The 72089-nt window shown below is 39.8% G+C and overlaps 1 protein-coding gene across 1 annotated transcript; it reads right to left on the bottom strand.

Moving 5' to 3' along the window:
• Positions 1–42957: 42957 nt before the first annotated feature.
• LOC141607884 (uncharacterized) lies at positions 42958–44200 on the bottom strand. The gene is made up of 2 exons (XM_074427232.1): positions 43291–44200; positions 42958–43189 (listed from the first exon to the last, which is right to left on the bottom strand). The coding sequence occupies exons 1-2, from the start codon at positions 44198–44200 to the stop codon at positions 43155–43157; spliced, it is 945 nt and encodes a 314-aa protein (XP_074283333.1). The 3' UTR covers positions 42958–43154.
• Between the last annotated feature and the right edge of the window lie 27889 nt (positions 44201–72089).

Consider the following 72089-nt stretch of genomic DNA (forward strand, 5'->3'; position numbering starts at 1 on the left):
TTTCAGATTGTCATAGGAAGCAATCAGGTCGTTTAACAAAATTTCTAGAATGATAGATTTGATATGGAATTCATTTGCATTCTCGAGAGTAATTAGCACTAAACAAAATTAAGTCACTCGGATTGATTATAAAGACTTGAGACTACTATTAAGTTATTAGATATAATATTTAAAGTATGGTGTTTAGCTAATTGCAGTATTAAACTCTATTCTATATTATTCTTATGTTAATTTTTATTAAACTCTTCTATATTATTTTTTTGTTAATTTTTTTTAAACACTATTTCTATATTATTCTCTGTGTTAGTTTTTAATTTTATTTTAAGTGTTTTAAAAAGGTTCGAGCTGACAGACATATTATGTTGTGAATTATCATATTGGATAATCCGTATAAAACTGGTGATTATGAATATATCTAAGTTTTTTTTTGTAGTATATCGAAGTTTTTATATATATGTATAAATAAATACGAATATTAAGAAATAATCTTCTTATTCCAATAGAAAAGTTGGAAAAAATAATTTTAAAATAATAAGTGTACTAATACTAAAAAACAATTTTCTAATTCTGATAGGAAAATTGTAAATGATTAATGATTTCCTAATTCTAATATAAAAATTGTAAGTAATTAATTTTAAATTTGAATTTTCAAATTCTAAAAGGAAAATATTAAATGATTAATTATTTCCTAATTCTAATAGAAAAATTTTATGTAATTAATTTTAAAATTTATTTAAGTGTTTTTAAAAAGTTGGAGACTACCACGTCGCTCGAAAAAAGCCTCAAATATATATTTATACTGATTATTAGGTTAATATAATTTCGGTTTTGCTCGGCATTAGTTTTTGCTTCTATCATATATGTATAGAGAATTAGAGACTTCGTATGCTCCAACATTGTCACTTATGGGTCATACACCATGAGAAACTTTTGCTACTGTTGCTTTTATAAATAAGGATTGAACATAAAAATGAGATCGACTCAAACAACCGATAGAAAATCAAGTCAAAACTCCACCATTACTGCCAGTCTGCGACACCCTTCGATTTTACAGCAAAGATAAAAATAACATTGCACTGGAAAATGCGAGGTTTTAAGAACTTTTAAATAAATAATCGCGAGAGTCACTAAACAAGTTTATAAATACCCAGGGGATCTTGATCCCTCAACAAGAACAAATACGATACAAGACACGAGATAAAACTATAACGTGAAGGGTCAATCGTTGTATGTATAGAGCTCACTAGCTCATTTACTAGAACCCTAATTAAGCACTAACCTGTAACTTGTTATTCATGAAACATGAATTTTACAGTACAGTTACTGGGCGTAACTCAATGTTCTCAAGCCATATTACAACATAATTAGACAATATAATAAGAAACAAGTAGACACAACTTAGCATATATATGAATATCATGTAAAAACAAAAAGTAGAAAGAATGTGACAACCCCGCAATTATACATACATAAATATAAACACAATGGATGAAAAAGAATTATAGAGTAATTCTTTTTCATCCATAATATTTTTCATGTCTCACAGTTAAGGAGGTATATGTGAGTGATCCTTTCTCACAGTTAAGGAGGTATATGTGAGTGATCCTTCACATGTGCTAGGAGCTGAGATAGTTGAGGTTGATCAACAGTTGTCTTATGTTGAAGAGCCTAAAGAAATATTAGATAGAAAGGTGAAGAAGACAAGAAATGGTGAGACTACTTTGGTTAAAGTGTTGTGGACTAATCATAATGTTGAAGAAGTTATCTAGGAAGTTGAAACTGCAATGAAAGAGAAGTATCCCCATCTTTTTTACTAAGGTATGGTTGGTTATGGAGACGTAACCTTTTCTTTTAGGGCGGTAGAATATAATACCAGAACACTTTTGAGACATTTTGAGACTTAAAGACTATTTACATGGGTTAATTGTTGACCTTAGTGAGGCTTTGTGTTGCTAGTGTGGTGAACTTCGGGACGAAGTTCTCTTTAAAGAGGAAAGACTAAAATACTCCGTATTTTAATACGCTTTATAATATAATTAATTTATAATAATGGGTTGACCACTTGACCTTGAGTCGGGATTTAAAAAAAATCGAAACACACGAGTGGTGTGTGTGTGTGTGTGTGTGTCGTTGGTAGCAAAACCGGATATCCGATCTGGATTTCAAAACCGGATCGGATATCCAAATTTAAAATTATCATTTTTCTTGATCCACATCCGGTCCGAATAATTCAGATATCCGAAAATCCGTAATCCGAAAATTCGGAGATCTAGATTTCGGAAACCGGATTCTATCCGGATTTAAATGTATAGTAAAAATTCCACCGAGGCTGGTGGTATTGTGCTATTGGCAGACTAAAACTAAAGGCAATTTCGGTCCATTTCACATTTTGCAACCCACTAAAAAAGGTAACGTTTTTTATCGCATAAATTACAAGTCTTGATCGTATAAATTATAAGTTCGATTGCATAAATTACAAGTCTTAATTGCATAAATTACAAGTCTTTATTACAAATTTCAAAACTAGTCTAAAAACCGCAAAAAATAAACATATTGTTTTACTTTTTTTTCTTATATGAATTTTTAAAATATGGATCGGATTCGGATATCCGGTTTTAAGAAAATCACAATCAACATCCTGTAATAACACGTTTTTCTAAGTCCTGTTACTCGGCCGAATAGGGCTTACTCGGCCGAGTAATGCGTCGTGTGTTTCTGATCAGGCTACTGTCCAGGAATACTCGGCCGAGTATGATAATACTAGACCTAGTAAGGGACACTCGGCCGAGTATTCTCAATACTAGATCGAGTATCCGGTCTGACGGGAATTATTTCCGCGGTTTGACTAAAGATGATTAGAGTTATAAATTACGATTAACAGTTTCACTTTTCACTTTTACCAAAACCTAAAACATTTCTACGTAACTCTAATCATCTCTAATCTCTCCCAAGATCGTCGATTGTTCGTGAGTCCTTGTTCTTTTATCTCTTGCGTCGGTAAGTCACTAGTCTTATAGCTTTGTCAGTTTTGCCTTTTAAGGTTTTAACCCAGTGATTGGAAATTGGGAAAAGGGGTGTTTTGCATGTTGTGATTGGATTATTGTGATTGTTGTTAGGTAGAGAATTCGTAGAACAGCAGTTCTAGCTTCCTTGTTGACTCATAATCAGATTTGTGCTAAGGTAGGGATTCCCTACTCAGTTGATTGCGTAATTGATTTAAGATTGATGTTGTGATTTAATTGATATGATAATATGGTTGTTGATTGTATTCTGGAGTATTGAAGTTGTGATGGATTGACTATGATTATGAGGTGCGTCCTAGGCTGAGTGGAGTCACTTGCGGGACTGGCTTCACGCCCTTGATTCGCCCCTTGTGGAACCCGCCACAAGAGGGGATGTGCACATTAAGGAACATGGGTTATTGCTCGTTGTGACGAGCGGGGTTTAGGTGAGCAAGGTTGCGGTCCCCCACTGACGGTGTGGATTATCTGTTGCGGCAGTGATCTGGCAGGACTACACATTTAATTGTGTAGTCAGTTATGTGACATGATTGGGAAGGGAGAATGGTTGTGGAATAGTTGTTATCGATATTGTTGTATTTTGCTTATCTTAATTATGCATAGAACTAACCTCGTTGTTGTTTTGTAAAACTGTGGTCATCCATTCAGGGATGGTGAGCAGATTGTGACAGGTGATGGTTGTCTTTAGCTACGGGGACGAGATGGGATGTCATCACTTCGAATCTATCTTCCGCTATTACGAGTTTAGTTTTTTTGGTTTCAGTTGTATTGAGATTCTTATACATTTTCTTTTGGGTTTTGTTTTGAGATAATGTAATCGTTTAACTTGATACTTTAATAAATATTTCTGAATGGTTACTTTTGATATACTAACCTCGGGCAACCGAGATGGTAACAGCTTCTCATGCTGGGTGGTCCTTGGTAAGGCACCTTGGTATGTGGGGGTGTTACAAAGTGGTATCAGAGCGACGATTCTGGAACCTAAAACCAATGAACCTAATGAACATAGGGAGTCTAAATAAAATGAACCCGGGTAGGAGTTTTTTGGAGCTACCGCAAAGGCTTGGGAGACGTCCTATGGCCGCAACTTTGTCCTTACAACTTTGAGCCGGTCACGACGGGGTGTCAAGGGATCGTTACCTGTTGTATGCCTTTAAGTATATGTTGGATGAAGTATATTTTTGGGTTGAATGGAAGTGATTGAAGTATATGTAATGTGATGTGAGATATGTCTATATGATCATGATGATAATGTTTGGTTTGTTGGTAGCAGCATGTGATTAAGGTTATGCGTATGTATATATATATATATATATATATATATATATATATATATATATATATATATATATATATATATATATATATATATATATATATATATATATATATATATATATATATATATATATGAATTACTACTACAGAAATAGGCTTAGAGAACTGTTGGAATTAACATTAGAGAACGCTTTAGAGGCGTTCTCCAACTCAGTGTTCTCTAAAGCTTAGAGAACTGTTAGAAGAGGCGTTTTGTATTCATAATCATAAAGAACGGCTGAAATGAGCTTTAGAGAACACATGATAAGCATTCTCTTTTCGTAGTAAAAGAGAACGGTTGGGTAAGCTAATAATTCTCTATCCCTCCTGGCTTTTTAAAAAAAAAATAATATTGATGATATTTGGATGAAATTAATATATTTATTCTCATTAAAATCAAATGCCAATAACAATACACTTGTTTCATAGCCAGAGCCAAAATAGCGAGCAAACTAAGTCCGATTTCTGCGGTCATCAAGAGATCATCTCCAACAATTTGTACTTTGTCTCCGATTTCTGCGGCCATCTTAGCATAGTGCTCCCAGTCATCTTCGGTCAAAATGATCTTCAATTGACACAATGGGGTACTCAGCCACAAATGACTTGTAGAGATCCTTGAGGGGCTCACCAGAAATCCTTTGTGACCCATCGTTGTTCTACAAACATCGCAGTCGGTGAAGTCCAATCAGTAAACATTCTGTCGCGATCAAACAAAATCGATCTTAACCAATTTGAAAGGCAACTGAAGCATACCTCTTCCTTGAAGTTTAAGTCATATGACTTGTCCTCCTTGTAGAACTCAGATGCAGTAACATCCATCCCAATAACCACCTGCGATAAAGAACATGTAAAAAAAAAGCTCACTGAATAAATTTTCTATGATCAGATTTGACAAACTACCATTGACGAGGTTATTTTCCTCGCCGGTGCATCTAGCCTTCTCAATGGCCGTCTTGAGCAACTCAAGACCTTCTTTTTTCTCCTGAAGGGTCGAAAGCAGAATATGAATACAATGTTCAAAACTCATATCACAAATAAAGACATTAATGAACAAGCAGCTAGTGGTAATGGCAAAACCTGGATATTAGGAGCGAAGCCACCCTCATCACCAACATTGGTTGCATCTTGGCCATACTTCTTCTTGATCACACTATCCAATTCGCACCACAATTCAAAGAACCCATAAGTACACCGAGCAAAGACAAATATAGTAATCAAATGAAGTTCATGCGCAATCAATACTGGTTGATCAAAACACTTACATTAGGCATCAATAAACCGAAAAACAATGTCAGTGAGCCCATAACTCACCTTCTGCTTACACCAACCCCGCTGATTCACAGTTCCATCGAGTTGTTGAACCATGAAGTTGTCAATTTTCGTTTGCTGAGTTGGATCCTACAGAAAGTAACAAAAGGGATATATCATTAATTGCAAAAGACCAACATTAGGATTAAGTGATTAACCAAGTATGAAAGACAGTACACATAAATTACAAACTAATCACAAAAGAAAGAAGGAAACTACTGAGAGCACTTAAATCTGTTGATCTCAAAATAGAGCATATAATCTCGCTGAAATTAAATATAATTAAATATAAAATGCTATTCCTGAAATATTTGGCCGTTTTGCTACTTGTGGCAAAATCAATAGAGCCTAGAATGGGCGAATTCAGGTCATCCCTAAATCAAAAAAAGCTATTTAAAATACATCAATACACAACCCAGATCAACAATGAAGCTCATTCACCATGTTTCAACACTATTCTTCTTTAGATTATCACAATAATCAAACCATAAAGTAATCATAATTCGGATTCTACCCAAAATTACTAAATTAACATAAACCCCAAGACCAAAACTGATGTCGAAGAGAAGAATAAACTAGAAGCAAGAGCTCAATCTATTCAAACATTTTTCAAACCCTAACATTAGTGTTGTCTATAATTAGAATACTCTCTCAATGTGTAAAAGCGTAGTCCTCAATTACCTCAATCAATCAAAAAATAAAAGATCCACATGACAGTGTCATAATCAATTAGAATACTTTCTATTTGAATGATTACCAATAAATTAATTTTCCATCAAACACAATATAGAAAACAATAGCATCAAAATAAACAAACAAAGATCCAAACATTCAATCAAAAATATCCAGTCCAGAATCAAATTACCTAAAAGCGCACAACGCAATGACTCTTCATTTGAACAGGAAGTGCTCTTAGACACTTTGATCTGGTATGGGGTTGATTCCTGTGCTGGCACCTTCTTTCCGTTAGTGTTTTTGTCAGACTACATTGAAATTAGGGTTAGGTGTACACAAACGAACTAAGAGGTGTCACTGAATGTTGGTTGATCCAACCAACTGAAGTCATATAAACAGCCTATAAAATATGGGAGTGAGGAATCTGTTGACAGATGAAAAAGCACCACATATGCAAGTTGTGACCTTTTGAGCAGACAGAATACAAACTTGATGCAGGAAAGCTCTTACAAAATTTACAAAAACTATCAAAATTGGACCCAAGTCACCAAACTATCTCACAAAATGTTGAGACAGTTCAAGACAAAGGTAAAGTGTAACTGCCACCACATTATAATGGCCAAACACTTACAAGGAAAGGGAAACAAGATACTCATAATACTCATAATACTCATTCCTCTCCCCTGTTTCATAAGGATTCAAAGTTAGAATCATTGCTCATTTAAAAAATGTACAACCTAAATGAAAATTAAAGAAAAGTTTGAATTGTAACATCAGACATAATCATTAACATACTGATATTCTCAGTACAATGCAAATGAGCAATTGCTTTAAATTTAATTTGTCTTGGGTGAATCAGATGTGACAAAGTGTGAAACGATGTATCACAGATTATGCTTTCTCAACATTTATTAACAATGCAAATGAGCAATTACTGATATTCTCAAGATTTATTCTCACTACAATGCAAATGAGCAATTAGTGATATTCTGATATTCTCAACATTTATTAACAATTGCTTTCGATCTAATAAATCTCGAGCAAGTTATAACCATAGACTATGCTATCTCTAGCGGATGCAACATAGTCTAAAGCAATATATACCTAATTTAAATTGATTAAAAGCCGCCAATTTCAATAACCCTAAAAATCAAGTAATATCAATTTAATCCTAGTAATTCAATTACAAAAACAATTGATTATCAAACCAGAATAGTAACATTGGACAACAAACTAATGCAGTCGATTAAGCATAAAATCAGATGCAAAATCCATAAACCTAACTAAAACTAAATTATTGAAATGGTAGATTATACATACCGTGTTCAGAAATTACTCAAATGCGAGAACGGGAAAAGACAGAATGAAGGATGAGCCGCCAATGAGAGATCGAATGGGTCTAACGGTGGCAGATTGATTGGTTTTTCGTTGGATTATAATGGTGTTAATCAGTCGATTATTTTTTTGGGAAATTTTGTTTTCCTTTTGGCAGTGAAAATTGGAAATAAGCATGGTAGGTTTAATTTTAGGATTTTTTGGCGGTGGAAGTGAGCCCCTTCTAAGATAATTCACAAATAATGTTTTGCGCTTTTTTTTTTAAAAAAGAAAAGTTTAGATAACTGTTAATATGAAAAGTGTTTTCTATTGTTTTTTAACACAACGCTTATTTAGGAGAGGCGTTCTGTTTATTGCTAGAAGGCGGTTAATTAACTTAACTGTTCTCTATTTGGCGTTACTTATTCATGTTTTTGTAGTAGTATAATTGTGTTTAATTTACATGTGGGTATGATAAAAGTTCACATATGTACTTGTTTTTAGAAGTATTGAATTGTTATTGTTTGCCTTATTCATGTTCAAGTTGTTTTGTTAAGAAAAATTGATTTGTATAAAGACCGATTATGGAAGGGCTGTCTTAAAACTGTCATAAGTCGAGTTCTAGAAGTGATATTGTTGTGATTCTAATTTGAGGTGATAGCTTGTCTTATTACGATTCTAACGATAGGTCGCACGCCCAAAATGACCAATAACGAGTGAGATATGACTATTTTACGAAAACTGGACGTTGCTGAGAATTGTGCTGGAACTCGGCCGAGGAACATTCATATTCGGCCGAGTAACCCGTATTCGGTCGAGTAATCTTTATATGACAATTTGGGCCAGCTTCTGGAGTCGGGAACTCGGCCGAGTAGTATAGTTACTTGACTGAGTGCCCTGTACTCGACAAAGCACGTCGTGTACTCGACCGAGTACCTCTCTGGGCGGCCGTTTTGAGTCGGTGGCTACGTTCTTACATATGTTTTGAGTCGTAGGTTAAGTGAATACGTATGTTTTGGGTCTTAAAGCATTATTTTACATATGTGATGGTATTGATACGTAAGTTACCAGATACTATGATGTGGAGAATGCCGGCTTATGAAGGATATTTGTTGGGTAGGGAGGATATGAGTATACGAGATTGTGATGGATAGTGGAAAGAATAAGCGAAGTTGACGAGTTATTGAGATAAGGAGCACATTCTGTGAGCTATGGTGAGTGAATTAGTCATTGGCTTAAGTGGTGTAGTGATGACCGTATATGGTCGAGTGATGGTGAGAGCGGTAATGTAAATTCGAGGAATGTTAGAAACCAAAAAATTGAAATGAGGGATGTGAAAATTATGGTAATTTGGGATGTATAATGATTTCTGGAGAGAGATGATTATGACGATGTTGGGTGAGGAGATGCGTAATGGAAGGTTGTGAAAAAAAAGGGAAAAGATGGTGTCTAGTGAGCTTAGATCGAGGGATGCCGCAATGAGAATTTGTATGTAGTAGTCGTTATGGAGATATGTATTACTAGAAGGTGAGCCTAGTGTATAGTCATTTGGGAGGTCACGGGATGAAGTGAATCTTGGTTCTCTAGAATTATCAAAAGAAGATGTGATCAATTAAGGAGAAATCATTGAGTAGGTGGATCTATCGGTGGAGAGTATGAGTGAGAAGCATGATGAGAGGATTTGTTGATCAGAAATGAAAAAAAAATGATGTAGGCTAATGGAATTCGATTTTTGGAAGTAACGGAAAGAGAAGGATGACGGTAAGTTGAGTGAATGTTCACAAAAATTAGGGGACACGAAAGTAAGGAATCATGGAATGGTGTGGTATTATCATGACAGTGGTTAAGGGATATTTTTTGGGCTAAAAATAGTACAATAAGGAAGGCCCACTTAATAAAATAAAAGGCTATGGGAGGAGTGATAAGGAGGGAGGAAGCCCGTAATTAGAAAAAGGGAGAGCGGGCTGAAAGAAGACCACGGGCCCATCATAGGAGACGTCCGGATTAAGGAAAGATAAGTTAGGGAGAAGTTAGGGAGATCAGGGAGAATTGGGAAAGGCGGCCGAATTTGGAAAGAGTTCTTATGGAAATTATATTCCCTTTCCATAATCAAAGTAGGACATATCTAGGGTTCTCACCCTATAAATAGCCAAGGAAGCAAATCAAGAAGGACATTCAACAACACACCCGCACACCTATTTACACCAAGGCATTAGCATATTCTTATACCCAAATATACATCCGTCCAAGATCTTGCAGGCCTGACGCCTCACGCCAGCAGGATTAGCTTCACGTTTCAGTTGTAATCATCCTCCTATTCAAGCATAGTGCGATATTTGGCAGGGTACCGTCCCTCCCGCGGTTGTTCCCACATCGGGTTTTCCGCGTCACCAAATCTCACGTGTTAATTTACATTCCGTACTTTATTTCTTTATTCACACATCAACACACGAACAATCATACGACCAACCAACGAGTAAGACCACATTGACCCTAATCAATCAACTTGGTAAAAAAATACCTAAATAGTTTGGCGCCCACCGTGGGGCATTGTGGTCGTCAATCGTTGATACTCTAGATACACAATGGATAAGCAAGCATTGGACGCCGTGTCAGGGAGCAGACAACCATCGCCACCACCACCCTCTACTCAAAATCCGGCATCAACAGTGGCTACACAGGCTCCCGGACACACCTCAAGAATCATACCTACAGCAAAAACCTCTCTACCTCCTAGGACTTCTGCTGTCGCAACCCAGGCTAGATCAGATAAAGGAACGTCGAGCTCAGGCATCACTCCACCACCTAGTCCCACACAAATCTTGCTCACTGGCGTATAGAATCTCCAGAAAGCCATGGAAAACATGAGAGAAGACCAGAAGAAAGCTGAAGCCGAAGCAAGAAAGAGGGACATAGAGCTCTGGGCGCAGATAGACATCCTGAAACAGCAGTCTGCCACCCCAGCAAGCAGGGCAGACGTGGGAAGGTCTCCACTGGTAGATCTGACGCAGGGGGCATCAGGCAGCAGAAATCCACTTTGACAGATACCTACGAATCGATAACCGATTGGATCTCCCACAATACCATCAGATGGAAGGATAATCCCACAAGGGCTGGGATACCTCACGTCGGGTAATTGGCCTGCGGCCAGCTGTGTGGAAGTACGAGCAGGTGGCATCCCCGTCAGCATACCCGTCACGATCGATCAGACACCTGGAGCAGGATCCGAGTCAAACCAACAAATGGATCGCAAAGGGGGACAATCGTTACAACAACTCCTCTAGCAAATGAACACATCGTAACCTTCAAGAGCTCGGATCGAGGCGTATATATGAACCAAAGAAAAGCGGCGACAAAGGACCCAGTATTCAGAAAAAACATAACAAATCAAAGCGATTTGAGTTAAAAGAAATACGAGCAGGTCCCGTGGTTGCCACCCCCACTCGAGAAAGCAAAGACTAGACAACTATGCCGACTCACCATTCGTGGACACCATATCCATCACAGCCATGCCAAAGGGATTCACAAATCCAAATATGCCCCTCTTCGACGGCACAGCAGATCCCTTTGATCATATAAGCCAGTACAAGCAGAAGATTATGACAGTAATAACGGTAGGGCAAGTCAAGGAGGCTTGTATGTGCAAAGGATTTGGGTCCACCTTAGCAGGGCCGGCACTTCGATGGTTTGTGAGCCTGCCCAACAGGTCAATATCTACATTTGCTGAATTAGTGAACGCATTTACTCAACAGTTTGCAAGCAGCATAAAACCACAGAAGCACGCAGAAGATTTGTACAGAATCGTCCAGGGGCAGAAGAGACCATCGAAGAATACAATACTAGGTTCAACAATGAGAAGGTAGCAGTATGAGAGTGCGATGTTTCAACAGCAGTAGAAGCCTTCAGAAGAGGCCTCCACCACGACTCCGACCTATACAAGCATCTGACTATGCATCCCTGCCATAGTTTTGAGGCAGTGCAAGAGAAGGCAGCTGCCACAATCAGATTGGAGGAAGATATTCTAGCCAGAGCCAGCTTACTTAGCACGCCAAGTATTTCTAGTACCTCAGCCGTGGAGAAATCGGGAAGAAAGCAAACCACCAACAAGAAGAACGAGAGGTACAAGCCATATGGAAGGGGAGTCAACAGAATCGAGGAAAATCGCGCTCCCTACTCCGCGCAGTATGGGTTCACTACGGTATCGGAGGAATCTTGAAGGCCCTCGGGAAATGGGAGATGGAGTCGGTGGCCCAACCCACCTAGGGAGAGCAAGCATGGAGAAAGGATAGCAAGAAGAAGTGTGAGTTCCACCGTGATATTGGGCACAACACCGAGGATTGCTACACATTACGAAGAGAGATCAAGCGCTGTATGAGCAAGGAAAGTGAGCCACCTATTACCACGTGGGGACAAGCGGCGGAGATAAGGCGGGCTCCGCCAAGCCCGCAAACCCACCCACATGCACCAAAATCATAAACGTGATAACAGGCGGCTCGGACTTAAGCGGGCCGACATACTCAGCGAAGAGACGTGTCACCGAGACCAAAGGGGACAGCCGGCCAATTCTTGCAGAATTTCTCACGGCGACCTACCGGGTCGGCTTTGAAAGGAGATACATACGATGAAGGAGAACATCATGACGCACTTATTATCACCTTATCAATGGCCAATTTCACGCTTAAGAAGGTCTTGGTAGATACAGAAGCTCGGTCAACCTAATCATGCTTTGAAAACCATAGAAAACATGGGATTCAAATGAAAGGATTTGCAGAAGAAGACTATTCCGCTAGTAGGCTTCAGAGGGGAAACATCCAACTCATTGGGCGAGATAGTCATCCCAACCTATGTGGGAGGAGTCAACAACCAAGTCAGGTACATGGTTATAGACGGACCCTCCACCTACAATGTCATCTTGGGAAGACCATGGCTGCACCAGATGAAGGCGGTCCCCTCAACATATCACCAGTGCATAAAGTTCCCCACACCATGGGGAGTAGAAACAATAAGAGGAGATCAGGAGGAAGCTAGAAGCTGCTATAAAAAGGCACTTAAGTGCACTGCCAGCCCTTCCGCATAGCAATTACAGAAGCATCCTATCCAGGACGAATACATCGAACCCCCAGCAGAAGAGCTGGATCAAATCAACCTGGACAAGCTGCACCCAGAAAGAACCGTGCTCATTGGAGCAGGATGCACAGGAAGCTTGAGACAGCAACTAATCAAGTTCCTACAAGATAACATGGATTGTTTTTCATGGTCACACGATGACATGATAGGAATATATCCGTCCATCATAACGCATAAGCTTAGTGTGGACCCAAAGTGTAAACCCATCCAGCAGAGAAGAAGAAAGTTTGCAGCGGAAAGAAACAAAGTGATCAACCAAGAAGTAGATAGCCTGCTGGCAACAAAGAAAATAAGAGAAGTAAAATATCCAGAATGGCTGTCTAACGTAGTGGTGGTGCCAAAGAAGAATGGAAAGTGGAGAGTATGTGTGGACTTCACCCACCTCAACAAAGCATGCCCTAAAGATCTATTCCCGCTGCCTCATATTGATGCAATGGTGGACGCAACAGCTGGACATGAGATGTTGACATTCCTGGACGCATGGAGTGGATACAATCAGATTAAGATGGATCCTGCAGATCAAGAGAAGACGACATTCATGTCCGAAAGAAGAATATATTGCTACAACGTCATGCCCTTCGGTCTAAAGAACGCAGGCTCCACGTACCAGAGGCTGGTTAACCGCATGTTCAAAGAGCAGATAGGAAGAACTATGGAGGTGTATATTGACGACATGGTGGTGAAATCAGAAAAAGCCAAAGATCACATGCGGCACTGGCGAAACATTCAAAGACCCTCGGGGAATACAAAATGAAGCTAAACCCATCTAAATGCACCTTTGGGGTATCTTCTGGCAAATTCTTAGGCTATATTGTAACTCAAAGAGGGATAGAGGCCAGCATCGAGCAGATCAAAGCTATCCTACAACTAGAGTCACCTGAGAAGCCCAAAGATGTTCAAAGACTAGCTGGAAAGGTAGCAGCCCTGAACAGGTTCATTTCAAGATCTTCAGATAAGTGCAGACTGTTTTACGACGTACTAAGGAAAAGCCAGAAGTTTGAATGGACCTCGGATCACGAGGAAGCCTTCAGAGAGCTGAAACACTACCTCGGCAGCCCGTCGCTGCTGTCGAAGCCGCAGCCAGGAGAACCACTATTCCTATACCTGGCCGTCACAGAAGTGGCGATGAGTCTTTGTTACAGTCGAGAGCAGAAAAAGAGCGAAGCCGATACTACGAAGCAAGTCTCTCTGCGCCGCAGAGACCAGTACATGATCTCTTGAAAAGTTAGTACTAGCATTGGTAGTAGCATCTCGCAAACCGCGCCCCTATTTTGAGTCCCACATCATACATGTCGTGACCAACTACCCGCTAAAATCTATCATGAGGAAGCCCGAACTATCGGCGAGAATGTCAAAATGGTCTCAGTACACCTCGGTGGGTACGATATCCATATGACCCCGAAACAAAGAATCAAATCGCAAGCACCGCCGACTTCGTGTCGACTTCAGCCCAACCATCCGAGAATCTAGCGGATACGGAGATCCTCACCTTAGAGGGAAGCGGGGAGACAGAGGTCCGCGGATACATATTGACGGAGCCTCCAACCAAAGGGGGGCAGGTGTGGGATTAATCCTGCGATCACCACAGGGAGACCTGATAGCGCAAGCAGTAAGATGCGAATTCAAGGCAACCAACAATGAAACAGAATACGAGGCCTTGATATTGGGAATGAAGCTAGCTCTGGAGTTAGGGGTCAGGCACCTGCGCATATCCAGTGACTCTTTGCTAATAGTCAACCACGTAAATGATAAGTTTATAGCCAGAGATTCGAAGATGATTGCATACTTAAAAGCAGCAAAGGAGTAAAACGGAAATTCGAAACTTTCAAGGTCAAACAGATCCCCAGGGATCAGAACGTGGAAGCAGATGCCTTAGAAACTATGGGGGCAACATTCAAACCAACAGAACTATCCAACATTCCAATAGCACATATGCTAGAGCCTTCTGTCCAGAAGGCAGATGAAATAGACAAAGGAGAACTGGAGGATCCACAGAACGGAGAAGGAGCCCAGGCAGTTACAGAGGAAGGTTAGAACTCACAGTCACCTGATCAAACATCTGAGCAAGTAGATGACTGGGATTGGCGCACACCTTACCTAGACTGGTTGCGTTATAACAAGCTGCCAGACGACAAGAAAGAAGTGAGAGCTTTCAGAGTGAAGGCCTCCAGGTTCATACTCATTGATGATATATTATTCAGAAAATCACTAGCAGGCCCCTACTTACGGTGCCTAGACAAGGAAGAAGCACAGACTGTGTTACATGCTCTCCACAGTGGCGAATGTGGAAACCATGCAGGGGGCAGGAGTCTGGCAAATAAAGCCCTCAGGCAAGGATACTACTGGCCTACAATGAAGGCAGATGCAATAGAGTACGCACGCAAATGTGACGCCTGCCAGCGCTTAGCGCCAATGATTCATCAGCCGGCAGAACCCTTGCACCCTATCATTTCTCCCTGGCCATTCATGGCATGGGGCATGGACATAGTAGGACCTCTGCCACGAGCCACAGGAAACAGAACCTGGATGCTGGCAATGACAGATTACTTCTCCAAGTGGATAGAGGCAGAAGCATTCACAGAAGTAAAAGATAAATAGGTCATTTCGTTTATAAAACGAAACATCATTTGCAGGTTTGGTATCCCATCAGAAATCATATATGACAATGGCTCACAATTCATCTCCAACAATACCGAGGGATACTGCGCCAGGTGGAACATCACCCTAAAAAAGTCAGCACCCAGGACTCCAAAGTCCAACGGTCAAGCTGAATCCAGTAACAAAATCATCATGGACAATCTGAGAAGGAGGTTATAGGAGTTAGGAGGAAAGTGGGCAGATGAATTGCCACTAGTGTTATGGTCGGACAGAACGACACTAAAGATAGCAACAGGTCAAACACCCTTCAGCCTGGTGTTTGGCGCGGAAGCACTCATTCCGTCAGAAGTTCTAGTTCCCACTCACAGGTATGAAAATATGACAGGGGAACCGAACAATGCGAGAGATGATCGAAGCCTGGACACAATTGACGAGCTGCGAGCAAGCGCAAAAATCCGTCTGGCCGCCTACAAACAAGCGATCGGTGGCCGGGAGTTATAACAAGAATGTGAAAGTCAGGCTCCTGGAGGTAGGAGACCTGGTTCTCCGAGAGGTGTTTCAAAACACCAAGAATCGAAAAGCAGGCAAATTCACCTACAAATGGGAGGGACCATACCAGGTAGAAGGAGTTGTTGGCCATGATGCATACAGACTGATGACTATGGACGGTCAAATCATACAACGCCCATGGAACATACTTCTCCTGAAGAGATATTACTTTTAATAACAAGTAGACTTTAGCTTTCAGAATGATGTACTATGAAAAGCCAAATCATTTTTAAAGTTAAAATAAAAATCCGGTAGTAGGCATACTGCCAATTTCACTTTTATTTCTGGTGTCTCTAGCTCTTTTTAAAACTTTAAACTACTATTAGATAGTGTGGTCTGGCAGCATCCTGGGACCACAATTGCTCTGGTACCCCATGAGATGGCGACAGGTATTTCACATCATTTTAATAGATTTTCCTATTTTCAGGCTTCTCTAGGTACATCACTCTGAATTCTGGTGTCTATGGTACTTTGAAAGGATATCTAGCAGATCACAACCGCCAACGCGGGGTGACAAGGCACATGACACTCCAACATGCCTAACCTATTTTCTCCACAAGGAGCACCCTCACCAAAGTGACCGTGGAACATACGAAATGGAGCCTGGTTGACAGCTAAACACGCTTACCCAGCTACCCCTGATACCACCCCCTGGACGTAGCTCGCACTAATCGCAATTAATCAGGGCCCCAGCATGCATGCACACGAACATAGAACGTAAGGATATCTGCGCTACCAGAATCCTGCAGCGTCCCATTGGTCCTAGAATGACGATAAACTTGCCTAAATTACGCCCCTGTTGGCTTTAAACGTGATGAACACACCTTGCGTCATGAACAAGGTTAAGTAGTCCAAAACTGCGGCATACGCCTAAATCAGCCATCAGGCTGACACGACAGCTAGCTTAGTCTGGATCAGCCTCTTAGGTTGACACGGCCACTCCTCCATACATTGCGGCATATGCCTAAATCAACCATCAGGCTGAAACGACAGCTAGCTGAGTCAGAACGTCAGCCTTTTCAGGATGACAGGACTCGCCTAAATCAGCCAAGCAGGTTGACACGGCAACTTCCTAAACTAAGGGAATCTAAGAAACAAGCACAAGATATAAATCAAACCTTTCCAAAACCGCGGCAAGGATATTCCAAAACATGGCCAAAATACGGCCCCAAGTTTAACCGCCACCTTGGCGGAGCAACCACAAAAAAGAGAGTTTTAAAACTTACAAGTCTGCCACCTTTGGGCCAGACTGCCAAAACGTTCATTGATAAAAAAAAAAACAACAACAACTTAATTATCGGTCACATTAATGACCTCCACGTCTGGCACCTCTTCACTGCGACACCTGTTTCGTGTACCGCACCGACTTGACGCCGCCACCGCCATAGCATCCAAAGCTCACAAGAAAGATCCTGGCCACTCCAGCGTCACCCCCAGCAACTTGCTCAGCCAATGCAGGAGAATTCACCTCCCCAACTTCAGGCATCAGCGCACTCAGATCAGGTTGGGTGGGGTAGAGCATCTCCAACTACTTCTCCTCCTCCTCTATAGCTTGTTGGGTGGGAGCCTCCTCAAGAGCAGCACGCATTCCGCTGATTTTTCCCTGCCAGGTAGCATAAGCAACAACATTGGTGGCCAGGGAGATCAGCTCGCTGATCTTCTCATCAGAGCGCTTGAGGGAGTCAGAGAAAGTGCTTCACACCTCTTGAGTGCGAGCCAGCTGATCAGTCCCTTCCTTCAGCTTCTTCTTGGTGACAGCAAGCTCAGTCTTCAACTCCACCACGCGCTCCTTCAGATCAGACCGCTGCTGCGCCAAGTCGGCAATAGTCCCCTTCAGCTCCTGGTTCTTGACGTTGGTAGCACGGCTGGTGGTCTGCACTAAGTTGATCATCTTCCTATTATAGAGTGTAGACTGGAGGGTCTGGGCCAAGAAAGTCAGAAGTCAGCAAGAGAAATCTGAACAAAAGCAAATAAACAGGTAGAAGATGAAGAGCATTTACCATGAAGGCGTTGTGCACGTCGTTCTCAGCCATCTCCTCTAGGGAGAACTCTGAGAATGTCTCCTTCAGAGGAGGGAAGAGCAACTGGTCGATCTCCGGCCAGTATGGCACCTTGTTCACATTCTCAAAACCTTATGGGAAATGAGCAGTAATGCCCCGCTAGATGAAGCACGAGGACTGACAGGAGGAGTAGGCGGATGACGAGACAACGGGTCGACCTCCAAGGGCTCGGGTGCAGCAGAACTGGAAAACGTAGGAGGAGTCTGGAAGGAAGCAGCAGGAGCACTCCTCTTAGAGGCAGAGGCCACGTCAGGGCTGGCAGAAGGTCTTTTCCTTTTGGCGCTTTGGAGGATAATTTCTAAAGGATCAACTTTTGAACCTGCAAGCAGACATCATCTCAGACGTTAGGATACTTAAAACATCAGGAGAAACAACATGAAAATTAAAACGGTTGTGGAAGTCTTACCAGAAGACATACTGTGAGCCGACTGAGGAGGGTTGGAGGAGAAAGCAGGTGAAAACCAGGGAGCAGGTCTGGGAACTTTTTCTCAGATTCAGAGATACTGAACAATTTACTGCAGGCAGGGATCTTGGCACCAATGCGGGTCAGGTCACAGGGCCTGCACGAAGACGATAAAGTAAGCTAGTAAGCAGCGAGATAAAATAAATCAGGTGACAGGAAGGCTACTTACTCGAAGTTATAACCCATTTCTCGAAGATGTAATCAGCAGGAGGCTGGATGGAGTCCTTCCTCACAAAGAAGAAGTCCTCAAACCATTTCTCATCACGGGATTTGGACACGTGTCTGAAGGGAGCCTCTCCACGGCCCCGGAATGAGAATTGACCCCTACCCAGGGATATGATGTTGTACATATGGGCTAGATCGCCCAGAGTGATAGGTTTACCAGTGTTCTGACCGGCGGCTAGGGAGTAAAGAAGAACCCTCCAGATGGCAGCAGAAATTTGTGCCATGGCGAAGTTATTGGTAAAGATGAAGTCTTGGATGAGTTTGGGAAAAGGAAAACGAAGGCCATATTTAAACGGATACAAATAAAAGAAGACCCATCCGGGACGAAGGGCGTCGGCTTTCTGACCCGGTTCAGGGATGGCAATATCCACCCAGTCACCAAGACCAAGCAAACCCTTGATCGTGGGAATGTCAGCAGCAGTCAAAGCAGAGTCGCAGTCGTGGGGATACTTAAAGAGTCCCCGAGAAGGAAAGGTTGGGTCAAGGTTGCGGTCAGTGGGTGCGGAGGTTGATCGAGTTTTACCCATGGTGGAAAAGAGAAAATGGAAATTAAAGGAGAAAAGGGGAAGAATACCTGGTGAAAGAGACGGAGGGGAGTGGAACAGTGAAGCCGGCAAGATGAAATAGGAGGGAAGTCGAGGGTTTAGAGAGAAGGAGATTTTTTGAAATGATTTGGAGTTAATGAAAGTGAAAGGTGGAGGTTGGGGTTTTAAAGAAGAGAGAGGGAAAAGGGTGCGAGAAAAGAAGAATAGGGCGGCTGACGTGATGGATTGCATGAAAATGAGTGTAAAAGACGGCTTAGGGTTTTAGCATTCGATTACGTAAATTCCTTGCTCGACACCTTAAAGCGTACTTCACAAGAAATTTGGGGCAAACTGTTTGGGCAAAAAATAACACAATAAGGAAGGCCCACTTAATAAAATAAAAGGCTATGGGAGGAGTGATAAAGAGGGAGGAAGCCCGTAATTAGGAAAATGGAGAGCGGGCTGAAAGAAGACCACGGGCCCATCAGAGGAGACGTCCGGATTAAGGAAAGATAAGTTAGGGAGAAGTTAGGGAGATCAGGGAGAATTGGGAAAGGCGGCCTAATTTGGAAAGAGTTCTTATGGAAATTATATTCCCTTTCCATAATCAAAGTAGGACATATCTAGGGTTCTCACCCTAGAAATAGCCAAGGAAGCAAATCAAGAAGGAAATTCAACAACACATCCGCACACCTATTTACACCAAGGCATTAGCATATTCTTATACCCAAATATACATCCGTCCAAGATCTTGCAGGCCTGACGCCTCATGCCAGCAGGATTAGCTTCACGTTTCAGTTGTAATCATCCTCCTATTCAAGTTAGTGCGATATTTGGCAGGGTACCGTCCCTCCCGCGGTTGTTCCCACATCGGGTTTTCCGCGTCACCAAATCTCACGTGTTAATTTACATTCCGTACTTTATTTCTTTATTCACGCATCAACACACGAACAATCATACGACCAACCAACAAGTAAGACCGCATTGACCCTAATCAATCAACTTGGTAAAAAATACCTAAACAGATATATATAAATTGCAGGACGAATTGTTAGTCATGAGTTTTGAGGAATTAAAGGAGTAGCAAGTTGGTAGAGTATTTGCATGGTATGAGACTATGGTGGTGAGCTAGGTGACGAAATAATCAAGGATAAAATTCGATTAGTTGTTGAGGTAATTTTTGTTGGATTTAATGTTCCTTATTTGGGACGATAACCAAAGAGAGGAAAATAATTGTTATATTTAGAGGTGATGGTAAGAGAGTAATTACATGAAAGATGGTGATGTCGTAGTGTTGTCACTAGTGGTTAAGGATAATGTTAAATAGGGAAGTTAGTCGTTCTAAAGGGGTTGATTTTGTGGAGGCCTGACTGGTATGTATGGTTGTGAGGGATTATAAGATGGGGATATAGGAGGTGTTTGCTAGTAGTTGGGTACTTATGACGATATGATTACGTTCGCCGGGTGGTGATAATTGTGCGGATGGGAGGATATGTTATGAAGGGCATCTGAGTAAGCTCGGGTGAGAGATATCCATTATCAAGTGGTAACTTACGTGATCAGGATTAGCTAGTTAGATTCGATTATGGGTCTATGATGTGTGTAAATGTTTGTGTGAGGTTCTGACCTCACGAATAGTGGTATGGTGTGATAATTATAAGTCGTTATCTGAGTGTTCCGCGTCATATGTATAACCTAATAGGATGATATTCAAAAGTGGTAATTAGGGTGATCTGGAATGGCTAGTTGTACTTGTATGTGTATGTATGATATATGTAAGTGATAGTGTGAGGTTCCGGCCTCATGAGTAATAGTATGGATGATATCATACAGTTATTATCTGTTTATTCTGTGTAATATGTTGCGTTGTGATCTAGTAAAGCGGTTTTAAGGAAGTTTTCTGGTCAAAGAAGTTATACTGAGTCAGTGTTCATGGGATTGTATAAGTTGCGATGACTACCGATGTAGTTGTTGTGCCTCGGGTGGCGATCTGAGCACGGTACTTCGTGTTGTGATAAGAGTATTTTTGCGCTGCGGTGCGGCTGTTGGTGGCAGTGTTGCGATGTCATCATCGGTTGTGGTGGAGTAGGCAGGATACTGATGAGACAAACTTTTTAAAGTATATATCATTTATATAGATTGTTGTTTTGTTTACTGTTGTTTCCTGTCAGTATGGGATTAGAGAGAGAAAGAGAGAGAGAGAGAGAGAGAGAGAGAGAGAGAGAGAGCCTTGGTACTGGGAATGGTTACTGACACGGCTGTCGAAACCCTATCAAAAATAAACCTAACCGTTTCTAACTAATGTAGCAGAGGTAAGTCTGGTATCGTACTCCACAGGGAGGCAGTCACTATCTACTTGTTATTTAGTCTGTCTACGGTCACAAATTCGGGGGTTGTTTTGATTTGTTTTCTAAACTAATGAACTAAATTAAAAGCAGTAAAAGAAATAACAAACAAAAATAGCAAGGATGAAATAGAATAAGATCAAATAGAGAGAAAGATGCTAGGATGTCGGTAGGTAAGGTCAGTCGGTCTGATGTGAGAAGGGTAGTGGAAAGGTTCTTCCGGTGCGCTATCCGCCCTAGATTCTTCCTAAATAGCTTCCGCTCTAATTAGGGTAGTCTATTGTTCATAATAGGTCTATTCATTCCAATCTTCCGATCTTGATCTGAATTTAACCAAGTTAATTAATAAAGTCGCATGCACTCAACCAATTAATAACTGTTATATTCTTACAAAACAATTCTCACAACAAAAACCTCCTAAACTAATTAAAACATCATTATTTTACTATCATGGCTCTCCTAATCCTAGCAATAGAGAATTTAGATACTCATAACGATAAATAAAACAATAGCAAACATGGTATTAAGATGAATAAAGAGAAATAGCATTGACTAAACAATAAATCTAATAATTAACAGCAATAAAAGACAATAAAAATAAGTGTTGCAAAAGAGAAATAATACTTTGAATAAAAGAGAGTAAAGAATTACACAAGTTGGGATCCGGAAATTGAAAAGCAACGTCGAACCGAATGATTCAAGAGTTCAGAAATAAATGACAGAATAAAGGCGATGAAAAGATGATTAAACCTAATTAACTCTCTCCTATTTATAGGAAATATATTTTATTAACCTAATACGTAACTTAAGATATTAAATAAATAAGTTCACGCAAGAAAAATCCCGTGTCAGATAACAAACTGGTCGATCGAACACTTTGAAACTCCTCGATCGACCATCTTCCAGCCAAAACCTCTCGATCGAGTACAAAGACTACTCGATCGAGGAACACCAAATAGGCACCTCTCGATCGAACACATCGAGGGTTCGATCGAGGACTTCTCACCCTCACAAAGGTCTCGATCGAGGAACATTGTCCAGCAAAACCTCTCGATCGAGTCAACTGTCACTGAATCAGCCATAAGACGTATGATTTAGCTTCCAAGGCGACTTCACGCATCCCAAGACAGTAGCATTCTCGCTACAATTCTTCCATCTCCTAAGTGCGAGCTAACGGAACAGTAAAAGGCTCAATTCTGCTTCTTTCAGGTCTATTCCTGCAATTAAAGCCAAACGAACCAAAGTAGAATATTCGGGGCCTTTCGTAGCCTAAAACTATGGGAATTGCATAGAAATGCGTACAAATAAGGCTCAAAAAGACTATATAAAATGCACGCATCAAATTTCCCCAAACCAAACCTTTGCTTGTCCCCAAGGAAATGATATGCAACTAACTAATGGAACGGAATAAAAACTCAGAGCTAGCTACAACGCGTCCACTTAAACCAATTTAATGCAAGCAGACTGACACTTATAGCAAAACTGTCAAATGCAAACGAGTTATATGATGTTTATAATAAAGTTGAACCGTCGACCTTGCAAGACCTTTGATAATGGACTCTCACGGGTCACTCTTCTCTCATGAAGTAAAGGGTAAGCAAGTGTATGTAAGAGAGAAAGAATAAGAAATCGCTCACCTAACTACGACCCACATAAATATGCATGCAATATAGTTGATAGACAATTCTAGCTACCGTACACATACATTCCAACCAACACGGTCCCGTCACAGCCGAGGGCTTACAAAAATATGGAAAGTGAGGTAATGGGTAAGAAAAGGCAAAACATTTTTGGGAATGAGAGGGTATAAGCAAAGCTAGTTACCTAAACAAAGCCACACGATAACATCCACTTCTAATCCATCTCCAACAATAAGCACAAATGCCTTTGATTGGCATAAAAACTCACTAAACCGAATAAAAACTCCTATAAAATAGAATGATGCATAAGAGCAAAACCGATAACAATTGAATTGTTTTTTCAATTTTTTCTTTTTCTTTCTTTTTCTCGGTTTTTTTTATGTTTTCTTTTCTTTTTTTTCTTTTCTTTTTTTTGATCATTCTCCTTCTCCATACTACCAACTCCCAAGCTTCAGTACAAACCAAATTTGGCACAATAAATGATATACCCGCAAGAACAATCACTAAACTAGCTCGGTGTAAGGAGTCGCACATTTAGCCGCATAATCCCTGAGAATTGCGCGCGCTGTCCTTTCACTTCGAGCCCTTAGATTTTATATTTCTGCTTATGTATTTTCATTTCTGTTTTTAGTTTCATTTAGTACTCCAAGACTACTTCCCGCGTACTAAATCTTGGAGTCTCGTTTTTAGTTAAAGATATGTTTTTAGGCGTTTAGAAAATATATCGCTATTCTGCACAATTAATGTATCCTGATACCAGGACCAAACTATTAAATTTGCCTCTATAAGAGATGTTAGTCTATCAAAAACCGCTTCTCATCCAAAAGCTTATTATTGCTTGTTGGTTGCTTTCAATAATCGTATTGCTTAATTTTATTGCTTTCGTGTGCCGGACTTGAGAATCGTGACTAGGATTCCCGACACACAGCCGAGTCCCGAGAAACGTGCTAGTGGGCGATCCCTCACTAGTATGAGACCCTTGTTGCTTGCATATTGCCCTAGATTTAGGCAAGGGTGCACACCACGATCCGGCAAAAGTACCGGACCGTGACATTTGGTATCAGAGCCAGGTTTTCGGACGGGTTTCTGCAAGCCGCATTTGTTCATCGGAATCCAGAAAATGGGCAAAAGTATGGAGGAACGAGTGGGATACTTAGAGGACGCGTTCGACAATAAGCTTCCAAAACTCGAGGGCATCGTGATCCAAATGGGGGCGAGCCTCGAGGAGTTGGAAAAGACGGTTAGTGGCTTCCAGTCGACAATGATCGGGATGGAGACCCGGATCCAAGAGATCAGTGAGGCAATCCACGATGATCAGTCGGGAGAAACCATTCATCTCCATCAAAAGATCGGGGAGCTAGAGAACACTTGCGCTACGCTCTTGAAAGCGGTGGCCAATGATGGGAAATCATTAGGGGGCCGTAAGGTGAAGGCGCCCAACCTCGCACCTACGATGGGGCGAGAGATTCGAAAGCGGTCGATAATTTCGTCTTCGATATGGAGCAATACCTCCGAGTAAGTGGGCTCGACGAAGAAGGGAAAGTCGACACAACAAGTATGTACTTGGTGGATGATGCCAAGATATGGTGGCGGGCTAGGTACAAGGAGATCGAAGCGGGCACGATCACGCTAACATCGTGGTCCGACTTCAAGAGGATTTTGAAGGATCGCTTCTACCCCAAGAACACCGAGTTTGTCTCTCGGAGGAAGCTGAAGGAAGTAAAGCAGACCAAATCAATCCGAGATTATGTGAGGGAATTCTCAGCGTGCATGCTCGATGATACCGTCATTTAGTACTAAAAATAATACCTAAGTACTACTAACAGAAGTCAGCGGTAAGTAGGGTTGGTCTCCACAGGGAGGCGGTTAATATCTACTTGTCAATTCAGTCTGCCTAAGGTCACAAGATGGGGGTTTAAGTTGTTTAAACTAAACTAAATGAGACTAAAGCAAGAGAAAAGAATAAGAGGGATTTAACAAAAGAGAGAGAGAGAGAACTAGGATTATCGGGTCATCAATGAATGTCAGATAATTGCAGCTAAGGTCACAGATCGGTCGCTTGTATCGGTCTAAGGGGCAACGAATATCTCCTTCCGGTCTCAATTCGCCCTAAAACACTATTAGCTTAGCTTCCGCCCTCACTAAAACATCCTAATGTTCACTACAAGTCTCACCCCTACCAACCTTCCGGTCTAGGTCAAGGCATACCAAATCAATTAGCTAAATGCATCGATTCAAGCAGCTAACTACAGTTAATTGCAGTGATTAAAAACAAAGACATGATAGCAACGAAAGATCTGTAAACCTAATAGCAACTAACAATAATTCATTGAATCCCCTAAATCCTAGCAGGAGAATTAGCTAGACATAAGAGTAAATAAGGTAAGAGCGAAGGATAATGGAATAATAAGCATCGCAAATTAAGGAGAGAGTAAAGAAAGAGAGAGAGTAAGGGAGAATTACTGATTAGGATCCGGAAAGTAGAGTCATAGTAACGTCGAACAATAAGAAAAGGAAAAGTGATGTGTGTGTGTTACTAAAACCTAATTACCTCTCTCCTATTTATAGGAGAAGGATTCTTATTTGACCTAAGACACGATACTAAAGAAAAAGCCTGCGTCCAATAGCTAATCACTCGATCGAGCCATTTCGAAATGCTCGATCGAACATAATCCAGCAAAAACCACTCGATCGAGTAACAAAAAGGCTCGATCGAGGAGCCCCTAAATAACACATTTCGATCGAACACTGAAAGCATTCGATCGAAGTCTTCTCCTCTTCAAGCTACTCGATCGAGCATTAAAAGCCTTCGATCGAGGGACTTTAACTTGGCCAACTCATTAGGTCATCAGTTTCAGCTATGACTTGTTTTAGCTTCCGAAATGACTTCACGCGTCCCAAGACAGTAGCATCTCCGCTCTAAAACCACTCATCTTCTAAATGCAAGAAAAATGGACAATAAAAGGCTCGATTCCACTACTTTCGGGTCCATTCCTGCAAATAAAGTAAAACAAACCAAAGTAGACTATTCGGGGCATTTCGTAGCATAGAACTACGAGAATTGTTGGGAAATGTGTCCTCAACAACAGTGCGATCACATGATTTAAATATCATTATTAAATCTCATATAAAGAATACGTAAGGGATGATTCAATTATATAGTCAACTGATCAACATTAATCGGTAACGATTGGCTTGCTAGAGTTTGACGTTACTGTCGTGGGACGGTGGTGGTCAGTTGATCCCTTAAGGTCACACCTAAAGGATGATGCCCTTATCTATAAAGTTGATTAATTGTATGACGATGCAAGTTGATCAATTCCTTAAAATTGAACAATTCGATTTGTGAGAGAGAATAAATATCTTATTGTAATGGGATTAAATAAGATTTATTTTAGTAATAAAATGCTTTGTTACTAAAATTATTTATTGTTTGAGAAACAATAGAGATAGGAATGAATGGTTAATTATAATTACAAGATATTGTGAATTATAATTACATGACCCATTTTATTTATGTGATCAAGTATCACTAGTCAAATCATTGGATGTAATTTAATTAATTCATAAAATGATATTTATGTGATAAATATGCATTAAAATTAATTAATAACATGTAGCATACTACATGTGACATATTGTGTGACAATTGACAAATTGACAAAAATAAAATGGTAGTCCATTTTATAGAAGTGGACCTAAATATTGTGGGTGGTAGGCTTTAGTGGGTGATTATTTTATGTGATAAGAATAAATTAATAAAACCTACTCTACCTATTCTTACACACCTATAATATTGAGAAGAGCAAAAGGAAAAGAAATGATGCCATTTTGGACTACCCAAAACCGTGACACTCCCCTTCATGATGGGGTTGTTGGTTATTATTTTCCTCTCTTACACATTCATACGATGATAATTCATTCATATGCTTTTTCTCTCTTCTCCTTCATTTTCTCTAAAAACTTGAGAAACTTTGATCCAAATTGTTCAAAGAAATTACTAAAATTATTAATGTAATATATGAGTGTTAGTAATCAATTTTAAGGTAAACTACTAAACTAATATCTAGCTAATATTATTTAGTGGGGATAAGGGATAGTCTTGAGTGCAATCAAGAGGAGAATCTCTACTTTGGGATTTTGAATGTTCATTCAATATTGGAAAGCTCAAGAACTAACAAGAAGGAGATCTTGTTGGTGTCCATTTGACCGAAATTTAATTGGTGAGAAATTGTTTTTCTCATCTTATCTATTTTAGTTTGCATGCATAAGATTTGCAATTAATTTTATGACTAAATTAATTAGAACATATTTGAATATGTTGAGTAATGAGATATAGATTACTAACAAGCGGTATCAGAGCCTTGGTTGTTTGCATGCAAATCGGTTATAGTTTTTCCGAGTTATACGATTAACATATAAAACTTGTAAATTTGTGTTATTATGATATATCACGAAATTAATTATGCATGTTAAAGTTTCTGATCCTAAAATGTATTTAGGATATTTTGGTTAATTTATGGATTTTTATTGTTCATTTTATATAATATTGGCATTAAAATGTGATTTTTATGATAAAAATGTCATTTTTGGACGAAAATTAGCTAAACTTCGAATTTTCCACTGGTTTTTGGATATGTTTTCACATATATTATTTTTAGATGATTGGTAATTTTCAAAAATTTTGGAGTTCTTATGCTCGAAATATGGATTTTTCATGATAAAAATCGGATTTAAATGAAAAATAGGTTAATATAAGAAATATTTCGGATCTGGTCATAGAAATTTAGTATGTTGTCACATACAATTTTACAAGATGTGTGTAAAATAATAGGCTATAATGAAGTCTTCATGCATGATTTATGAATTTTTGATGAAAAATAGCATAAATAGTGACTTAATTAGTGAATAATTGCTAAAACATACTTCATGACTAAGGAAAAACGTCACATGTTGCATTTTATTATCTTTTTCAGATCTAAAATTGAAAAGTTGATGAATATAATTTTTCTCATGTTTTTATGATTATAATTGTTAAATCCGATAAACCGCAACATTGTTTTTCCCGATAATTTTCAAAAATTTTAACCTAAGTTTTGAACATTATGAGTGTCATGGTATTTTTCCAGAATATTCATGAGTTTAAATTTCAAATTTTGAATTTATTTGAAATTTTTGTGATTTATTTGAAGTTTATGGCTTTTTATTGTAATTTTGAGTCCATTAATGAACAATTTTAAGAAATATAAGTTAATTATGGTCAAATGGTTAGTGGAAACTAATTTTGAGTTCTAAGTTGGTTAGGGTAATTAACTTGTGCATAAATATGATTTTATGTAATTTATTGTGATTTTAAAAGGTTGAATCACGCAAATCCGTAAAAACCGATTAATATACGATATTGGCTCCTTAAAGGCGATTTACCATAAAATTGGGCATGTTCATACATATTATAATGCTGCATTTTATTTATGATTGTCATAATTTTATTTTATGTAATTTTGAATTATGTAATTTTACTTAGTATGGCCTTAGTTTTTTAATTGGTATTACCCGAAATGTATGGGAATATCAATTCGGTTGTAATTTATTGTGATCTCGTATCACTGTTTTGTAATTTAATAGATTTATTTTATTTTAATTACAAATGTATAATAGGAAATTATGTAATTTGTTATGTAATTTAATTATTTCGGAGTTCCTTGAAGACGGTGTCACTCAAGAAGGCGATACATAAAGACGGTGTTACCTCGAGATGCGTGCCAAAAACCGAAGTTCAAGGGACCAATGGAGTTGGTTTCCGAATATTTAATAGTTAATTAGATTTTCTATTTTAGGAAGGCCATACTAGGATTTAATTTATGCTTTGCATTTTATTTATATGTCGCATGCATCGCTAAATCGCCATAACTAAAACATGCATTATCTTTTAATCGAGTATATCGACCGTGTCAATTATAATTATCGTAGTTCACCGCTTTAGTTCACTTAAAACGTGATAGATAATAAATTGACATGACCTCTCGCTAAAATAAACAATTGAGACTTAGCCTTACCAAATAGTAGAAACCATGAAAACCTATTTCGTGAGGGAGTGCACTCGGCCACACCGGGGTACAAACCTTGTTACGTAGGGGAAGTGGGTGATAAATGTCTATCCACCGAATTCATGTTGATGAGGGTTTCATCGGCCACACCGTGCCCAAGTTAATGTGGGTTTGGATCATGGACACATTTATTCGAAATTTGGATTGAACTCAACAAAAAATTTTCGATAAGGGTTTCATCGGCCACACCGTGCCCTTGTCGGATGTGTTTTGGGCTAAAGATAAATGTTAATGTAATTTTATCGACCAAGAGTTCTAAAAGTAGAATCGATTAAAGAGTTAATCCACCGAGTTATATTGATAAGGGTTTCATCGGCCACACCGTGCCCAAGTTAATATGAATTTGGATCTTGGAATCATTTATCATAGTTGGGTAGAGGTCACTATGTAAATGCTTTACTTGTTATTTACAAGTATTATTATAACGATGAATGTTTTGTTTTTCATTATTCCGTTATCATATTGTTCTATTTCCTTACCACAATTCATATACGATTTCATTTCGATTTTTGATTCAAATCTCCATTTAAACATCGTAACTAAAGACAAATATGAATTTGCTTCTAAAACCTCAAATGAACCATTGCTAAGGATCTCTTGTAAAGAGTATAGATAAAATTTATTCATTATCAAACAGGTTTTTGATTCTTGACTAACACATCTACTTACAATGAATTGTTTCTAATTTTGGTAACTAGATTTGTTGGAAATCAAAATTGACCAAAATAGCGCAACCACTTCAATGAAAGTTTTAAGACTAAAACAAACGAATGAAGAGTAGTCTTCATGAAATCCAATTTTGCTTCTCTAAGCAAAGACTCATTGAAATGAGTGGGAGCATTCTCTTAAACCGTTAAGATGGGATGAGGTTCAAAGAAGTAAAAATAGAATGGAATTGATACAAGGTTTTGTTAAAAGTAACGTTATTGAGAATGACAATACTAAACCTATCAATCCCGACCGATAAAGTTTCCATTGTCTTAAATGTTGGACACTAGAAAGGAAACTACCCCAAGTTGTTAAAGAATAAGCAAGTTAGTTGTGGGACATCTAATAGGACTTAGTTCTTTATTTATTTAATTGACATACATTTTGCTAGCACTACTTCGTCAATATTAGAAACCGGTGGTGGTTTTCATTATTATGTTTGATACATAGGATGATTAGAATATGACGACTAGCAACAATGAAGTCGAGAGATAGAGTCATTGTGTACTAAATCTAGTTTTCGGGTTTGGAGTTGTACTTAATTGTGACTATTAAGTACATAAACTCTAAATAAGAATACAACTTGTTAAGATACAAAAGAGGTTTCACTTTTGTGACTCTATACACCACGATTTGATGTATGGCTAGCCCATTATCAAGGTGAGCATATTCTAAACCAAACTAGAATGATATATCATGTAGATGATGCAAGACTCAAATTGGTAACCTATGATTAAACCTTAGATTCTGGAATGATGAAAGCAAAGAGTTATCGAGTACTCTTGAAACCATTAGATCTTATGGTTTATGCGTATCTTGTATTCAAAGCAAGATGTCTCGTGATTTTTGGTTAAAAAGGAGATCGAGGTTGTAAATCATTGATCCAAAAGAGGTTGATCATTTTCTTTTACCAAAGATTTAGGTTGACACTAATGTGTTCACTTAATAAGGTAAATAGAGAAATCTTTGAAGAAGTTCAAAAAGTTCAAAGAAGCACGATTTAGTCGTGATGGGATAATCAAAGTGAAGACTTTGATATAAGCCAAAGGAAATGTGATATAGTATCACAAGTTAATCTCTCTTAGCACGCATTATGGAATAATGTGTGTGATTGGATAAAAATTCAAACGCTATTCGATATGGTTTGGACTTCAATCAAGTTACTTTGAGTTACTTGATCCTTTTGGGGATTTTATCATTTTGTCTAGATTATTTTTCCACTAAATTTAAAACGATTCATATGAGATATGGAATGGTAGGGTACCATGTTTGTAAGTTCTCACAAGAAACAAATGCTCATTTTTCCTTATTATAATCACGAGTACAACGGGTTTATGGCTCGTGAAGCTGTCTTTCTAAAATACAAGTATATTTCTAGAAGACAGAGTGGGAGAAATTATCAAGAGCCACAAAGAATGTTATGTCGCAAGAAACTGGTCTTTCTTGGCTACATGAGACGTTTTGTGTAAGAAGTTGTTTCTTCCAAACCTAGGAGGTTAAAGCTATCACTTGTTGAAGATGATGAATTAGTGTTACTTTTAAGTAAAGGAGCTTGCAACTTACAAAGAAATCGGTTGATTCAAGTTGATTACTTCTAGAAAGTAATGAACGTATAACTTACATGAGAATGTTTAAGTCACAACTCAATACAAGGCTTAGAGCCATAAAAATCCGAAATAAAAGGCTTGATTAGTGACAAAGGGTTTTGCACTAATAAGGAGAGATTTCAAAGTAAGATTGGTGGCAAAGAGTTTTGCACTAATTGAAATGCTTAAGTCTATTTGGATCTTCTTAGGGATTGTGTTTCATTATTATGAAATACATAGCGAGTGAATCTAAAACCCACTTCTTCAATTAGAAGGAATGTATTCAATACATGTCTTGAGTTTTATAGATTCTTGCAACCCTAAGATAATGTGAAACTTAAGAGAGAATCTTAAGTAGGACATCAATGAGTTGGAATCAACATTTTGATCATGTGATAAAACTTTTCTCAATAAGTCGAGAAGTTGTGTTTATACATGGAGTTTAGTGGGAGTTACGGAAATTTTAATTAGTCTTATATGTGGATGACATATTGATCATTGCGAATGATCTAAGACTTATGGAGTATTATAATACATCTTTAATATCCGGATTTATAAAGATTAATCTACATGATATTAGCGTCAAATAAGAAGTCTTATGTTGATAAGATTCATGACTAGTTCAATCAAATTGAACATATTTGATTGATTCCATTTGCTTCCGCTGCCGGATCAATTAAATGAGTAATGATATATAACACTTCATATACTTTGAGTATGATGAATTGTTTTCAAAATCGAATTTAAGTAATCTTTACCAAGTAAGCCATAAAGATTACCCTCTAGTACTTGCAGAAGCGTTAAGGAAGTAAAGCAAAATGTTTTTGATGCAATTTTGTGTAAGGGTGTTACACAAGTGACAATTGACAATTGAGATTGCGCATGGTTTCCGACAAAACCATAATCAAAACACATTAGGATGGTTAAGATACCATTGTGGCTATGTTATTTAAGAAATAGATTTTCTAGAATCGTTCTAGGGAATAAAGAACAATGAAAAATATTTATAACGGAAATTGAGTACACTTGCAATCATGAGATGTGCAAGAGGATGAGTCCCGCACACTGTGAAAACAGTGGGAGCTATTCTTAGGCTAGAGGGCCTATGTCTTGATTGGATCTCGACACGTACTCAGAAAGTTTTGTAATGCAAATGTATACATTACAAAGGAAAACGAGTATGTAGTAAGGTTGAGTAAGGTACAAGAAGTTGATAAAACCTACTAACCAAAGCCTTCTCATAGGCTAAACATGATGAGTCATGTCATTTCAATTGAATTGAGATGAACAACTACATTCAAGATCAAACTGGATTATAGAATATGAAGTAGTAATCAGGCATTGACTATTCATATGTGATAATCGCATTTGTCGTTCGAGTTTTACTTTAAAACTCTTTTATTATACTTTGTTACATCCAAACGGGTTGTAGAGACAACATTGAACCCCGTTAAAGTGAACCCGGATTAACATGGTATTCGCCCATAGTCACTTGTATGAGGTGACGTCTCGAAGTGACTAGAGTGTGATGCGATTGATGGCAAGTTCAAGTGCCATAGAGTCATGTGAGATGACTAGTCGATCACATAGGCAGACTGTTAGGAACACTTTGTCGGGCAGTGACCGCTTATAGAGTTCTGGCAAATTTATATAGCCTGGTCGTGGCGAGAGCTACTATAGTATTCTAATGAGTCGATTCTTTTGACTAAAGACTGTTCGCCTAAGATGGCACAGTTTCGGATTAACTTTGATTTGTGTTACTACGACCTTCGTAAATGGGGTCAAATGGGCATATTTTGGGTTATGATGGCTGTGGCTAGTCGAAGGGAATAAGTGCGATAGGAATTGTCCACCCCCTTGTCAGGGTTAAAACAATATCTCAGGGCCACTCGAGGAGTAATGAACTGGAAATGCGTGGCCACGCTCGGAAGGTATCTATGATAGATAAATCCGGTCAATCAGTTATTCTCCAGATCGAGGAAACCACTCTCGATATGAACACTTGCAAGTACGACCCGAAAGACACCTTGCATTGAGTGGGAGATAGTAATAGGACAAGAGAATTGGTGACGCACACTTGTCGAGGACAAGTGGGAGATTGTTGGGAAATGTGTCCTCAACAATAGTGCGATCACATGATTTAAATATCATTATTAAATCTCATATAAAGAATACGTAAGGGATGATTCAATTATATAGTCAACTAATCAACATTAATCGGTAACGATTGGCTTGCTAGAGTTTGACGTTACTGTCGTGGGACGGTGGTGGTCAGTTGATCCCTTAAGGTCACACCTAAAGGATGATGCCCTTATCTATAAAGTTGATTAATTGTATGACGATGCAAGTTGATCAATTCCTTAAAATTGAACAATTCGATTTGTGAGAGAGAATAAATATCTTATTGTAATGGGATTAAATAAGATTTATTTTAGTAATAAAATGCTTTGTTACTAAAATTATTTATTGTTTGAGAAACAATAGAGATAGGAATGAATGGTTAATTATAATTACAAGATATTGTGAATTATAATTACATGACCCATTTTATTTATGTGATCAAGTATCACTAGTCAAATTATTGGATGTAATTTAATTAATTCATAAAATGATATTTATGTGATAAATATGCATTAAAATTAATTAATAACATGTAGCATACTACATGTGACATATTGTGTGACAATTGACAAAAATAAAATGGTAGTCCATTTTATAGAAGTGGACCTAAATATTGTGGGTGGTAGGCTTTAGTGGGTGATTATTTTATGTGATAAGAATAAATTAATAAAACCTACTCTACCTATTCTTACACACCTATAATATTGAGAAGAGCAAAAGGAAAAGAGATGATGCCATTTTGGACTACCCAAAACCGTGACACTCCCCTTCATGATGGGGTTGTTGGTTATTATTTTCCTCTCTTACACATTCATATGATGATAATTCATTCATATGCTTTTTCTCTCTTCTCCTTCATTTTCTCTAAAAACTTGAGAAACTTTGATCCAAATTGTTCAAAGAAATTACTAAAATTATTAATGTAATATATGAGTGTTAGTAATCAATTTTAAGGTAAACTACTAAACTAATATCTAGCTAATATTATTTAGTGGGGATAAGGGATAGTCTTGAGTGCAATCAAGAGGAGAATCTCTACTTTGGGATTTTGAATGTTCATCCAATATTGGAAAGCTCAAGAACTAACAAGAAGGAGATCTTGTTGGTGCCCATTTGACCGAAATTTAATTGGTGAGAAATTGTTTTTCTCATCTTATCTATTTTAGTTTGCATGCATAAGATTTGCAATTAATTTTATGACTAAATTAATTAGAACATATTTGAATATGCTGAGTAATGAGATATAGATTACTAACAAGAATAACATAGAAATACATGCATAAGAGACTTAAAAAGGCTATATAAAATGCACGTATCAAATCTCCCCAAACCGAACCTTTACTCGTCCTCGAGTAAACTAAATGCAAACTAATGGAACGGAAAAGATAGCTCAGAGATAGCTACAAATGCTCACTCAAACTAATTTAATGCAGCAAACTAACACTTATAGCGAAATAGTCTAATGCAAACGAGTTGTAGGATGTTTATAATAAAGCTGAACCATCGACCTTGCAAGACCTTTAATGATGGACTCTCACGGGTCACTCTTCTCTCATGAAGCAAAGGGTAAGCATATGAGTGTAAGAGAAAAAGAATAAGAAGTCGCTCACCTAGACTACAACCCACATAAACATGCATGCAACTAATATGATAGAGAATTCTAGCTACCGTACACATACATTCCAACCAAACAAGGTCCGTCACAGCCGAGGGCTTACAAAAGTATGGTAATGTGAGGTAATGGATAAGAAAAGGGAAAATATTTTTGGAAATGTGAGGGTATAGGCGGCCAAGCTAGTACCTTATTAGAACCAAATGGAACATATCCATTTCTAATCCATCAAAATTAAGCACAATGCCCTTAATCGGCACACAAACTCACCAAACCGAACCAAACATACTCCTCAATAGATACTGATAAAGTATAAGAGTGAAACCGTCAACAATCAAACATTTTTTTCTTTTTTCCTTTTTCTTCTCGGTTTCTTTTTTTTTTCTCGTTCTTTTTTTTTCTTTTTCACGTTTCTTTTATTTTTCATCTTTCTTTTTTCTTCAATTCTTTTTTTTCTCATCCTCCTTCTTCTTCTTCATAAATTACCAACTCCAAATCATCTCAATACAAACCAAACTCGGATCAATAGACAAAATACCGCAAAAACATACACTAACTAGCTTGACAAGACATGCTAAATTTGGAATGTAGTTAAGGGTCAACAGGAAAATTTGGCTAATGTGGAGTTTAATGGGTAAAAATGAAAGAAAAGGGGAATGTAAGCACCTCCCTGCATGTGACACCAACCACTAACCCGAATGTGTGCAGGCAAAAAGCAATTGAATTTCATATACGTGCAAATTAGTGAACATGTTATGCAAGGAGTAACTACTCACAATCCTACATGAAACCGGTCACAAATTACACCAGTTTATAAGGCTCTAAAACTTAGAAATTATAAGTAGCTTGACAAAATTATCAGGTCAAGTCTATTTGTTCAGCTAAATTTTAACATAAACTCGTAGATATGCAGAAGACAAAGCTAAAGATATTAATTTATGCAAGCCTTAAGTAAAATGACTAAATGTAGTGCAATTTCATCATTGAAATCCACCGTTCCGACTCAACCTATATGCAAAAGTAAACGTGAAATTTTTGATTAAATTTTTAATTTTTTGATATTTTTTTTTGAATTATTATAGAAATAAACAACAATGCATACATAAATTAAACGTGATAACAGAAATGCATTAAAAACATAAATGCAGACACAGATATGGATGCATAACCTCCCCAAACCAAACCGTACAATGCCCTCATTGTACTCAAAAATAGGGAAAGGAAATGCAAACTAAAAAGGAGAGAGTGGAGATGCGGAAAACTCACAAGAATACGCGAAGTAGGGACCTCCCCAAACCAGCCAGCAAAAAGGGAGGTCGCAAACAGCTGTATAACAGCATCACAAGAAGCGAATCAAAACGGAAGTACTCGATCGAAAGGACCCAATGATCGATCGAGTGACCTTGGCACCTAAGCAGTTCGATCGAGAAAGTAGGGCTCTCGATCGAAAGATCGTCTTTTTTAGGCACTCGATCGAAAGGAGCGGATGTTCGATCGAGTGAAATCAGCAGCAAAAGGGTTCGATCGAGTATAAAAAGTACTCGATCGAGCCATCCACGTTAGATTCCTGCAAAGATACAATAAACAACTTGTGGAGCCAACAAAACAAGCTATCTGTTCTAGTCTATGGTTTAAAAACCAATTATTACATACGCAACAGAAACGTAAAATTAAATCAACTAAAAATTTAAACTCGAGGTTGCCTCCCGGAAAGCGCTAGTTTAAGACAGGTCCCAGCTCGACCATCTTTTCTTCCTCCAGCCATTCTAATTTAGCCCGGTCAAAACAGCTCAAAGCACGAAGCAACCGATCAAACAACTGCGCATGCGCTACACAAAACTATAAGTAGCACCACAAAATAATAATAACATAGGAAATTGATATGTACAACCATTTAAGCCTAACGAATTTTCTATGACAGCTCCCAAAATTATCCACAAAATAATTCTGCCCTCCAGCTACGGGCGGAATATAAAAGCTCAAATCAACCGTAGGTGGAAAATAAGAAAGCTCAATAGCATTTAAAAGCAATCTAAGGTACCGTTTTAGCTTAACGAATTTCTGATGACAAATATGGTGAAAAATTATTAACTTATTCGTCCAACCGGGAGGGAGTCGAGCATCAAAATAAAAAGCAGGAGTCATATGAGATAGTGTACTATCAATACCAATACTAATGAAATTATCAATAACTACCTCAGGTCGGCCGCTCTTAACGTCGGAATCATTGACAAAAGAATACAGTACCTCTTCCGTGCTAGTAACGTTCACTGACTCAGCTGTCTTCTCATTCCCCTCCTTGGTGGATTGTGTCCCATATATGGCAGCCTCTAATGCATCCAGCTCGCCTTTCCAAATGGGGGATTCACCATAACCATTGTCTTCTTCAAAATCGTCATCCAAAACGGACCAAAGTGGCATATCATTACTCTCTGTGGCCATTATGGTCGATCAAGAAAAGATGGAACTCGATCGAAAGTTGTCCTCTTGAATATCACTCGATCAAACATAGAGATCTGCTCGATCGAGGTCTTCCTCATAATAGCTGTTCGATCGAGATGTAGTTTCTGTTTGATCAAACACTTCCTCAGATAATTCACTTGATCGAACACTGTGACTAATTCGATCGAGTATTTGTTGGTGTGCAGCGCAGAAATCATTGTAGCTTGCTTCATTTTCAGATAGACCTTCGTACTCCGAGTCATGCAAACCATCAGTATCGATAGGTAACTCGGGTCCTTCATGGGAAATACCATTATCTGCGTGCCTAAAGTTCGTCCCAGCGGCTAACTGAGCTATTTGAGACTCAAGCTCATTGATTTGAGCTTCATTAAATCTATTATGTTCTTGCAATTGAAGTACAAGTGCCTTCACCAAAGATTTTAGTTCAGCAATCTCTTCTTTCTATTTATCAAGAGGAGGGGCTTGTTGTTGCGGTGGCTATTCAAATGGAGGCTTTTGATAGCCTCGTTGTTGAAATAAGATGTGTTGGCACATATGCAAAGGGATGACTAGCTTGTCTACGTTGCCTAAACGCATAAACTTCATCGCGCCAAATTTTGATACGGTCATTTCCCGCTAGACAGATAACGGTATTGTGCCCCGCAGCACCACATCTCTCACAGTAAACCACCTGCTCTACCTTAGGATGGAACATAGGTGGAAGATCAAAGGTACTCAAGCCTTCTCTTTGATGATCTTTTACCTAGAACTGTCTAGGTAGGACCTGTAGGGCCTATCAAAACAACACTAGAGAAAAAGATGAGAACTACCTCAAGGGATAAATCCCTTGAGGCTAAAGACAGACAAAAAGCAACAAGTAAATAAAATAGTTGCCTCCCCGGTAACGGCGCCAAAATTTGATACCGTCCTTTAGTACCAAAATTAATACCTAAGTACTACTAACAGAAGTCAGCGGTAAGTAGGGTCGATCTCCACAGGGAGGCGGTCACTATCTACTTGTCAATTCAGTCTGCCTAAGGTCACAAGATGGGGGTTTGAGTTGTTTAAACTAAACTAAATGAGATTAAAGCAAGAGAAAAGAATAAGAGGGATTTAACAAAAGAGAGAGAGAGAGAGAGAACTAGGATTGTCGGGTCATCAATGAATGTCAGATAATTGCACCTAAGGTCACAGATCGGTCGCTTGTATCGGTCGAAGGGGCAACGAATATCTCCTTCTGGTCTCAATTCGCCCTAAAACACTATTAGCTTAGCTTCCGCCCTCACTAAAGCATCCTAATGTTCACTGCAGGTCTCACCCCTTCCAACCTTCCGGTCTAGGTTAAGGCTTACCAAATCAATTAGCTAAATGCATCGATTCAAGCAGCTAACTACAGTTAATTGCAGTGATTAACAACAAAGACATGATAGCAACGAAAGATCTGTAAACCTAATTAGCAACTAACAATAATTCATTGAATCCCTTAAATCCTAGCAGGAGAATTAGCTAGACATAAGAGTAAATAAGGTAAGAGCGAAGGATAAAGGAAAAATAAACATCGCAAATTAAGGAGAGAGTAAAGAAATAGAGAGAGTAAGGGAGAATTACTGATTAGGATCCGGAAAGTAGAGTCATAGTAACGTCGAACAATAAGAAAAGGAAAAGTGATGTGTGTGTGTGTTACTAAAACCTAATTACCTCTCTCCTATTTATAGGAGAAGGATTTTTATGAAAGATCATAGATCCATATTAGACTCTCTAATAAAATTAATTTATCTCATAAATTATCATTTAGGTGATCTATGTAACATGCATGCTAATACGAAAGCATAAAAGGAAAGAACAATTTCCTTACATTGAATTTGTGGTAAAAAGAGCACAAACTAGTTCACCTAACTAGCTTGTTCTTGAGCTTATACCAATGGAAGATCCTCCTTGCAAATCTTCAAAATAGAAGATCTCCTTCTTGTTGCACCCAAGAACTAACCCAAAAATTAATAACAAGTATGAACTAGAACTTGTTAATATTGATCCCTTGATTATTAATAATAATACTAACTAATCTTAGTAATATTATTTGTGTATACTAACAACTCAGTAGTGATGAATTATTATTATAGAGAGATGGAGGAAAAATGTTCACATGCAAGTTAGTAGAGTGTTGAAGTAAAGTAGTGTAAAAATGTGAACAATAGATGGAGTATTATAGGGGGAAAGTGGCGGGTGGGTGGAGTGTGGTAGTGGAGAATTTTGTCTTATATTTTTATCTTACATCACATGCAAAATGTTGTATAAGATTAATTATGGTAGTATACAAAATAAGGTAAAATGATTATTTGAGTAATCATCCACTACACTTATTTTACACGGTCCACTTGACCATTTACGGGTCCATGTTGGTTCTTATATTTGTCGCACAAATCCATGTAATTATTATTTTAAACATCGTATCATGTTTAAATACTTCCATAATTAATTCGTCCAATTCACTCCGTAAATATACGTGTACCACTACACATATTATTTACGTACTAATATTAATCACATTAATCAATTAGTACAATTTTGGTAAATTAATAGTTAATTAACTAAAACCCGTCTCCCAAAACGTATTATTCAATTATCGCATAATTAAATAATAACTGCCGCTCCTCGAGTTCGCAACTCGAAATCTCTCTAAAAATAATCGACTAACCTCTTAGTCTATAAATCAAGGAACTAAACAAATTGTATCTCATACAATTAATTAGTAATCAATTGGGGTTCATTCCTTTAGGTGTGACCGAAAGGGGTCAGTTGATCACCGCCGTCTCACGACAATAACGTCAAACTCTAGTCAGCCAACCGTTATTGATTTACGTTAATCAACTGACGAGGATAAAATAATTAAATATCTGATGATATTCCATTAATGAGATTTATTATGTTAACGCACTATTGTGGAGGACACTAACTCCAACAATCTCCCACTTGTCCGACACAAGGTGTGCGCTACCAATTCTCTTGTCCGTTTTAATCTCCCACTCAATGCAAGGTGTCTTTCAGGTCGCACTTGCACATGAACACATACCGAATGGTTTTCTCGATCAGGAGTGTGACTATCTGACCGGAAAAATCTCTCACAGATTACTTCCGAGCGTGGCCACGCATTTGTAGTCATTAACTCCTCGAGTGGCCTTGAGATATAGTTACCCAACGTGGGTGGACAATTCCTGTATGCCCTATCTATCCTATTGCACAATACAACTCACCATGACCTAGTAAATGCCCTTTTGGCCTCCTTTCACGGCACGACCTAGGACAAAAACCAAAGTCACTCGGAATCGCACCGCTCGGATAATAGTCTCCAATCAAAAGAATCGACTCATTAGAACATCTTAGAGATCCCCGCCACGACCAGGCGTCTATAATAGAACTTAGGGACTCTCTAAATGGTCACCGTCCCGTAAAAGTGTCACACACTCTGCCTATGTAATTGACCAGTCATCACATATGACCTTATGGTGTTGAACAACCATCAATCGACTTACAATCTAGTCACTCCGAGACGTCACCTCATTAAGTGACTAGGGACAAAATACAATGTTCATCTTATTCACTTGAATAGTGTTCAACATTGTCTCCACAACTTATTCAGATAAACAAGGTATTAAAATTTAGTCACACTAAATAAAAGATTCATAAAAGAATGAATACGAAAACAATGAATGTGATTATCATATATATAATAAAAGATACACTATCCAATTATTACATATCCATAATCTAAAGAAAATATGGTACTCGTCTCAATCCCATAGCGACGACATGACCATCATGCTTAGCCTTTGAGAAAGGCTTGGTTAAAGGATCAGCAATATTATCATCCGTCCCAAGCTTACAAATGTCAATTTCCTTCCTTTCCACATAATCTCTAATTACATGGTATTTCCTTTCAATGTGTCTAGATTTTTTACTAGACTTAGGCTTGAAAAATAGCTCCACTGTTATCACAATATAGAGTGATAGGATCTTTGGCGGAATGGACTACTCCTAGCCCCTCCATGAATTGCCTAATCCAAACAGCTTCCTTCGCAGCCTCAAACGCTGCAAGGTACTCAGCCTCAGTTGTAGAATCCGCAGTAACGCTTTGCTTGAAGCTCTTCCAGCAAACAGCTCCTCTATTTAGCATAAACACATAGCCGGATTGGGATTTCATGTCATCCCGATCGGTTTGGAAACTTGCGTCCGTGTAACCTCTTACACGCAACTCAGTTTCTCCTCCAAACACTAAGAACGAATCCTTAGTCCTTCTCAAGTACTTAAGGATGTTCTTTACGGATATCCAGTGACTCTCACCAGGCTTGGCTTGATACCGACTTGTCATGCTCAAGGCATACGCAACGTCGGGACGAGTGCAAATCATAGCATACATGATAGACCCAACAGCGGAAGCATAAGGGACGGTCTTCATGTGTTCAATTTCCTTAGGGGTGGAGGGAGACTGTGACTTGCTCAAAGTAATCCCTTGGCCTATAGGTAGGAATCCCCAAAATGAACTAGGAAGCTCAGTTAGACTCATCATTGACCGAACCATATCAAGTAAAGTTCGGTTTCTCCTTTCGGCCACACCATTTAATTGCGGTGTGCCAGGAGGTGTCCATTGTGATACTATACCACAATCTTTTAGGTGCGAATCAAATTCAATATTTAGATACTCACCACCACGGTCGGACCGTAGGGTCTTTATCTTTTTATCCAATTGGTTCTCTACTTCTTTTTGAAACTCTTTGAACTTGTCAAAGGCTTCACTCTTGTTCTTCATTAAGTAGACATACCCATATCTACTTAAGTCATCAGTAAAAGTAATGAAGTAGTGAAAACCTCCTCTAGCGGTGATGGTTAATAGTCCACACACATCCGTGTGTATGAGAGCCAAAACCTCACTAGCTCGTGTCCCTTTTCCCGCAAAAGGTGCACGAGTCATCTTGCCTAAAAGGCAAGACTCGCCTGTACCATAAGATTCGAAACCAAATGGTTTGAGCACTTTTGATGAAGCAAGTCTCTTAATGCGTCTTTCGTTTATGTGGCCTAAACGACACTGCCAAAGGTAGGATTCATTTGGATCACCCTTTTTGAGCTTTTTTGTTTCCATATGATAAACGTTATTAACATCATTTAAAACATAAATGCCTCAATTGAAATGGCCTTGCCATAAACCACATCATTAAAAGAAAAAGTACAACACTTGTCCTTAATCATAAAACAAAAGCCTTTCGCGTCTAACGCGGAAATGGAGATGATGTTCTTAGTTAAAGTTGGTACAAAATAACACTTATTTAAATACAACTCTAAACCACTAGCTAAAGTGAGCACATAGGTCCCTACGGCAACGGCGGCTACTCTAGCTCCATTGCCCATGCGGAGATCCACATCACCTTTTGCTAGTGCTTGCACGTCCCTTATACCCTGCAAATGGTTACAAAGGTGAGAGCTATATCCGGTATCAAGTACCCAAGTGGAAGTACAAGCATAATTAACGTCTATCACATAGAGAGAGGAAATCATACCAATAGGCGTCACACGCCCTTCCTTGAGATCCTCCAAGTATTTGGGACAACTTCTCCTATAATGCCCCTTCCCATTACAATGGAAACATTCGGCCTCGGAGAGCTTGACACTTTTTGCCTTGGGATTGCCATTCTCAACGGCCTTCCCCTTTCCCTTGTCATGTTTCTTTGACGATTTCTTGAATTGGGACTTTTCTTTCCCTTTTCCTTTCTTAACTCCAAGAGACATGTTCTTTAACTTCATGGTTAAAACATCTCCCTTTTCACTCCCACTAGCCTCCATATCCCTCTCCGCTTGGGTGAGGAGTGCATGAATTTCATGGTAACTCTTATCCATGTCATTTATGTTGTAGTTTACCCTAAAGTGGGCAAACTTGGTGGGGAGTGAGTGAAGGATACGATCCACCACAAGAGTCTTAGGAATCTTACACCCTAGACGCTCTAGGATGTCAACATATTCGACCATTTTGAGTACATGGGGACCAACCTTTTGGCCCCTCTCAAGCTTAGCTTCAAAGAAGCGTGCCGCCGCATCGTATTGACGGACTTTTGGTGTTTGTGAAAACATAGTAATCATACGAGTGAAAATCTCGTAAGCATTTAAAGAAATGCATGAAAGCTTGAGCTTTGGGGATATTGACCATATCAACACATTCTTGATATCATTCAACATCCTCACATAGTCATCATAGGCGGTCCGCACCGCCGATGAAGCTCTTGCACCGGGCTCGATTGGAGGAGCATCGGTCAAGTAAGTGAGCACATTGTCGGACAACGCGGCACTTTTGATGTTGGATTCCCATTCAAGAAAGTTACTACCGTCATCTTTTAAAATACATTTGTCCATTACGGACCTTAGCCATGAATCTTTGCCTAGTGAAGTAGTCGATGGAGTTGATGAAGTTGCCATTGCGAATTAAAATGCTACAACAAAAAGGAAAAATTAACATTCATTGTTTTAAAAATTACTTGTAAAAACATGTTTAGCAAGTTTTAGCATTTATATAATGACCTCCCACTAAATTATATAAATTATTCCAAGACCCAAATATTAAACAAAAATGAGCATCGCTTGGGCGAAACATCCCATAATTGCGTAAATTCGGTAAGTCACGTTGACTAATTCTACCTCTAGAACTCTTGGTCGACGAATTTCCTCAAATTCATCTACTAACCCCGGAACACAAGATTGTTTTATATCCCGTTGAGTCCAACCAATTTTAGCGTGTGATAACTGTTTACCACCCTACTTACCCAAGGTAAAAAGAGAACACCCCGCTTGGGCGAGCGTGGCTCTAATGAACAAGAGATTCATAGGTGTTACTAATTGGTAAGGCTAATCTCAATTTTAGTTATGTGAGAGATCTTGTCAATTTAGTCATAAATTCCTTATAAGTGAATTAATTCGGTGAATGTAAATGACGTGAATTGACAATCGCGAAAATAAAATGCATGTGAATGGCGATTTTGGCATGCGCGAAAATAAAACACGCAAACATGTAAGCATATGAATAAATCCTAGTATGGCCACCTACGTAATAAAAACTAGTCTATTACATTTCGGAAACCAACTCCTTGGTCCCTTGCCTCTTCATTCCATAAGTGGCTCTTCCTTGTGGGATTTGGAACACCTTCCAAAAATAGACTCCGTCTCGTTGTAATCCGTCTTTTGGAAACGCCGGTAAAATAACTATTACAAATGAATTACATAGCTATTCCTATTATACATTAATTAATAAAATAAATAAAACTAATAATTAATTACAAACCGACGATACAAGATCGTATTTAATTACAAACAAATCGATATTGCCATTCATTTCGGGTAATAAGGATTAAAATTAACTAGGCCATACTAGGTACAATAAGATAAATACTTTAAATAAATGACAATCATTCATTCAACTTAAATAAATATGCTTAAAATGCTGTAAAAATGATGCCAAAATCGCCCTATATAGCATTCATTGGTATCCATCTCGGTTTTTGTGGATTTAATCGATTTTTAACATGTAAAAATCAATAATTAACTCTTAAATATCATTTAAGTCCAAACTAATTGTCCAAACTGTTTTGAACCTCAAAATTAGTCCTCACTAATTTTATGATAAATTATTAGTTTGATTTGGTGATAATTTGCTAATTTAATCGATAAAATCATAATATTTAAGTAAAAATCCAAAATAATTGAAACATTACCCAAAAAATTGAAATAAAGTTTTTTAGTATTCTGGAACACTCCCAAGAACACTAAAATATCAGAAAAATTGCCCAAATATTCCGGATAAATTTTGTGAAGAAAAAGATCGATATTTATCGGTTTTTAACCACTAAAACAAATAAACATCAAAACACAGTGAAAATACACATGAAAAATCACTTTTGACATTTAAATAATATTCTTAAATGTACATAAATTTATTATGGGCAGAATCAAAAGTTTCGAAATTATGATTAATTAATTTGACTTTTATCGACTTTTAACTCAAAAAATCAATAAACATGCAAAAATTCGAACCAACCTTTCAAATTTTTGCATACAATCAGTAGAAAACATGCATGAACTACCATAAAAAAATCCATGCACCGAATCAACTTTTAACTAATTTTAGTCAATTTTTCACTAAAATGCGACATTTTGACTTGGTTTTCTACCAAAAAACATTAAAAATAGCAAAATAACTTTAAAAATCACCAAACAATTCCACAAACCTTTTGAGATCAGTAGGTATGCATGTCCCAAAAATTTCGTGCTAAAACCTCTTCTAACACAATTTTTGAGTTTTTATAAATTATCACATAATTCATTAAAATGCTTAAAATCAACATGCAAATTACAAGCCTAAGCTCTGATACCACTTGAAAGATCATAGATCCATATTAGACTCTCTAATAAAATTAATTTATCTCATAAATTATCATTTAGGTGATCTATGTAACATGCATGCTAATATGAAAGCATAAAATCACTACTACAGATACAGGCTATAACAACGGTTAAAAACCGTTGTTATATAAAAAAGCGGACGTTGTTAAAGCGTCCGTTGTAAAAGGTTTTAAAAACGGTTGGTTTTCTTAAGGAACCCGTTGTTAAAACTATTAACAACGGTTTTAAGTATAAACACCCGTTGTGGAAAATGTGACTCAATTTTGGGGGGGAAGTTATAACAACGGGTTGTAATATACAAAACCGTTGTTATAACTAAAGACAACGGGTTGTTTATAAATAACCGTTGTTTGTTCTTAAAAAATAAAAAAAAATTAAATTAAATATTACTAGATGCATGCATAATTACGGCCCGTTATAATTCCGATGCATGCATTATTACTGCCATCCCTGTGCATATGAACGGACAATATGGAATGAGAAGGGTTAGTAATAAGATTTGAAGCAGCAGAGAGAGATATGATGATGATTATGGCACAACTTCCTAACATATATATTAATTAAAAAACAACTCAAACCACACATTGCTTAGTATAAATACATGCATTATCTCAACTAACATTCCATTATCTCACTATACATCTCCAAACCCTAACTGCTAAAACAAACTACAAATAAACCCTACTTAATCTTTCAAACAAACTCTAAACTCCAACAAAATGAATGATATCATCCTTAAGACTCTTACTATGATCGAGAACAACAACAGTTTCATCCGCCGGTTGCTCCACATTGAGGAAAGTTTCAGGAGCTACCTTGCGGATGCTCGATCCATACTGAAGGACGAAAAAGAAGATGGCTTGACAGAGCAGCAGCAGTTGCAGCTATATGACGATATAGCAACTGCTGAATGGAACCTCCAAATAGCCAAGGAGGAGAGGACGGATATCATAGAGGAGAATAAGACTCTCTATGAAAATATAAGAATTGCATTTTTATTAATGTAATTTGTTTTTTAATTTATGTCTTCGTTGATCGATCCGCCATTTGAAGCGTGATATTAGTGCACTTAAGCTCTCCCATTCCTAGCCTTTTGCGCACCGAATATGGCATGACACTCACACTTGCCCCAAGGTCACATAGAGCTTTGTTGATAGTGGTGTCGCCAATGGTACATGGAATAAAGAAGCTTCCTGGATCCTTTAGTTTTGGAGGTGAACTTCCTTGTAGGATGGCACTACTCACCTTAGTGAAAGCAATAGTCTCAAGTTTCCGGATGAATTTCTTCTTTGTAAGAATATCTTTCAAGTATTTCGCATAGGCCGGGACATGATTGATTAATTCCGTAAATGGAATTGAGACTTCCAAGTTTTTGACAATCTCCATAAACTTACCAAGTTGTTCATCAAAGTTAGGCTTAGCTTGACGACTTGGAAATGGAAGCCGAATCACACTAGGCTCCTTCTCCTTAGCCTTCTCTTCATTCTCCTTTGAAACTTCTTGAATGATGGTGGGTTCTTCTTCTTTCTTAGAGTCTTCAACAACTCTTTCCTTGTCACTAGCATTCACAACATCTTCTTTAACGGGCCTCTTCGGCCCTTCATACCTTGTACCACTCCTTAAATGGATGGCACTCACCGACTCTTGTCTTGGGGGATTGCGTTGAGGTGGTAATTGCCCCTTTTGTCTTTGAGAGCTTGAAGATGCTAATTGAGACATTTGGATCTCCAACATCTTTGTGTGAGCTAGTATGTTGTTAATGGTGATGTCTTTTGCTTGGCTATCCTTTTGCATTTGAGTGAAAAATTCTTGTTGGTTCTTTTGCATTTGGAGGACCGCTTTTTGAACATCAAAACCTTGGTCATTGGATTGATTGTATGGAGTTTGGTTTTGATAACCTTGGTTTTGGTTGTAAAAGGGTCTTTGAGCTTGGTTTCTCATTGGAGGTGGGGTGTATGTTGTTTGAGGGTTTTGAACATTTTGGCTTTTGTATGAGAGGTTGGGATGGAATTTGGTGTTTTCATTGTAATAGTTGGAATAAGGGGTACCACTCTTGTATGCTTGGAAAGCATTCACTTGTTCCTCTACATTCACTTTGGTCATGTCCCAAAGTTCCACAACTCTCACATACTCCACTTGGAATAGATGAAGATGCCACCATGGCATTAACATGTTGCTTAGGTGATTTGGAGGCTTCTTCAAGCTTAGCCATAGCCTTCTCAAACTTCAAATAAATGGTATCAATATGAGCACTAAGTTGAGCACCCAATTGAGTAATAGAGTCCACTTCATGCTTTCCTCCTCTAGTAGACTTATGAGGTCTACTATATTGTGATTTGTGAGTTATGGAACGCCATTTCCTTAATCTTGTTCCATGTTTGATTATCGTCAACTTCGGTGAACGTACCATTTGATCCCATATTGAGAATGTTTCGGGAGTCATCTGATGTGATCAATATTTGAGCATATTTAGTCCCCGAATTAGCCTCGTTCCTATGCTTTTTAGTGCATATTTGGCATTTACTATCTTTAGTCCTTTGTTTTGCATATTCTTTGAGGTTTTGTTTCCTTGGTAGGAGAGGAGTGCAAACCTTGCATTTTCATGGCAAAATAGAGCTACATTGATCAAACTTAATGACCACGCATCAAAGAGAAGACAAGACTAGAAGGCCTTTGTACATAATGTAGTAGATGGGCAATGATAAAGAAGATCCATGCATCCCCGACAAAATCCCGGAGGATTGTTGGAAGAAGAAAAGAAGAAAAGAAGAAAAGAAGAAAAGAAGAAAAGAAGAAAAGAAGAAATGGAAGCTGAGCTAAGATCCGCTCGTCTCACCCCTCGGGACGCCCGTCCAGAAGCTCCCCAGGCCGCTCGTCCAAGCTGCCAGGCCGCTCGTCCAAGCCCTATACAATCCGCTCGTCCCGATCCTTGGACGCTCGGATTGTCCTCCAGAGAAACACGCCCCCTTCTTTCTTCATTCGAGATGCGCATATTTTTGAAAGACTAGCTAAAAGGAGACCCGCATCTTTTCTTGAGAGGAGCGATTCCTCAAGGACTTAATCGTCATTTAAACCCTTGGTAACCCTAATTTGTACACCTAATCCCCACTATAAATACCCCATTAGTCTAATTAGATTATCATGTTCTTCTTATCAATCTTTAGTGTAGTTTATATTATTGTAATCTCTCGTTAATCTTGTAATCAACTTCTAATCAAGTATTAATACAAATCTCATTTCCTTAATTTCTCTATTGTTCATCTTTTATTTTGGGTAATTGAAGATTATTTGGGTTTATTTGGAGATTGACAACCTTCCATCAATCATCAAGTACTTCTATTACTCTTTGCATTATTATTTTGGAATCATCCTTAGGTATAAATCTCTTAATCCCTTTTTAATTATTGTTAATCATCTTCATTTATTCATCATGTTTTGCTTTGTTAATATGATTGACAACCATGTTAACATGTCAAACTTGATAATGAGTGAGTAGTTTCCTTAACTAGGGTTAATGGGGAATTAGGGGAAACCAACATGGGGGATGATTCATGCTTAATCTAATATGCTCACATAATTTATTTGCTTGCTTGTTGTGATCTCAACTTATGCACATGTTATGTTTGATGAAATGCGAGCCTATGAATCCTTGCATTTTTTACCCATCACTTACCTTTTCAATGAGACTTGTAAGACATAAACCAACTCGAGTCTCATTAGACCATGCATATAGTTGAGTAGGGAGGATTAAGTCGACTTGTAGGTGTTGTACACTTGTGGACAATGGGCCCACGGGGGCGCTTGGGAGAGAGAACAAGCGTTTGCATTTTGTGGAGTCGCCACCAATTTTTATGGGAAATTGGAACCGTTCGAATACTTCGTACCATGTCAAGACACAAAGTAGAGACATGAACACCAAGCAATCGTTACCCTTAGCATTCTATGTCTAGAATGACTCTCGTGGATGCCAATGAACACGGATGTTCACAAAGATCTGGAGTAAGGGGTGAGGGTACGTATTAGGAAGCTCTTTTGATCGAACACCTAATCCCGCCCGCCTCGATAGCGGCCTCTACTAATGATTAGAGACATTGTCTATACTCGATATACCGTCGATTATATGCATGCAATGCAACATCCAAGTTTTAATCCTAGCATGTGAAAATTAACTAAGTCGGTTAACACGTAATTTAATCATACAATTAAGGTCAAAGTAGTGTTCAATTATATGTGAAGACATACAAATGAAACAAGAAATATGATAGATACAATAAATAAAATTACAATAATTACATTGGGTTTAGCGATTTATGTCGAAAATACCTTCGAAACGGATAATTTGAGAAAAGGAATAAAGGAAGGAATTAACGAACAGATCAGTAGGCGATAATACGGTTAATAGTCAATTATACGCAAGCTAATTAGACTAGGTCAAGCAACAACGGAGTTCAGAGACAGAACTCATCCTGGAAGAGGCGCAGCAGGACTGCGCCCATTGGAAGAGGCGCAGCAATTGCTGCGTCTGTTCCAAGGGTGAGTTCTGGCTGTGAAGCCGCAACTGCAAATCGTTAATGTTAATTGGGGAATTTAAAGGATTGATTATGATATTTACTCGGATGGAAGTGATTATTAGGTTATTTACACGTGATTAATGGTCATGAAAGCAACAAAACATGGATGAGACGGATGCAAACGAATTAATTACAAGATGAATGATTGATTAGTGACATGGGTGAACAAAATGGGTTAAACATGACGAATTAATGACAAATTAATGACGAGTAATATAATAGACAGATGAAAATATATCAAAGATCGAATTCCAGAAACTCAATATGAACGAATCGAATCTCTACAACCCGGATTGATTTTAATGAAGAAAACCCGCAAATATGAGATTATAAGGGATTTAAGTCGGATTTAACGATGAATTAAACGTGTTAACGATGAATAATAATATACATGTGAAATTATTGTGCTATTGTATCAAGGAATTAACAAGAAACAAACGAAACAAACAAACGCTTGACGAATTACAGAGGACGAAGGAAGAAGAAAGGAAGCGAGAATGCGCGGCCTCACGAAGAGGCGCGGCGAGGCACTGCGCTCCTTCAAGAGGCGCGGCGATTCTGCGTCCTTTCTCGACGGTTTGTCTTCTGGTAATCCGAAAAAAGGATTTAAAACGAGGTTTTAGAAATCGGTTTTAAGAGGTATTTTCGACATAAACCTTACATTGATGATACAAAAAGGTAAATAACAATAATAAAAAGAGAGATTTACACCCTCAGACTTACATGTTTGACGAAACGAGATGAACTAAGTTTACGATTAGTGATGCTCGACTCGAATGTAGACGAAAGTGCCCTCGTAAGAGGAAAACAATTAAATTAATTAAGTTGATTGATGTGGAGTTGGTCAAATTGGTCGGTCATGCAAACGAGGCTGGTACTTAGAAAGATCCGAGCTTACGTGGTTGAATGTTCAAGCACGTAGACGCCAAAAAGTAAGAACAAAGGTCTAGAATGCAAAGGGAGAAGAGAAGGGCGGACACTCGCGTGAGAAATATGAGGAGCGAAGGCTCCTATTTATACTAATCACGTGAAGGAATAGGGTTTTCGGAGAGACTTTGGAAGTGAATCTCGGAAAGATATGAAAAAGATACGAAAAAAACGCAGAAAAGGACCTGGGAAGAGGCGCAGCAGTCACTGCGTCTCTTGGAAGAGGCGCAGCACCTGCTGCGTCTGTTCCCAAGTGGTTTCCTCCTGCGGAAGAAAGATTTCCGTGTTTAAGTTATGGAATAACGGGATAATTTGGTTTTCCTTAATATTTTGTGTAAATATTACGGGAAATTGTTTACCAAAGAATAAAAGATTGTGAAATATTTATAAAATATGGAATAGAAATATCCGGAACATTCCAGAACATTCAGACTCGGGATTTAACGGTTATTAGAAAATAAAGACGGTTTTAGGCCCGGACTCCAAATGTACTCTAATTACTGTCAAAATGACCGTATCGGCACGTAGATGACAACTAAGAGGTAGACATCAGTGTTTGAGCAATCACTTGACGATAAACATACGAACTGTCACAAATCGTTCCGCCTACCAAACATGCGGCCCAATCATCACCGGGTGGTTTGCGAGAGGTGCAGAAATGAGGTATCTACAGAGCCCCCACTTTGACTGAGGCTTGGATAAGGCGAAAGTCAAAGTATAGCCATCAGGTCAATCAAATATTACAACCTGACGACTATGGCGACGCGAGGCGGCTCAAGGGGTCTGAGCCAAGGACCTGTCGTCGGGAACATTTTAGAGTTTGTCGACTATCGGGGAGGGTCGTTTAAAGTCCATTAGACTACGTAAGGAGGCTCGCCAGCCATAAGAAGAGATCATACCTGAAACTTCTTGAGAGACATTTCCGGAGGTGCATAGGAGCTAAGGGTAAGCGTAGGAGCTAAAGGATAAGCGTAAGAGCTAAAGGATAAGTAAGGATTGTGTTAGAGTGTGGGACCCTAAAATAGAGCATCAATGGGAAGGAGGCCCAAAATATAAACTGAGGGATAACTAAGGATCGAGTGTAAGAACTTTACTGGTTTGGGACTTCTGGAGAACGACACCTTATCGCACTCTGCGGGGAAACAAGAAACATTGTGAGTAGCAGGACACAGGCGGGAACTGCTGGGAGAAATCTACTTGGGTCATCTTCAAACAAACTTCGGAGGGACTTGAGAAGGATGATTGTGTGTCGTGAACTCTGGTGTTGGGAAACCTCATTAGGAATGTATCTCCATCTCTCGAGAGGGATTGTCGATCCGCTTACTCTCGCTGGGGGAATGTGTCGAAACACTTGTGGAGGAATACCTGCTCGTTGTGACAAGCAAGGTCTTGGGAGTGATAAATAACGTGTAATAGTCTGCAGTTGGCTTAGAAACACGGGTCTGAACGAAGAATTATCGTCAAACGGACCAAAAATGGCAACGGGGAAGAGGCGCACCAAAGATGGGCCCACAAATAACAAACTCATAACGAATTTTTGAAAACTCGTATGGAGGGAAGATCAGGAAGAGGCGCAGCAAGAGCTACGTCTCTTGGAATAGGCGCAGCACCTGCTGCGTCTGTTCCTTAGTGTGTCTTTCCTGCGTAAAAACGCGATAAACAGAGGGTTTAAGTTCATTTGTTTGAAACACAATTCATCCATTTCTCTCTCAAACTTCAACCATTTCCGCTAAGATTTGATCCAAAATCTTGTATTCGCTATGACTAATCGAGGTATGTATATCATTCTTGCATCAATTCTCTATATTTGCTCAATTTGGATCGAAAAAATTAGGGTTTTCAACCCAATTGATTCGAAAATTTAGGGCTTTTCCCCCAAATGGATTTGCCTTGTAAAATTGATACTAGAAACGGATAATTGGTAGTATAAGGAACATAACCATGTATTTGTTTCGAATTCTCGTTGAGTTTTGAGCATTTGAGTGAAATTGAGACGGTTTCACAGCTAAACCGTAAATTGCTTCGAAAATAGCCTTAGGATTGCCCATTTACGATGAAACTTGATATTTGGGATCCTTGGATGATGGGTAAACTTCCTACCATCTTGGAATTTTGGTTTGTGACGGCTTTTTCAGGACACTTTTTTAGGGCATAATCGCAGTTATAACGAAATGCTGCCGAAATTTCAACTCGAACCCATGACTAGGCTTCAACTTAGGCTTGACTTGACCCTAACTACCACATGAGTGATCGGGTTTGTGAGAATGCGGCCAAAGATGGCGAGAAAAGAGCAATTTCAGGGCTTCCGAAAGCTCGAAAATCCCTTAACTAAGGCTCGTCGTCACGTGACGCGGCCTAAAATCACTTTAATGTTGCAGGTGATGAGGCTTCTACTTCTGGGAGAGCTCCCATGGAGATAGACGCTACTGTGGACCCTTCTCGTACCATCGAGGAGGCTTTAGAGGAGGCTTTCACCGCCGCGGTGATGGCTGCTGGGGACGAGGTCCGCGAGGAGGAGGCTGTTGAGGAGGAGGAGGCCCCGAGGAGGGCTAATGTTGGACGAGGAGGTCGTCAGCTGAGGGGAGCGCCTGCGTGGGTTGAGACCTGGGACAGCAGGCACTTGCTTTGGGCCGCAGAGGGTCACCTGTCCTACAGGACGGTGAAGAGTTTTGTAATCTTGAATTCATTACTCATCACTCATCTCCTTTCATTTCACTTGCTCATATCTTTCCCAATCTTCATTCAAAACTAAAGATAGCTTTTTGTTTCAAATCACAATAGGAGGCCGGGAACATCAGGTCGTTCTCGTGTTATACGACGGGGATGGAGTGCTACGAGCGGCTGTCGGCAGAGGAGCGCGCCATGATCGAGCGTGGAGCGTTTGGGGCCTTGGTGCAGGCTTGGAGGGATATCGCGAAGAGGAAGTTGCGGGCTAACCTTAGCCTGGTCCGCGCTTTCTTGGACCGATTCTGAGACACGACTTCCACTTTTCACATGCCTTTTGCTGAGGTGGGAGTCACTCTGGAGGACTACGGCATGATTTCTCGTCTGCCGTGTGGGACCGAGGCGGTGGAGTGGCCGGAGACTGCCATAAGGGCGGACTCGGCCGAGGCTAGGAGGTTGATCGGCTGGAACTTGTCGCCGAAGGCTGTTACAGTGCCTGGTTTGGTGCCCAGTTCCTATGTCCGAGACTACTTTGCGGGAAAGGTCCCAGCGCTGGTGACGATCGATGGGAGAGAAACGGCTCCTCCTCCCTGTACAGCTGAGCAAAGGGCTCGTTTGTGGCTTTGGTGGTTTCTGTCTTCGATCTACCTCGGAGACAAGGGAGAGAGGCTGTCGACGAAGCTTCTTCCCTTCCTTTCTGACCTGAGCTCCCTAGGGCGTTGGGACTGGGTCACTGCTGGTTTTGCGGTCCTCATCCGCTTCATGAGGGCCATGGTTCGTCCGGAGTTGATGGAGAAGGGGACTTCTCCTGGTGCCGTCGGCCCTGGACTGCTGCTGGAGGTATGAACCTTCATTTAGACTAAAATCAATTCTTTTCCTTATCAAATTACGAAAGATCGTTTATTGACTATCTTGCTTCACAGGCGTGGGTGTATTCCTACTTTCCGAGCCTCTCGCCCAAGAGGACGGAGCCGCTGGAGAAGGCCTATCCCGTCGTGAGGGATTGGGTGATGTGCAGGACGAGGAGCAAGCGTTCCTCTCACGGTGTTTACCGGCGGGACGTGAACGCGCTTCAGCTGGACAGTGTGAGCATCTCACTTATATTCATTTTGCTTCTACATTACTTCTAATCGATCATGAGAATGATTCCTTGTTTGTCTTGTCCCAGTGGGTGCCCAGGCCTTGGGCGGAGTACGCTGAAGCGCCTCCTTTTGTGGCTGAGGTCCTTCGACCTAGGAGCTCGAGCCGACTGCTGTTGAGGACGTCGATGGGTCTTGTGTGGTACTTGGGCGAGCGCTTGGCTCGTCAGTGCTCTCGGGACGCGTTGACGGTTCCCATCGACCCTCCTAGGACGATGTTCAGGGAGCCTTCTGAGGCTGAGAGGGAGGCTGACTTGGCTGGCGTTGCTGGAGACGCCCTCCTTCTTCCTGGCGAGAACTACTCAGCGTTCCTCTACGGGAGGTTGGCGTACTGGCCGGTTGTGGTAAGCATCTTTACTCTCCTTTATTCTTGATTTTAAAACTACGATGAAAGATCATCGATTGATGATAGACATTTGACTTTGCAGGAGGTTGAGGCGGTGGGCATCGAGCCCCCAGAGTACCCCGAGACCCTCGAGTACACTGACGAGACCGGGAGGACGACGATCTCCGAGCTGCGTGACTTTGACGTGGCTGTGACGGATGATGGCCTGGACGACTGGCAGCATCTGATTCGGAGGGTGAGCCTCTAATTTGCATAATTTTTGTGTAAGAACACATTTGATTGAGCTTGTTCAATTATTGAGAACTTCTTTTTTGAAAATGCAGGTTGCGCCGTCTCGGTTTGTGGCGTTATGGAGGGTGGCCAACCGGCTGCGAGCTAATGCCGTCGAGGCACTTTTCGGCGGTCGAGGTCGTCAGGTATTAACCTTGTGTCTATTTCATTTTTGAACTTTGATTTTCCGACTTCTCTTGTAATTGCTTGAAATGATTGACATGAGCCAAATTTGTTGTTTACAGGGGGACCGTGAGCTGGAGCGAGAGTTGGCTCAGTCTCGGGAGGAGACCGCTCGCTTGTTGAGGGAGCTCGAGGTTCGCGACGCCGAGATTGCTGCTCTCGCGGCAAGAGTTGCGGAGCTAGAGGGCGACCGACAGTAGTTTTGTTTAGTTTTTGTTTGTATTTTGCACATTTTTACATTTTGGACCTTCATTTTGAACATTTTGGACTTTGCTTGGGGCTCGAGCCCCCAGTTTGTTGTACATTTCCCCTTTTTGTTGTATATATGATGGCCAGAGTGTCTTTGCTGCTGGGTTGCGTTGCTTGCATCTGCAGGTTAGCTTTGAACAAGTTTGGTAGATGACGGTTTATGCCGTCATGCTGCCGAAATTTACATAGAAATCACGTAGAACATACATTTGTATATACACATGGCCTGGACTAGCGCAAAACGAATGACTCAAAAGAATGCAAGAATGAAAGAGAAAATGCAAAAATGCAAAAATTTTGCCGGAAATGACCGGACGGTGGGGAGGGTTACCCCTAAAAAAAGAAAAAAATAGAAACCTATAAGTTATAAATGAAATGAAAAAAGAAATGAAAAAAGAAATGAAAGAAATATATAAATGAATTAAATAATAATGAAAATTATTTCCCTAAAAAAAATGAATTGAATTACATTAAAATGAAAATTATTTCCTAAAATGAAAATGTACAAGTGTGATAAAATGACAAAAATGGCGATATCGTCTCGAAACGCGTGCTCGCGGAATTAGGAAACACGAAATATGGTAATTTCCACGTAGTTACCAAAATAATAACCCGTAGGAATAGGAAATTATTCGTCAAGTAATTTAGGAAAGATCCAACGCGGAAAATCACAGAAACCTAGCTGAGGAAGAGGCGCAGCATGAGCTGCGTCCCTTCTAAGAGGCACAGCAGGTGCGGCGCCTGTTCCCAGGTGTTTCTGTTCTGGCAGATTTCAGGAAACAGAATTTAGTATAAATAGAGACGTCGATAGAGCTTTTATTCGCACAATTCTCCCGTCTCTTCTTCGTCTTATTACATAAAATTCTTAATATAATCACTCATCATGAATACTTTGGAGATTCGCTTAAAAGAGTGGACCAACGAGTTTTCCAACATGGAGAAGTACGACATGGGCGCCTATAATCTCGGATCGTTGTTGAGTTTGAAGCTTATCAAGGTTGTCAAACCATTCTTGGATGCTTGTCTTGATTACTGGGACCAGAATTATCATGTTTTTGCTTTCCCTGGAGGCGACATTTGCCCATTCCCTGAAGAAATTGCCGCGATTGGTGGGTGGGACCCTGAACACTTGCCTGCCATTCCTTCTACTTCGCAAGGGTATAAGAGCAAATTCAGAGACTTGCTTGGATTGACTAGAATTGAGGTGGACCGTTTAGTGACCTCGAAGGGAGTGCAAATGTTGGACTTTATTGATCGATTCATTAATAGGGCCGACCCCACCGTTTCTTATGTTGCGAGGCGAAGAGCGTTTGGATTTTTCTTGTTGCACGTATATGTCCTCAGAGGGCATGTTGATGAAGACTTGAGAGGTGATCCTCGTCTCCTGGGCCTTGTTGAGCAAATGGAGCTGCACAGGAGCCCAGCTTGTTTATGTCTAGGAGAGATCCTGTTGGGCTTGGATAATAGGAAAGCCAATCGTGACCTACCGTACTTGGGAAGTCCCTTCATTCTGCAGGTAAAAGAACTTCTTCTTCTTTTTTTCTCTTTTTTTTTTCGTTTTTTTTTTCGTTTTTTTTTTCGTTTTTCTTTGTTTTTTTTTTTTTGAATCTAATACCTGCTTTTGGTAGGTTTGGCTTATGGAGCGCCTTCGATTGATCGAGCCCCTAGTTCATGTTCCTTTTTATCATGCTCGTTCGATTGCGATGAGAACTAGGATGTACATGGTGGACTTCACTCGAGTCTGCAATTATTGGGAGAACAAATTGAAGAGTGATGATGGCCCTTTGATTAGGTGGATCGTACCATGGTGGCACCTCAAATCTGTCACTGGAGTGTCTTCTTTGGATCCTACTCGATCTGTGCGCATTCCTGGCTTGGAATTTATGGTGTGCATCTTCCCGGAAAGGCTGATGAGACAGGTTGGACTAAAGCAGACGATCCCGAAGCTTGACACTGTCCCGCAGACTGCTGTGGCACTTACTACTGAGAGTCGAAGGGAGTGGGCCATTAAATGGGCTCAAAGAAACGTATGGTTCTTGAACTCTTCTGCTAATGCCTTATGGGTGTCGGATTCTTATCTGCGATGGAGGAAAGCTACTACTCCGGAAGAGCGTGAGAGATTTAGGAAGCGCGAGCCTGTTGACTGCAAGGTGCGCGAGGTGGAAAGAGAGAAAGAGAAGCACCTGACCGAGGGAGAGGAAGAAGCCGGGTTTCGAGTTGTTCATCCTTCAAAGAAACCGAAGACCTCTCCTATCGTGGATAAAGTGATTGACAAGAATGGGAAGTCTAGGCCTCGAGAAAGACCGTTGGTGATTAGGTCCGAAGTGGCGCAAGAGCGTCCGGCTCGAGGTCGTGACAAGAAGTATGACAAGAATGACAAGGGCAAAGGGAAAATGGAGGAATAGCCCGAGTCTTTATTATTATTTATTATTATTATTATTATTGTAATAAAAAGGTGGGGTTTTTAGAATCCTAGCCTATTTTTATTTTTATTATGTTACGTATTATTACTACTAGAAAGTGAATGAAATAAAAAAGGTTAATTGGTTATGAAACCGTTGTGATTTTCTATTTGTTATTCTTGTCGAATGCCAAATGCAATGCAAATGTCCTTCTATTTACATTTTAAAAATAATGGGTTGTATCCTGTGAAGGATTGCCTACATATTCATTAAGAAAATGAAATCAAACCCTTGCGCGTAGTTCGAGTAAATGTAAAAGAATAATTGTTCTAAGCAAGAGCTTGTAATGAACTTAGAAAATAAGCATGAGCTTTTTGCTTACTCTGAAGGTGCAGCTTAGTTTATTTGATGATATGAGGATGACAAGATTGTCAAAATGCAAGAGCAGAGTGACATTAGCTTATTTCAGCTTGGCCAGGGGCCATTTATTTAGCGCCACAAGAGCGACACGTGAGGTTACGCGAGGCGCGTTTTTGTTCCTATTCTAGGCATAATATCGTTTTAGTTGGTCAAGGTTTGTCGGGTTGGAAAACTCATTCCCATCTAGGTATGTGATTCTAACCGCGCCCCCTGGAAGTATGGATTTGACTAGAAATGGCCCGGCCCAATTAGGTTTGAATTTTCCCCGTGGGTCGACAGGTAAAAGAGCTCTAACCGACTTGAGTACTAAGTCTCCTTCTTTGATGTTCCTTGGCTTAACCCTTTTGTTGAAGGCATGTTTGATACGTGCTTGATATGTTTGGACATTATTCAAGGCGCGTAGCCTACGTTCATCCAAGAGGATGAGTTCTTCATATCTATCCCTCTTCCAGTCGGCTTCCGGGATTTGACTTTCGAGTAAGATACGCAAGGATGGTATCTCTAGCTCGACTGGTTGTACAGCTTCCATGCCGTAAGTCAAATAGAAAGGTGTGGCCCCAGTGGGCGTCCTAACAGATGTGCGATATCCCCACCAAGCAAAGGGTATTTTGCTTGGCCAATCTCGATAGTTGTCAATCATTTTCTTGAGAATTGTGACAACGTTCTTGTTTGCTGCTTCTACCGCGCCATTAGTCTGAGGTCTATAGGGCGAAGAGTGGTGATGCCTAATTTTGTACTTGGCTAGCAATTGCTCAGTCTCAGCTTGGAAATGTGATCCATTATCACTAATAATCTCATGTGGGCAACCATATCGACAGATGATGTTATTTTGTATGAACTTGGCCACGTTTTTAGCCGTGAGACTAGTGTAGGAAGCCGCTTCTACCCATTTGGTGAAATAGTCGATTGCCACTAGGATGAAACAGTGACCTCCTGTTCCGGCTGGGGTTATCTTCCCGATTATATCAATTCCCCAGGCAGAAAATGGCCAAGGCGATGACATCGTATAGAGTAATGAAGGAGGGACATGTTGCGCATTCCCGAAGATTTGGCAATTGTGGCAATGTCTTACGTATTTGATGCAATCGGATTCCATTGTGGTCCAATAATACCCCAAACGTGTGATCTTATTTGCCATCATGGGCCCACTCATGTGAGGACCGCATTCTCCATCGTGGACTTCTTCAATCACTTTCCGTGCCTGTGAATGATCAAGGCAACGTAGGATTACACAAAGAGGTGTTCTTTTGTACAATTCTCCTTGCATGAGAACGTATTGGGAAGCTAGTAGGCGTATATCACGTTGTCCCCTTTTGTCCATATCCGGTGGATAGGTACCGTTGAGCTTGAAATTTAGGATTGCTTGGAACCAGGGTTCCTGTGCGATTTCCTCTTCGTCGGTGATTTGATCGACATAAGCCGGCTCTGAACGTCGCTCGATACATAAAGGCATTTCCACCATGTCATCTGGCATATTAATCAAATATGCGAGTTTTGCAAGAGCATCTGCAAATTGATTTTCTTCCCGGGGTAGGTGTAGGTATGTCACGTGATCAAAGAATTGGGCAACTTGGTCTATTCTGGCTTGATAAGGTGCTAGACTTTCGCTTCGAATTTTCCAAGATCCCGTAACTTGATTGATGATCAGGGATGAATCCCCATGTACTCGGAGGTTTTTAATGCCCAAGCTCACTGCCGCTTGTAGTCCAATGAGACAAGCTTCGTATTCTGCAACGTTATTCGTCACCTCGAAGTCGAGTTTGACAGAGATTGGTGTATGCTCGCCTTCAGGAGAAATGAGCAATACTCCTATTCCAAATCCTCTTAAGTTTGATGCCCCATCAAAGTAAAGGTCCCAGGAGTCTACATCAGTTTGGAGTATATCCTTGTCTGGAAATTGTAGACACCTCGTTTCTGCACCCCTCGCAAACCACCCGGTGATGATTGGGCCGCATGTTTGATACGCGGAACGATTTGTGACAGTTCGTAAGATTATCGTCAAGTGATTGCTCAAACATTAATGTCTACCTCATAGTTGTCATCTACGTCCCGATACGGTCGTTTTGGCAGTAATTAGAGTACATTTGGAGTCCGGGTCAAAAACCGTCTTCATTTTCTATAACCGTCAAATCCCGAGTCAAAAGCAACGTGCTTGTCTACCTAATGTTAGGATGTCATAAAATGTTGAGATTATATCTCATTTTGAGTCTCATGTCACTTCATTAGGCTAAACTTAAAGTTTACATTACAAAATGTGCATTTCATTTAGCTAAAATGACAACCCGACCTTGAGGCCCGTTTTACGAGGTCATAACGACTTTTTTGGGTCAAGACTATTTCAAAGAAAGTTCTAGATATTTCTTTTATCTTTCCAACGCCACCGAAATCACCTTAATCCGAGTCTTGTAGAGAAAGTTATGCCTAAAATACGACAGGCTGTCAAACGCGTTTTCTACGCGCAGAGAAACCTACCCGGGAAAGGACGCAGCGGTCCGTGCGCCTCTTCCAAGGGACGCAGCTCTCTGCGCGCTTTTCCCAGGGCTTTCTTTTTGTCCAAGTTTTCGCGTTTAACCTAAGTCGGTTATTTCCGGATCTTTCCTTCCGTATCCTAGTCTTACCATAATTCCGTCGCGTGATTAGTATAAATAGGAGCCTTCGTTCCTCATATTTCTCACGCGAGTGTCCGCCCTTCTCTTCTCCCTTTGCATTCTAGACTTCGTTCTTACTAATTGGCGCCTACGTGCTTGGACTTCCGACCACGTAAGCTCGGATCTTTCCGGGGTACCAGCCTCTCCGTTGCATGACCGACCAATTTGACCAACTACACTCAATCAATCTAAATTAATCAATCGTTTTCCTCTTACGAGGGCACTCTTTCCTTGCATTCGCGTCGAGCATTCACTAGTCGATTCTTAGTTCATCTCGTTCCGTCAACATGTAAGTCTGAGGGTGTAATCTCTCCTTTTATTGTATTTTACTTCTCTGTATCATCCATTGTAAGGTTTATGTCGAGAACACCGTTAAAACCGATTTCTAAAACCGTGCTTTAAAATCTGTTTTTGCGGATTTCCAGTAGACAGACGTCGAGAAAAGACGCAGCAACTGCTGCGCCTCTTCGAAGGAGCGCAGTTCCTGCTGCGCCTCTTCGTGAGGCTGCCGCAGTTCCTGCTTCTTTTCTTCTTCCTCCGTCCTCTGTAATTCGTTCCTATTTTACTTATTTTCGTTTGTTCTTCAATTCTTCATCATGATAGTTTAATAAATCACATGTAGATTATTCATCATTAATATGTTTAATTCGTTTAAGTCCGACTTAAATCCCAAGTAATTCATATTTGCGGGTTTTCGTCATTTAATATTCAATTCGGGTTTTAGAAATTCAATTCGTTCATATTGAGTTTCTGGGATTCGTTGTTGATATATTTTCATCTGTTTAGTCATTAATTCGTCATCATTCATCATGTTTAGTCTAATTAATTCGTTCAGTTAGTTTGTTAAATCATTCATTAACATCGACCCTTCACATAATTAATCCGTCTCATTTCCGTCTTATTCATGTTTATCATTCACATGTAATTAAACCATTAATCACTTTCATCCGAGTAATTATTATCAATCCATCATTAAAATCACCAATCGACATTAACGGTTTGCAGTTCCGGCTTCACAGCCAGAATTCACCCTTGGAACAGACGCAGCAACTGCTGCGCCTCTTCCAGAGGGCGCGATCTCTTGCGCTGTTCCAGATGAGTTCTGTCGCTTGAACTCCTTTTACGCCTTGACGTAATTAATTAGGCTACGTATTAATCAACTATTAATCGTATTATCACGCTAATTTCTGTTCGCAATTCATTCTTTTATTCTTTTTCTCAATTATCCGTTTTAAAGGTATTTTCGACATAAATCGCCTATTCCGTTGTAATTAATGTAATTTTCATTATTGTAATTTATAATTATTGTATTTCTTTTATCATTTGTATGTTTTCACATGTAAATGGATATTAACTCCAATTTCGACCCAATTGCATGATAAACTACTTGCCTCACCGACTTAGTATTAATTCTCACATGTTAGGATTAATCTATGGATGTTGCATTGCATGCATATAACCGACGATATATCAAGTACGAATAACTTCCCTAATCATTAGTAGAGGCCGCTATCGAGGCGGGCGGGATTAGGTGTTCGATCAAAAGAGCTTCCTAATACGTACCCTCACCCCTTACTCCAGATCTCCGTGAGCACCCGTGTTCATTGGCATCCACGAGAGTCATTCTAGACATAGAATGCTAAGGGTAACGATTGCTTAGTGTTCATGTCACTACTTTGTGTCTTGACATGACACGAGGTATTCGAACGGTTCCAATTTCCCATAAAAATTGGTGGCGACTCCATACAAAATTCAAACGCTTGTTTTCGATCCTCACCAAGCGCCCCCGTGGGCGGCCCGCTGTCCACAGTTTGGCGACTCCGCTGGGGACAATACACTTACGTGTAGCTAGGGTGAAACTTGAACAAGGTTAGGGAATAAGTTTGTACAAGACAATTGTCGGTTTTCATAACTCGGTCTTCCTAGACCGTTTAATTCGGCCTTCCTAGGCCCAACCCAACCCTTTCGACCAATCGTCCCGTCTAAACGGTCCTAATTCTTATTTGGGCCTAAGGATGGATAGCGATTGACGTCACCCATACCATGATGCTTACTCTTGTTTGTATCAAGGGCCTTCACTACTTGAGGAAATGGACTAGGAATCGGCCTTACTCTTGTTTGGCACGAGCCTCTCCACAGACTTCGGGTTTGATGGTTCGGTATGGCAACCCACCCTTTAAACCAAAACCCTTTTAAATGCACTCAGCATCCCGTTATAATGCTTGTATAAATGCTTGTACCTTACGTGATCACCATTTCTAAACAAAACCATGACAATTTTTCAAAAAATCAAAACCCTTCTTTTAAATCAAAATTTCGAAAAAAAAAAATTCAAAAAAAAAACAAAGAAAAAAAAAAAAAAAACAAAAACAAAAACAAAAAAAAAAACCAAAAAAGAATGTTTTAATCAAAAATTTTCCAACCATGTAAATGTAAATATGTAAATTCAATTGGGCTAAGTTAGAGTCAAAGTTCAAACCGACTATGTCCTAGTCGGAACTCCATCGAGTCATGAACCCGTCTTCCTTTACATTTTGGGTCTTTTCAAAATTCAAGTCAAGTCCTAAGGCGTCACGCCGTCATTTTGGACCCTCTACCCCAATTCAGTTAGGATCTAAAACACTCGAGTCACACGTTCCGAGGCTCAACACACGAGTCTCAATGGGCCTCATATTTGAGTCTAAACTACAGCAGTCTTCTTAACACCTATAAGCAAACCTCGAGTCCAGAATCAACGTGCGTCATCAATTCCGTCAATAAAGTCAATCATATGAAGGTCACTTCGGTCAAAGTCAACACTCGAGTCTAAATTAAGGTCAAGCACCGTGAATTCAAACACGAGAAGTCGCTCACGACATTTCACGAGTTCACAAGTCAAATCTAGATGTGTCATCTTATCCCTTCCTTTATTTGTTGCCTTAGTATGCGTGATCCCATGTCGAACCGAGTGTAATGCGCGCCATTTCTGTCGAGTAGGAATCCAGCAAGTTCTGTCAATCAGCAAGGTCACGAAGGAGTTCAGGCCACAATCACCGTGTCTCTTCAAGATGTTTATGCCATGGTCCTACGAGTTCAAGCTACAGTGGAAAATTTGAGTGTTCGCGTCCTCACCCTCGAAAATGGAATGGTGGAAAAGAACATGCCTACTAGGGAAACCTCTAGTCTAGGTCATCCAAAGCTTACCTCTTGCAATAGCTATCGTCCTAGAAAGCCGAAAACAGCTGAAAGGAAACCTGGGAGGCATCAAAGGGTGCTTACTGATTTAGGCATGTCTTATGCCGATGCTTTGAAGAGACTTTCTGCCCAAGGCATGCTACATCCAATAGGACCGACTCCGGATCCACCTTTAGAGAAACAAGTGAACCTCTGGAAGGGCAACAAATATTGCTTATATCACCAAGGTAGAGGCCATGATATTGAAGAGTGTTTTCTCTTGAAACACACCATCGAAGATATGATCGAAGAGGGCAAGCTTCCTAAGCCACCTTCCGCCAAGAAATCCAAGAAGATCGACCCTCTTGGGTCTAATATCATTAAACATGACGAAGAATCATCCCTAGACTGTTCTCACCTCCTCGCTCCTCATGGTAGTGGGGAAATCAATGTCCTCGAAGACGAAGATATCCAAAGTGGAATGCTCATGCTTTCCATTGCCTTCAACAATAAATTCTCCAAAATAGAAGGAGCCATTGATAACTTAAACTCTCGACTTTCCAACATAGAAAGCCAGTTCGCCGAAATGGGTAAGAAACTTGATGCCCAACCTCTCAAAATGAAAAGTGTCCAGACAAACCCTCAATTTGACGGTCTTAAGGAGAAAGTAACTAGTGAACGATCTATTCCTAACAACTCTCCAAGGTCATTTACAAAGGCTACCGAAAAGAAGGGCACACCTCCTAGGAAATTTACCAACATTGGTATTAGATACGCCGATGCCCTTCAGAGACTCATGGAGCGACGAATGTTGAAGCCTATAGGACCTACACCAGAACCAGATAAGAAATCCAAGTTCTGGGATGAGAATGCCTACTGCAAATACCATAGAGGCAAAGGGCATGATACAGAGAAATGTTTCAAATTAAAACATGTCATTCAAGATATGATTGAAAGCGGGAGGTTGTCCCTCTCAACCTTCAACCCACAAGGTAGCTTAGGCAATCCTCATGGATATACCAATTATCAAGAAACTCTTCTTGACTGTTATCCTTCCAATGTTCCCAATAACGAGGACGGGGTGCTCAAATGGATGAATGCTCAAAGCCGGATGTCGAAGCCCGTTGCTGGAAGAGAAAATGTTCAAGCGTGGGCCGATGATTACGAGTCTAGATCTAGGATCGAGTCAAAGTCCGAGTCCGAGTCCGAGTCCGAGTCTTAGGCTTTCTATCTCATATTTGTTCTAGTATCTTTCTCCATTTTCATTTCTAGTGACAATCTGGGGGCTGTCCCACGAGTCACGTGTCTTCTCGAGTCTGTGTTAAATACATTCAATATTCATTTCAATAAAAGCACACTTTTCAATCCACATATTCTATCATATCTCTTCTTTTATCATTTTCCTGTGACAACAAGAATTGATTTGAGACATTTTAAAAAAGAACAACCACAAGTTCCAAGTCAATGTGAGTGCACTTATATGATGTTCCGTTCAAAGTTGTAGAGGACCTGAAACTCCGTGTTCATTTTCTTACCTATTCCATGTCTGGCAATAGAAACCACAATATAACCCTAGTCTAGGACGAGCATATCTCAAGAGATTCTAGGACGAATCCAGACCATCTCCCTTGTTAACAATCCATGACGGAAGGCAAGCCCATTCCCCACAATAAACAACCCATGTTACTAAAGATCAACCCGTTTCACACTAAACGTGCTAGTCTGACCCAAATCCATGTTATGCAAGCAAATCCAAGACGATACAAGCCATGATGAAAGACAAAAGGCTCAATCAAGAAAAACTGAGGTCAATATCCAAGGCCACAATTATGCCCGTAATCCAAGACAAAAGAGTCAAAAGAAAAGGCTCAATCAAGCAAGTCAATATCCAAAGTCAAAGTTATCCTCAAAAACCGAATCAAGAGTCTGAGCAAAAATCCGAGATATATTTTAGACCAAGAATCTGAGTCTGAATCAAGAACAAGCCTGAAATCAAATGCTATATAGAATACTGCTAAAGTCTAGGTAGAATCAAGACACCAATCAAGATGGTCGACTAGCACCCTCACTTAGCCTTTCACACATTACACCCTAAGTCCTTCTCGAGACCGTTACCAGGGAGATAGTTAGGAATTTTGAGAATCCTCTCAAGCTCGTCAAGTGTACCTATCCTTTAGGGGCAAGACATGGAAACTTGAACCCACGTCATTTTAACCTACCTTTATGTGCTCAGGCTACATCAAGCCAAGAGACTCCATTTCTAAGCCACATTACAAGCCATAATCCCATCAAGCCTTAACTCCACAAAATCAAGCTCCAGAGATTTGTTCATAAAAGCCTCTTATTACCGAGCTCCACATTCCAAATATCCAATCCAGTTTCACCTTGACCCAGACACGGAGTCTTCAATACTTTGCTACCTAGGACGGGACATACCCATATCATCCTTAGGGTCCACTTTTAGATGTGCTCACACGACAAGGAAATTTTTACAAACTTAATTATACCTCTTTGGTCTATGATCAGAGGGAGTTATCTCAAATCGATTCCTCGAGTCACCAAAGGAATATTACCCTTGTGACCCCTGCACTTTAAGGCCCTAACAACATAGCTTAGGCACACACCTGAACTACGAGCATGGTTTGATTTCACCTTTTCAGGTGGATACGTAGGCAGTCCTTTCTTACACAAGAAGGATACAACCACAACACCTAAACAAAATTAACCAAACCTCAGAACTACGATCTGGTTTGATTTCACTTCACGTGAATACGTAGGCAGTCCTCAAGGACACAACCACCTCAACCATCAATTTTCAACCTCAATTATCAACCATCCCCTCTTCCAACTTTCAACCTCAATTAACCTCCCTTCCACAAACAACACCTCTGTACTGGGGGCTCCTTATTGTCGCCCAGTCTCTTTTTTACCAAATTCCAGAGTCATCTTCTCATCCTGGGGGCTTCTCTTCCAAGATGTCACCCTTCCTTTATTCCTCTAAGTCTAGCCAGTACTCGGTCCGGACAATGACAAAGGTCTTAGATCAATTCTCCAAGTCATCGTACCTCAAGAGGGGTCTCTTTTACAGCAAACGATGGTGAAAAAGTCCTAGTAGACAGCTGATCCATGGCTCATGCCTTGCCTTTATATGTCCCCATCTTTCTTGCAATTCTTATACATTTGGAACAGATACGCATTGTCACCCATACTTGGCTAGGGGTTGCGCATGCTTAAGCAAAGTCTGCCAAAGTCGTCCGTGTGTCACGTCAAATCTAAGTTGGTGTCGCGTCAGTCCAGGCTAAGTCTACATTTCGCGTCGCGTCCATATTAGGTCTATGTCGTGTCAAGTCCTATGTCTAAAGCCCATTTGAATATGCATATACGCATTACAAACGAAAATTTCCTTTGAACAAGTTTTAAACAACTTTTATAAAGAAACGCCTTTTGCAAAACCTATGTGTTTCCTCATTCGAGGTCCATGTGATAATTGCTTACGTGCATATGTGTTTATGTTCTATTTGCATATTAGATTGCATTCTTGTGTGGCTAATATCCATGCAGGTAAGTATCGGAAGCGATGCTCGCTCCGATCGGGGGCTTCACCCAAGTCTTCATTCTCCCAGTATGTGATATTTTTGCAAAGATTGCTCACTCAAGATTTCTTCCATGACGATCAAGATGTTCCTAGTCGTCAAAATATTTGTCCCAGTAAGCAGATTTTTGCGATATTGCTCACTCGAGATTTCTTCCATGGCGATCAAGATGTTCCTAATCGTCAATATATTCCCCAACAAGAGTTCGCTTGAGACCGACGCAAGCAGATTCAACCTCAAGTTTTTTGCCAGAGTTCGCTTGAGACCGACGCAAGCGGATTCCACCCAGCAGTTTCTACCGACGTCCTGCTACCCTCAATATTATTGTTTCCTCATAGAGTTCGGCAAAGGTGTCGTTCTCCGAAAGTTCCCAAACCAAAGCCTCCTTCCTTAGGTTCGTAAACCCAAAGTCAGGATTCTTACCCCCTAGATTCTTAGATCCCAAAATAGCCTCCTTTAGGTTCATAAACCTTTGAGCCCCCACACTAACGTCCTTAGGTTCATAAACCCATAAATCCTTTTAGAGTTCCCATACCATAGGAAGCTTAAATGCACGCGTTTAAAACAAGAATTAGTAACCCAGCAGTTCCTAAACTTAACCCTAGAATCCCAAATTCTCTTAGGTTCACAAGCCTTTAAGTTCCCATACCAGCCGTCCTTTTAGTTTCATATACCCAGGTTCACACACCTAGCTTATTTTAAGTTCCCAAAATCCCTAAAGTTCATATACTTATATCCCTTTAGGATCATAATCCTTTAGAGTCACCTTTTCCTTTTAGGATCATATTCCTTTAGGATCACCTTTCCTTAGAGTTCCTACACTCAAACCTTGATTACTCCTTAAGTTGAACTTATATTAGGCCTCCTTCCCGTCAATGCTTTCCTTTGGAGTCCCACACCCTAGTACCAATCCTTACTTATCTTTTAGGTCTTACCCTTAGCTCCTACGCTTAACCTTAGCTCCTACGCACCTCCGGAAGCATCTCGAGAAAGAAGTCTCAGGTATGGTCTCTTCTTATGGCTGGCGAGCCTCCTTACGTAGTCTAATGGACTTTAAACGACCCTCCCCGATAGTCGACAGACTCTAAAATGTTCCCGACGACAGTCCTTGGCTCGACCCCTTGAACCGCCTCGCGTCGCCATAGTCGTCGGTTGTAATCTTCGATTGACCTGATGGCTATACTTTGACTTTCGCCTTGTCCAAGCCTCGGTCAAAGTGGGGGCTCAGAGACACCTCGTTTCCGCACCCCTCGCAAACCACCCGGTGATGATTGGGCCGCATGTTTGATACGCGGAACGATTTGTGACAGTTCGTAAGATTATCGTCAAGTGATTGCTCAAACATTAATGTCTACCTCATAGTTGTCATCTACGTCCCGATACGGTCGTTTTGGCAGTAATTAGAGTACATTTGGAGTCCGGGTCAAAAACCGTCTTCATTTTCTATAACCGTCAAATCCCGAGTCAAAAGCAACGTGCTTGTCTACCTAATGTTAGGATGTCATAAAATGTTGAGATTATATCTCATTTTGAGTCTCATGTCACTTCATTAGGCTAAACTTAAAGTTTACATTACAAAATGTGCATTTCATTTAGCTAAAATGACAACCCGACCTTGAGGCCCGTTTTACGAGGTCATAACGACTTTTTTGGGTCAAGACTATTTCAAAGAAAGTTCTAGATATTTCTTTTATCTTTCCAACGCCACCGAAATCACCTTAATCCGAGTCTTGTAGAGAAAGTTATGCCTAAAATACGACAGGCTGTCAAACGCGTTTTCTACGCGCAGAGAAACCTACCCGGGAAAGGACGCAGCAGGTGCTGCGCCTCTTCCAAGGGACGCAGCTCTGCTGCGCCTTTTCCCAGGGCTTTCTTTTTGTCCAAGTTTTCGCGTTTAACCTAAGTCGGTTATTTCCGGATCTTTCCTTCCGTATCCTAGTCTTACCATAATTCCGTCGCGTGATTAGTATAAATAGGAGCCTTCGTTCCTCATATTTCTCACGCGAGTGTCCGCCCTTCTCTTCTCCCTTTGCATTCTAGACTTCGTTCTTACTAATTGGCGCCTACGTGCTTGGACTTCCGACCACGTAAGCTCGGATCTTTCCGGGTACCAGCCTCTCCGTTGCATGACCGACCAATTTGACCAACTACACTCAATCAATCTAAATTAATCAATCGTTTTCCTCTTACGAGGGCACTCTTTCCTTGCATTCGCGTCGAGCATTCACTAGTCGATTCTTAGTTCATCTCGTTCCGTCAACATGTAAGTCTGAGGGTGTAATCTCTCCTTTTATTGTATTTTACTTCTCTGTATCATCCATTGTAAGGTTTATGTCGAGAACACCGTTAAAACCGATTTCTAAAACCGTGCTTTAAAATCTGTTTTTGCGGATTTCCAGTAGACAGACGTCGAGAAAAGACGCAGCAACTGCTGCGCCTCTTCGAAGGAGCGCAGTTCCTGCTGCGCCTCTTCGTGAGGCTGCCGCAGTTCCTGCTTCTTTTCTTCTTCCTCCGTCCTCTGTAATTCGTTCCTATTTTACTTATTTTCGTTTGTTCTTCAATTCTTCATCATGATAGTTTAATAAATCACATGTAGATTATTCATCATTAATATGTTTAATTCGTTTAAGTCCGACTTAAATCCCAAGTAATTCATATTTGCGGGTTTTCGTCATTTAATATTCAATTCGGGTTTTAGAAATTCAATTCGTTCATATTGAGTTTCTGGGATTCGTTGTTGATATATTTTCATCTGTTTAGTCATTAATTCGTCATCATTCATCATGTTTAGTCTAATTAATTCGTTCAGTTAGTTTGTTAAATCATTCATTAACATCGACCCTTCACATAATTAATCCGTCTCATTTCCGTCTTATTCATGTTTATCATTCACATGTAATTAAACCATTAATCACTTTCATCCGAGTAATTATTATCAATCCATCATTAAAATCACCAATCGACATTAACGGTTTGCAGTTCCGGCTTCACAGCCAGAATTCACCCTTGGAACAGACGCAGCAACTGCTGCGCCTCTTCCAGAGGGCGCAGTCCTGCTGCGCCTGTTCCAGGATGAGTTCTGTCCTTGAACTCCTTTTCTGCCTTGACGTAATTAATTAGGCTACGTATTAATCAACTATTAATCGTATTATCACGCTAATTTCTGTTCGCAATTCATTCTTTTATTCTTTTTCTCAATTATCCGTTTTAAAGGTATTTTCGACATAAATCGCCTATTCCGTTGTAATTAATGTAATTTTCATTATTGTAATTTATAATTATTGTATTTCTTTTATCATTTGTATGTTTTCACATGTAAATGGATATTAACTCCAATTTCGACCCAA

This window comes from Silene latifolia, chromosome 10, assembly GCF_048544455.1.
Source record: "Silene latifolia isolate original U9 population chromosome 10, ASM4854445v1, whole genome shotgun sequence".
Lineage (NCBI taxonomy): Eukaryota > Viridiplantae > Streptophyta > Magnoliopsida > Caryophyllales > Caryophyllaceae > Silene > Silene latifolia.

Excerpts from the sequence above, each read along its gene's own strand:
- LOC141607884 (XM_074427232.1), bottom strand. The coding sequence starts at position 44,200 with ATGGCAACTTCATCAACTCCATCGACTACTTCACTAGGCAAAGATTCA. Across the intron at positions 43,190-43,290 it reads AGGGCGTGTGACGCCTATTG|GGTATAAGGGACGTGCAAGC; the intron begins GTATGATTTCCT and ends AACCATTTGCAG.